The 72,089-nt window shown below is 35.5% G+C and overlaps 5 protein-coding genes across 7 annotated transcripts in view; 1 reads left to right on the top strand and 4 right to left on the bottom strand.

Moving 5' to 3' along the window:
* The window catches only part of LOC110102128, a 1,119-nt gene extending 285 nt beyond the window's left edge, over positions 1–834 (bottom strand). Inside the window, exon 1 of the mRNA XM_020830314.1 lies at positions 1–834. This exon is cut by the window's left edge and continues 285 nt beyond it. Coding sequence (XP_020685973.1) covers positions 1–834 — 834 coding nt within the window.
* LOC110102030 (coatomer subunit alpha-1) overlaps positions 1–6,267 on the bottom strand; it is a 6,940-nt gene extending 673 nt beyond the window's left edge. The window contains exons 1-5 of the mRNA XM_020830174.2: positions 5,946–6,267; positions 5,560–5,843; positions 4,434–4,928; positions 708–4,167; positions 1–562 (exon numbers count right to left, since the gene is read on the bottom strand). The exon at positions 1–562 is cut by the window's left edge and continues 673 nt beyond it. Coding sequence (XP_020685833.1) covers positions 1,202–4,167; positions 4,434–4,928; positions 5,560–5,767 — 3,669 coding nt within the window. The 5' untranslated portion in view covers positions 5,768–5,843; positions 5,946–6,267 and the 3' untranslated portion in view covers positions 1–562; positions 708–1,201. The remainder of the gene's footprint in view (positions 563–707; positions 4,168–4,433; positions 4,929–5,559; positions 5,844–5,945) is intronic.
* A 10,149-nt stretch (positions 6,268–16,416) lies between these two features.
* LOC110102039 (phosphatidylserine decarboxylase proenzyme 1, mitochondrial) lies at positions 16,417–52,990 on the bottom strand. Of its 3 annotated transcripts, XM_028694191.1 has the most exons (13): positions 52,748–52,888; positions 52,508–52,644; positions 52,335–52,423; positions 43,778–43,831; positions 43,597–43,662; positions 29,269–29,329; positions 27,170–27,279; positions 26,820–27,070; positions 22,667–22,773; positions 19,571–19,638; positions 17,572–17,649; positions 16,941–17,063; positions 16,417–16,839 (listed from the first exon to the last, which is right to left on the bottom strand). In XM_028694191.1, the coding sequence occupies exons 2-13, from the start codon at positions 52,548–52,550 to the stop codon at positions 16,678–16,680; spliced, it is 1,212 nt and encodes a 403-aa protein (XP_028550024.1). In that variant the 5' UTR covers positions 52,551–52,644; positions 52,748–52,888; the 3' UTR covers positions 16,417–16,677. The 3 variants fall into 3 exon arrangements, with proteins under 3 accessions (XP_028550024.1, XP_020685854.1, XP_028550025.1); XM_020830195.2 differs by lacking the exon at positions 52,508–52,644 and having other exon boundaries at positions 52,748–52,990; XM_028694192.1 differs by lacking the exons at positions 52,335–52,423; positions 52,508–52,644 and having other exon boundaries at positions 52,748–52,914.
* A 4,641-nt stretch (positions 52,991–57,631) lies between these two features.
* On the top strand, positions 57,632–58,807 carry LOC110102139 (uncharacterized mitochondrial protein AtMg00810-like). Its single transcript, XM_020830325.1, has one exon. The coding sequence runs from the start codon at positions 57,632–57,634 to the stop codon at positions 58,805–58,807; it is 1,176 nt and encodes a 391-aa protein (XP_020685984.1).
* An 8,212-nt stretch (positions 58,808–67,019) lies between these two features.
* LOC110102145 (carotenoid cleavage dioxygenase 7, chloroplastic) lies at positions 67,020–71,547 on the bottom strand. The gene is made up of 7 exons (XM_020830332.1): positions 70,755–71,547; positions 68,956–69,084; positions 68,744–68,875; positions 68,362–68,634; positions 68,183–68,268; positions 67,259–67,582; positions 67,020–67,184 (listed from the first exon to the last, which is right to left on the bottom strand). Exons 1-7 carry the CDS (start codon positions 71,545–71,547, stop codon positions 67,020–67,022), a joined length of 1,902 nt encoding a protein of 633 aa, XP_020685991.1.
* Between the last annotated feature and the right edge of the window lie 542 nt (positions 71,548–72,089).

The raw sequence follows: 72,089 nt of genomic DNA, 5'->3' as shown, positions 1-72,089 counted from the left end.
CTTAAAAGAATAGTCACATTCAAAAAACAGATGAGAGTGTGATTCATTACTCATCAAGCAGAAGATACAAAGTGGATTAACAGTAATACCACGCCTAATCAAGATGTCAGCCGTTTTAAGCCCGTTCTTAACAGCCAGCCAACCAAATGCAGAATATCTGATAGCCGAATGTTTATGCCAAACAAAATGATACCAATCCATCACCGAGTAATGTATATAAAATTCTTTCCTAAAAATTTTGTTGGTAACCTTCTCAGAATATGACCAGAAGCAACCAGTGGCAGCATTACTAATTGGAACAGAATTAATGATAGTCGTGAGAGCATAGGGCCAGCCATAAGGTAAATTCCAGCTACCATTCAAAAGAATGGTAGACACGGAATTTTTGTTGAGATTATCCAGCCAGCACCCACCCAAATTAGAAACAGCCAACTCAGAGATAGAATTACCATGGCACCAGGGGTCCCAAAAAAGGGAATGGTGACTGTTAGGCAGGATCCTAAAATTCAGACAGTGCTTAATTTGAGCAGCAATAACAGAAATTTTGTTCCAGAACATAGAACTGCCTTTGTTATGAGGGAACCAGAGAGAGGTGTAAAGGTTACGCCAGCAACAAAATAACAAATTGCTATCATTAATGAATCTCCAGATAATAGAACAAGAGAAAGTGAAGTTTAAAGCATCAAAAGAGGGAAGACCAATCCCACCATTAATTTTTGGAATGCAAGTGTCTTTCCAGGCAATAAGACGAAGCTTTTTAGCTGCAATGTCACGAGAATAAAGGAACCGAGAGCAAAGCCTATCCAAATATTTGACAAAAGTTGATTGAACCATTCACATAAAACTTCAAAATAAATAAATAAAAAAATCTACATTGTTACAAAATTTCTACAACGGAATCTATAGTATAAAACCAGCTTTTCCTATTTTTATTCTTTACCTGAAAGAAAATCAGTTATGGAGAAGAAAGAAAATGAGAATCAGCATATAAAGACATAAACGATGATAGATTGCTGAACAAATTAATTCCATTTATCTCAACTGTGCTGGGAAAATTTTTAGGTGGGGACACCGGACAGAGAGAAATTATCATCATTCGGATATGTCTACAGTCAAAGTGCAGCTGCTACAATACCTATGCTTTGACTGCACTTTTACTATAGACAGAAAGAAATCTGGATAATTCTCTTTGTTAGGTGTCCTAACCTAACAATTTTCCCTGAGCTGGAGAGCAGAGAAGACCTGATGCATCTGCGCCGACCACCGCAATCTCACAAATAGTGCACTGCTGTCCTTGAATGGAAGGGATAAATCTAGCCCCACAGTAAGGACATGAGACATCCTTTTGTCCACGGTATATTGGAACAAAGGTGGCTCCACATACCACAAAAGGATTTCTGTAATCATAATTGAGCTGATGAGCATCCTTTTTATCACCACAGGCCTGCAGAACTTGTCTTGCCTTTCTTGATTGATTCTCAGTTGGGCTATTCTCTAAAAGCATCCTTGCGAAATTGGCTGCTGTAGCATAATTTCCTCCCTTGAAACAAGTGATCATGGCACTTGTGAGAACCAACCTTGAGTGAACCTTCTGAAGCTTACAATTTGTAAAGAATGCTGAAAGCTCTTGTTGCCGAATCACATCACCTTTGATTTCCTTTCTTTTGACTTCAATCTTCAAGCCCAAAACATACTCTTTAGCGATCTCAATTAGCTCCTTGACTTCATCAACCTCTCTTCTAGAATCCACAACAACAAGAGGGATGATGTGTAAGATATTGAGAAATAGTCTTAAAGCCTCTGGGAACCTCCCTTCCGTTGTTGTTCGGTAAGCAGCCTTGAGTTTTTCATCCATTTGTGAGAACTTGAATGTTAAAGATGGCGGATCCCTAACATTAGGACTGGCAGACTCATTCCAGGCATTAATGGCCGTTAATATAACTGGAGCCTTAGTAAAAGCATGAATATATGTATGACTACCCATGTATAATTCCAGAAATATCTGCTTCAATGGAGCAAAATTATTTATACCTAGCTGCCGGTTAAGTAGGCGCATTGCGGTTTCGAAGTTTCCAGCTGCAGCATGCTCCCCAGCAAGAGATGATTTTTTAATCCAAATTTGACTCACAGGCAAGCCTTGAGTAGGAGCAACAAAAACGGATGCTCGGGCATTACCTGCAGCCACTGGAATGTCTGCATCAGGAGGTAAGTCCAGATCCTCAAGATCCCATCCTCCTCCATTTTCTTCATTTCCTTCAACAACATCAACTTTTGCATCTATACCACCATTTTTTATTACAGGGTCCGCATCAACAATATCCAAATCTTCTTCACCCCATTCAGCACCAGAAGCTTCTTCTTCTTCTTCTTCTTCTTCTTCTTCATGCCCTGGCCTTCCAGCAACATCTAATCTGCCCGCAAAAATGCCCCTCATGACCCTCAACAATGGCCAGTCGCCGCCACTGATGAGTGGGGTTGGTGGCAGCAAAAGAGAATGGACTTTACCTTCTGGTATGACAGGAACGTTATCCCCCAATTCAGCGGCAAGTCTTTCTGCAGTTTCAATGAGCCCGTGAGTCAAAGCTGTGATATATGCAAGAGGCAACTGGCCAGCATTTTCCAATATTGCCACGCGTGTCGGGATATCGCCCAGATACATAGCATTGTGGAACTGACCCATAACATCATTCTTCATTTCAGCGATCCTCAACATTTTTGATAGCTTCAACCTATTACCAGTGATGAGATACAAAAAAGATAATCTTTCAAAGTTTTTAGTCCACTGATAAGCATATTCTACAATACTGGTATTCCCTTGTCGAAGGGCTTCAATGCCTAATCTGTACCAATGGTCCTTTTCATCTATCTCCTTTGCAGAAGCAACAGCTATCTGGATGTTACCACTCTCAAGACCTAAGTTGAATCTGGTTCTCTCATCTTTAACAAAGTGAAGAGCTACCTCAGGAAATCCTTTTTGTTGCAGGTATGCAATAATAGCCTGCCCACACAATTGTGAACTCCTGATCATAGTCAAAACATTGTCATATTTTTTCCTAAGAAGCGAAAGCTTAAAAACATACTCTGTAGCATCAACTGCTATCACCTGATTCTTCCCGTCACGATCCAAACAATTGATATTGTTGCCAGAAACCTTAGTTATGTATACTGGTACATCCAGAGTCCTTATAACTCCATTGTCCCCATTAGGGAGGCAATACTTAATGTGGTTCAAGGTTGCATAGATGAAGACGCCATTCTCATCCCAGGCACCACTTTTCACACGGATTGTCTCATGCAGTGTACAACGGTGAACAAGTTTCTTGCAGGTAATAACTATGGTATGCTTGCTGATCAATGCAACAGTTTCCATGTCGCTTGACCAAACAATATATTTGACTGAAGGTACCTGAATTTCCCCTAGAATGAGACGCTGTTGAAGATCAAAGATGACTAACTTATCTTCAGCCCTGCACAACAGATTACCAGTTCCAGCATAAAAGATTGCATCTGTAGCAATAGGAAGGGAACTCTTTTTTATAATCTCATTCTTAAGATTCTTGACTAATGCCTGATTGCTGCTCTTGTCTAACACGGCGAACCTGTTGCGGGCAACAAAAACAGCAGACCCTCCTCCTCTCTTCGCATCCGGAACAACATCTGCCTTTCCACCATTGTCTCTTGGAACTACATAGAGCTCATAAGAACCTCCATCTGCATCAGAACATACCAAGATAGCATTCTCTGTTGAGCTGAAAGAGAGTGTTCTTGGACTCTGATTCAAGCTTATAGCACCAGCTTTCCTTATTGGGAACACTTGATTATCCTTCTGAGATGAAAACTCATAAAACCTTAAAAACCGATCTTTGACATAATATAGGGAGTTCCCACTGACAGAAAAAGCAGGACGCTCTCTCTCTAGTTTGAATACTATCATTCCACTGTCATGGCCAGCAGCAAGTAGATTCATTTCTGGATGCACAGACAGAATCCAAAAACGATCATGCTCTCGGCGAAATGTCTGAATAGCAGTACGCTTAGTCGCATCCCAGACACGAATGCTTTTGTCCTCAGAATTGGACACGATAATATCCTGTTTTGCATGGAACATCACACAAGAAATATTGTTCATATGCCCTCTCAACGTGTCCACTTCCCATGCCTTTGTATCTATGCAACAACAAAAGCAAAGAATGGGTAATGTTAAATGCGTTCTGGAAGCAACTAGAGATGGTTACAGATTCTCGCGTTTTTTTTTTTTTAATTAAGACCTTGTAAAGCAACACCACTCAATCAAATGGGTGGTGGTGATTCTCAGATAATATTCCTTGTAAGAAACTTCAAGAAATAATAGACAGGAAAGATTTTTTAGCGACAAATTTAAAATGAAACAGCCACCAAGATTCGTAAGGAAAAATAGGTTTCCTCAGACTTACCGTTCATTCTCCATAATTTTACTTGCCGATCATCTGCACCAGAGACAATGAGAGGCGAATTAGGATGAAATGATGCCCAATTGACTCCCCGCTCATGACCCTCTAAGATATATTTGACAACTGCATCAACACCGCCAAATAGATCTGTGTTCATCTGGCTCAGACGCAAAGTATCATCAGCTGGGGTTACTGTTTTCTTCCTCAGGGCACCGATATCCCAAACACGGACAGTCTGATCCAGGGAAGCAGATACAACAAGATCCTCCTTTGGATGGAATGACGCGCACATCACAAAGTGATTGTGGCCAGTCAAAACTGAAATGCAGACACGAGACTGCCAGTTCCAAATCCTAATAGTTTGATCATCACTTGCGCTAACAACCCAAGGGTATTCATCATGGAATTGTACTGTACGAATGTAGTCAAGGTGCCCAAGAAGAGTAAACAAGCAAAGGCGTGTTTTGTAATTCCAGACCTTAATTTTGTAATCATCACCTGCAATACAACATTATTGCTCCAGTTAAGTTCCTAGTTATTACGAAATTTACTGCTGTAATTCCCATGATAGTCACCCAAATATGTTTCTGTCAATCATTCCAGCCCAAGATCATTCCGGGGAAAGAGAAGGTCTAGCCACTAGTCAGGCATTCATATGCCAGACAAAATTAATCCAATTTCATAAAAAGCAATAAATATTTCATCAAACATTACGACTAAATCTAAATGTTTGGTATCGTATTTCAGGCAGGATTTAAGCATGAATTAGCTTAAATATTTGAAAAAAAAAATTTGGGGACGTTATCTTATTATTTTAATAAATCCCATTTCATCACCAGGATTTACTATATCTGGATTTATAGGATTTATGAATGATGAATCCTATTTGTAGCTGAACAACCCTTATAAGAAATAAAAATAAAAATAAGACCAAACAAATGAAATTCAAGGTTCAATCAGGTACATGAACAGATCTTATCGTCAAGTCTTATCATCAATTAGTGGATCTTATCAAATAAATGAAATGCAAGGATCAATCAGATAAATGAATTGATCATAAAAGAAGAGAAACGCCGGCAAGATTAAATCCAAACCAATATCACGAGAAAACATAAGGGATTATCCAGACCTCCGGAAACAAATAACGGCTGCAATTTATGAAAATGGAGTCCGCGCACGGGTCCATCGTGCTCTTCAAAACGGTCGATAAGAGTTCCCACGCGATAGTCCCATAGCTGTATCACTCCACTATGAAGACTAGAAATTATCCAAGGCCTCTTCCTGTGAAAGCTAATCCCCTTTACCCGATTACTCTTGGTCTCGAACTTGGTCAGCATCTCTGCCACCCTACCTCCTTATTACCCAGACAGATATTTGAAAACTCTACCCGCCGGTGGCCCGCGAAACCCTAAACTGAATGGAAGAAATAAAACGGCGAAGATCATATGGTACTGTTAGGGCTAGAATTCTGATCTAAAGCAGCGGATGGAGTGTGGAGAAGGGAACAGCTCTTACGTAGGGATATCAGATCTGTGCAGATAGATCGGAATTGACGCGGCAGTCTCCGCCGTTGACGAGATCAGCGTCGTCACGAGAGATTTGGTCATCCGCCTGAATGAGATCTGGTTTCATTGCAACACCTTACAACTTGGCTTGGTTATAAACGCAACCTCCCACGCCCTCCACTTCCGTCACATTAGCCGGGCGTCAAGCGGCGAATTTGGACTGCCGTAAGTCAGCAAATTCCTCCTCCTTTACCTCCAAACTATTTATTAAAAATTCATCTCTGTCGTGCTCCAGTATGCTCGCGGCGGCAGAAATATAACGAAAATATATCACAAACAGCTAAGAAAACAGATATGCAAATATTATGAGGAAATCAGAAATTTTATCTAAAAATTTTTTAAAAGGGAAAAAATTATAAGGTCTAATGTGATTAAAATAATAAACTAATATTCATTATTGATTATAAATAATGCCCTTTATCCAGAAAAGGCATTAGCAAATGTACAATGTATATGACATAGTTTGAAGTCGGAAGAACTCAATGGTATTTTTAATAGACTTTTGACATGTTTGATTTGTCAAAAGGAACGTAGTATGGTGATGATAGTCATAGGGTCATACTCTTGAAGTGGGGGTTAGATGGCAATAGCTGAGTGACTATGCCAAAGGGATTGTAGTCGAGTGACAAAGGTCACAGAGATCGTAGTCGAGAGACAAAAGTCAGAGAGACCGTAGTCAGGGATTACAAATGTTAGAGAGACCTTAGTCCAGGCGATTATGGGTAGAGGGATCATAGTCATGCGACTAAGTTTGGAGGGACCGTAGTAGGGCGACGGAGGTCGATGAGATCGAAGTCGTATGATGGAGGTTGGTGGGATGGTAATCGGGCGATGATGATCAGAGGGATAGTAGTTAGATAATGATTGTTTGACGACCGTAGTTGGAAAATGATAGTCATAGTGACCGTAATCTAATACCCAATAAAGTAGTGTACAATTGCACCTGTTTTAGCTCGATTTGTTAGTTATGTATGTTACTTCTGCATTATTTTTACATGTGTCAATGAGTGTTTTTTATACATGTGAATATCTAAAACTATTGTGAAATAGGTCCTAGCGGTCCATGTCTATGAACCAAAAATATGGATTTTTTTTCCTTAGGAGCATCGCGGCACCGAGGTAGGTGGTGTTGTGGCATTGAGCTCTCCATATTTTTGGGGAAATGGGAAGCGACGCGGCATTGGGATTGTGCACCACGGAAGTAGGTCTAAATTTTATAAAAGTATCAAAATTCGCTCATTTTTCATTTAAAAAAAAAATCCACCCCTCTTTTAAGGCAGACGGCTAAAAAGAGAAAGGAGTGTTACAGTCAGAAAGTTCGGATTTGGGACCTTGATCCATTTTTTTGTTGTTTTAGGATCAAGGTAGATTACATTTAGTCTATTTCAAATTTTCAAAAATACTGAGACTTTGAGATTTTTTTGCTTTAAATTATAAATTTATAACATAGAAATTGGGACAGCTTTACACATGCTAAATTTTCATCGTGTAACATTTTGTATATTACAGATATGATCATTCTTGTCATTTAGGTAAATAATTAGAAAAGTGTGCTATGATTAGCAAATTTGAAAATATTTTTTATCTCATAAATTAAGCTTGTAGCACAATTTAAGCTTTCCAATAATATTCTTAAAAAAACCTTATAATCTGGTGACGAATGTCAGAGGAATCATAGTCTAAAGATAGAGGTCGGAGGGACCATAGTCCAATGACGAAGGTTAGAGGAATCATAGTTGGGTGACGGTGGCTGAAGTTGTTGTAGTCAAGTGATGAACACCAGAGGTGTAACACCCGATGACCTAAAGGAGGAATTTGAACCTACTTTCCTATACTTCTAAGATTTCTTTTTCCCATATGAATGCACATGTAGCTAGTAATCAAGAATATATAAAATAAATATTCCGAGTGCATAAACCATAATTTCTCTTTCATTCCCAAAATAATTAATTACAATAGTCCATATTACAATGATTTCAACAAAATTAAATTAAATCTGAACTGCATAATTCTAAATGAAATTCTAAATATCTACTAAAGTCCGGCCTCCTTGTTTTCTATCAAACTAGGTCCACTAAACAAAGCCTTTACCTTTTTTTGGAATGTAATAAACAACATAATGAGTATAAACTCAGTAGGCCAACACCAATTTCTCCATAACATAATTTAACTCATAGCAAAATAAAACTAAAATAAAATTATAAAAGTATTGTTTAGCTTTTAACTTCTAAGTATACTAATGCACATATGATTGCAAAATGCACTAGTAGTTATGTCCCTTATAACTCTCAATCTTCCACCTCCACCCTACTCAATAGAGCTACATAGGAGAATCAGAACATAACCATACTTCTAATAAAAATCAATTCTAAGTAAGAACATAATAATCTAGTACAAAATATTTTCATCTTGGACTCAAGCAGATAATTTCAGAATGTCATTATTTCAAATTCAGAAACTCCTTGATATCATGAAAATCATGATAATGCAATGCAACGTGCAATTAAAGATTTTTAAAATAAATAGCATCATATACCAACTTGCATAGAAAACTCCCACATTTCAGTTACCAAACAGGTAAAATTTTGCATTCTTATAATCAAATTGTCTATAATAGAGAGTAAAACACTACAAAAATGTTTACAATTTGAAAAAATTTTAAAACATAAGAAAGCATGTCTATCATTATATACTTTAAAATTTCAATCATAAATAGGGTCTGGGTTGCCTACCTCAAGAACGACAATTTTTCTAACTGGCTGGATGGATGAAAATTGGATTTCAAACTCCAAATCCACTCTTTTGCATTCTCTTTCCTTCATTCTCCTCTTCTTTCTTCCTTGGCAAGCTGAAGGGAATTAAGCTTAGCTTAGTGACTTCATATATTTATTATTTTTAAAAGTAAAAATTTGGCCTAAAGCTGCGGTGATATAACTTCTGATGCCATAGCGCCCACAGTAAAACTCTCCCAAACTTCCTACTCCAACCCCAACACCATTAAAACACCACCAGGCCGCCACACTTTCCTAAAATTTTGTTTTTCCTCATTTTCTCAAGACTACATCATTGGAGCGCCACCTCTCGGCACATCAATGCTCGTAGAGAAAATTCGAACTTCTTTTTTTTTTCTCTTTCTCAGATCATATTTTTGAATTCTTCTATTCTCCATTAATCTGAAGCATACTCACAACTACTAAATATGTTAAAATTAAAATTTGGAGTAGATAATTACTTGGATCTCATACGATGGATATTACAGAAAGGTTTGAAGTCGATCGATAGAGGCTAGAGGGAGAATAGTCAGGCAATAGAGGCCAAAGGGGCCATAGTCAGGTAATAGAGGTCGATGGGACCATAGTTGGATAATAGAGGTTGGTGTGGCTATAGTTAGACAATAGTGATAGTTGGAAATGTAGTCAAATTATCGAGGTTGGTGAGGCCATAATCAGGCAACGGTGGTAGGTGGATCGTAGTCGGGCAACAAATGTAAAAGAATCGTAGTCGACAGACGATGTTGGTCTTAATATTGTAATAAGATAATGGTAGTTTGAGGACTGTAGCCGACGAGCGACAGTATTCTGAGGACTGTAGTTGAACAACATTAGTCTTAGGTTCATAGTTGGGCGAAATAGGTCGAATTGACCGTAGTCAGATAATGATGGTCTGAAGGCAGCGGCGAAGTGACAAAAGCTCTAATAATGGTGGTCAGGAGGAAGTCAGATAGTGGGGACTGGGTGGAGACCCGACTACGGTGGCCAAATGGAGGTTCAAAGGCGATGATTGGGAAGAGATCAGATGATGAAGGTCCGATGGTGACACCTAGGCTGAGATTCGATGGCAGCGTCCATGTGGACATCCGACAAACAATCAGACAATGAAATTCTGGCAGCGGTGATCGAGCGATAAGAGTTTTTCATCAGTGGTACTCTGGTGGGGCTCAACGAGTTTTTTAGCCTCAAAGCTCTCATGAATATTTAACCCAATGTCCATTCCCCTTCTTCCATGTAAAGAGTGAGGGCTTGTTTGTAGATTTTAGAGTGGAAAGCCTTATAACTATGAAACTTTTGATATGTTTCTGAGATGCTTATTTTGCACGATTTGAGTATTTTCTGTAAAGTTTTTACCCTGTATTTTGAGTTCTGTGCAATTTTTATCGAATAGATAATTATCAGGATGTTGAAAAATATTTTGTCAGTACAATGAAAGTCTTATATTGTTGTTTTACATGTTCTGTAGTAATTTGGTAAAGTTCTGAATATGTGATTTCTGTGTAAATTCTGTATACTGTCGTTGTGCCGCCGATTTCTCGTACGACCTCTGATTTTCTGAATTGATGATTTAAATGATTGAATATGCATACGAATGTAAATATATGATTGAATTATTGTTATTGTTACTGAAAAACAAGTAAAGACTGGTTGAACCGTTGGTTGGAGACATGATACCTATACATGATGGTGGGCCGACGGGCTTTCCTTTAAATAAAGGGTTTGGTGTTATCCTCTACTGATCACGTGATTACTGAAGGGAGTCATAAGGAGATGAATACTGTGCCGACGGGCAAAGAGTGATGACTCTTTTTACTGAGCCAACGGATACAAGATACAAAATACAAGATATAAGACTGAAAAATGCCTTAATAGCCAGTGATTATACCTATTCAGTAAGATTATTGTATTGAATTGCATGTGTACAGTACTGTTCTTATGATCTCATTATGATTTATTGATGGATTTATTGCTATTGTATGAATTTACTGTTAATGCATGATTTCACTGTTATAGCATTACTGTTCATATCACTACTGATACTGAAACTGATACTATTGATTCACTGTACTGACGTTATGCAAGTGATATACTGAGTAAGTGACATGTGATTCACTGCACACGTGACATAGATTATTGGATTGCATGTGATGCACTGAGTACGTGATATGGGGTAACTGAATTGCAAATGTACATTTTGATACGATTTTATGGCATTGATTGATTCTAACTGTTTTAAATGTTATTATGATTTATTGCCTGATTTGACTGATTTCTATAGAGATTGACGTACGCACAGATTTATTGAGTTTTACAGACCTTTGAACTGTTTATTGATTCTTCTACTGTGGATTTAGGAGTTAACTATTTCTTATTGTTACTGTACTGATTACTATTCATGCATTGATTTTCGTTATCTGCATTGATACTATTTCTGTACTGATTTTCGTATCTGCATTGAATTAATGATCATGTGGAACTAACTGCTATGATTTGACTGATTGACATGCATATTGCTGCCGTACTGTGCTTTAATTTCAGTTATAGGTATTTGGTGACCTGCTGGGCTTTTTGAAGCTCATTATATGTGGTTAATATTTTCATGTCAGGGCAAGTGAGCAGGAGATTGAGGTTGATCAGTAATCCTCAGGTTTTGTTCTTTTTGGTTATAGTGATTCTTTTATACTCAGGACAGGATATATTTCATTTCATGTGATCCTTGTGCAGATCCTGAGTATTGTATATGATCTTTTGAGATATGAATAGAATTGTACATTGATGTTTTAAATTATAGAATTCTGTTGGACTGTTTGTTACTGATTGAAGACTATAGATAACTCTGGTAAGATTTCTAAATGGATAGATTGAATAATTCTTTCCAAGTTAGATCTTGGGGCGTGACAGTGTCTATGAACCAAAAATATGGATTTTTTTTCCTTAGGAGCGTCACGGCACCGAGGTAGGTGGTGTTGTGGCATTGAGCTCTCCATATTTTTGGGGAAATGGGAAGCGATGCAGCACTGGGATTGTGCACTGCGGAAGTAGGTCTAAATTTTATAGAAGTATCAAAATTCGCTCATTTTTCATCCCCTCTTTTAAGGCAGACGGTTGGAAAGAGAAAGGAGTTTTACAGTCAGAAAGTTTGGATTTGGGACCTTGATCCATTTTTTGTTGTTTTAGGATCAAGGTAGATTACATTTAGTCTATTTCAAATTTTCAAAAATATTGAGACTTTGAGATTTTTTTTGCTTTAAATTATAAATTCATAACATAGAAATTGTGACAGCTTTACACATGCTAAATTTTCATCGTGTAACATTTTGTATATTACAAATGTGATCATTCTCGACATTTAGGTAAATAATTTGAAAAGTGTGCTATGATTAGCAAATTTAAAAATATTTTTTATCTCATAAATTAAGCTTGTAGCACAATTTAAGCTTTCAAATAATATTATAAACAACCCCTGATAATCTGGTGATGAAAGTCAGAGGAATCATAGTCTAACGATAGAGGTTGGAGGGACCATAGTCCAATGACGAAGGTCAGAGGAATCATAGTTGGGAGATGGTGGCTGAAGTTGATGTAGTCGAGTGATGAACACCAGAGGTGTAACACCCCATGACCTAAAGGAGGAATTTGAACCTACTTTCCTATACTTCTAAGATTTCTTTTTCCCAGATGAATGCACACGTAGCTAATAATCAAGAATATATAAAATAATTATTCCGAGTGCATAAACCATAATTTCTCTTTCATTCCCAAAATAATTAATTACAATAGTCCATATTACAATGAGTTCAACAAAATTAAATTAAATCTGAACTACATAATTCTAAATGAAATTCTAAATATCTACTAAAGTCTGGCCTCCCTGTTTTCTTTCAAACTAGGTCCACTAAACAAACCCTTTACCTTTTCTTGGAATGTAATAAATAACATAATGAGTATAAACTCAGTAGGTCAACACCAATTTCTCCATAACATAATTTAACTCCTAGCAAAATAAAACTAAAATAAATTTATAAAAGTTTTGTTTAGCTTTTAACTTCTAAGTTGTGCATTCAAGAGAGCTACAGAGGAGAATCAGAACATAACCAAACTTCTAATAAAAATCAATTCTAAGTAAGAACAGAATAATCTAGTACAAAATATTTTCACCTTGGGCTCAAGTAGAAAATTTAAGAATGTCATTATTTCAAATTCAGAAACTCCTTGATATCATGAAAAGCATGATAATGCAATGCAACGTGCAATTAAAGATTTTTAAAATAAATAGCATCATATACCAACTTGCATAAAAAACTCCCACATTTTAGTTGTCAAACAGGTAAAATTTTGCATTCTTATAATCAAATTGTCTATAATAGAGAGTAAAATACTACAAAAACGTTTATGCTTTGAAAATTTTTTAAAACATAAGAAAGCATATCTTTCGTTATATACTTTAAAATTTCAATCATAAATAGGGTATGGGTTGCCTACCTCAAGAACGACAATTTTTCTAACTGGCTGGATGGACGAAAATTAGATTTCAAACTCCAAATCCACTCTTTTGCATTCTCTTTCCTTCATTCTCCTCTTCTTTCTTCCTTGGCAAGCTGAAGGGAATTAAGCTTAGGTTAGTGACCTCATATATTTATTATTTTTAAAAGTAAAAATTTGGCCTAAAGCTAAGGTGATATAACTTCTGATGCCACAGCGCCCCCAATAAAACTTTCAAACTCTCCCAAACTTCCTACTCCATTCCCAACACCATTAAAACACCACCAGGCTGCCACACTTTCCTAAAATTTTGTTTTTCCTCATTTTATCAAGACTACATCATTGGAGCGCCACCTCTCGGCACATCAATGCTCGTAGAGAAAATTCGAACTTCTTCTTTTTTTTTTCTCTTTCTCAGTTCATATTTTTGAATTCTTCTATTCTCCATTAATCTGAAGCATACTCACAACTACTAAATCTGTTAAAATTAAAATCAGGAGTAGATAATTACTTGGATCTCATACGATGGATATTACAGGAAGGTTTGAAGTCAATCGATAGAGGCTAGAGGGAGCATAGTCAGGCAATAAAGGCCAAAGGGGCCATAGTCAGGTAACGGAGGTCGATGGGACCATAGTTGGATGATAGAGGTTGGTGTGGCTATAGTTAGACAATAGTGATAGTTGGAAATGTAGTCAAATTATCGAGGTTGGAGAGGCCATAATCAGGCAACAGTGGTAGGTGGATCGTAGTCGGGCAACAAAGGTAAAAGAATCGTAGTCGACAGACGATGTTGGTCTTAAAATTGTAATAAGATAATGGAAGTTTGAGGACCGTAGCCGACGAGCGACAGTAGTCTGAGGGATGTAGTTGAACAACATTAGTCTTAGGTTCATAGTTGGGCGAAAGAGGTCGAAGGGACCGTAGTCTGATAATGATGGTCTGAGGGCAGCGGCTAAGTGACAAAAGCTCTAATAATGGTGGTCGGGAGGAAGTCAGATAGTGGGGACTGGGTAGAGACCCGACTACGGTGGCCAAATGGAGGTTCAAAGTCGATGATTGGGAAGAGATCAGATGATGAAGATCCGATGGTGACACCTAGGCTGAGATTCGATGATAGCGTCCATGTGGACATCCGACAAATAATTAGACGATGAAATTCTGGCAGCGGTGATCGAGCGATAAGGGTTTTTTATCAATGGTACTCCGGTGGGGCTCAACGAGTTTTTTAGCCTCAAAGCTCTCATGAATATTTAACCCAATGTCCATTCCCCTTCTTCCATGTAAAGAGTGAGGGCTTGTTTGTAGATTTTAGAGTGGAAAGCCTTATAACTATGAAAAATCTAGAGCAAATTAGGAGCACAAAATCATAAGACTTATACATATTCTCTCGATCATAATTATTTCTTTAGCATATATGTGCCTAAATATTGTTAGAATCAAGCAATCTTAGGATCGATGGATTTGTCTCAATGAACTGCTTAATTCTATTATAAGCATGTCATATTTGGAGAAATTTGATCATCAATTATTGCTATAAAGTTTTCAATTATGCTCCAAACACTTGAATTGGGCTCATTTCAGTTTGGATTGGATAATTCTTTGTTTAGTTGGTTACATCTCATCAAAACATTAATTTTTACTACAAATTTGTTAAAATCAATGTTCGTATGGTTTGAAATTTAATCTTTAAAGTTCTCAATTAAATTTTACCTCAAGATTTGTATTTGATTAAGACAATTTGTACTCAAATCTTAATTTGAAGAACATTTTGATCGACATTTTATTCAAAAATCAAGGTTCGAAATACTGATTATGAACACATCTTCTTTTTCACAGAGATCGATCTTGAGATTTCTTCCCCATCAACTCCCCTTCGAACATGCTGCAGGTCTCACTATGCATTACCTTTGGTGCACCATGGCATATGCCACCATTCCCATGAGCTCTCTTACATGCCACTAATTCCATAATGCCTTCGCCATAATCCTTCCCCGTTGTTCGAACAAGATGTTCGACTTTGAGCCATGTTCAAATCAAGATTCAAACAAGGCTCAATTTAGAATTGATTTGAAGTAATTTCTAGTTACTAGTACACTTGTACATGCATTAAATGCATGTAAACAACAATAACATTGATCCTTTATCCCACCATGTGGGGTCGGCTATATGAATTATTTTTCTTCATTGTGTCATGTTAAAAATAAAATTCTCATTTAAATCTAATAAAGAAAGATCATTTCTAATATTTTCGAATCAAGTCTTTTTAGATCTACCTCAACCTATCTTAAGATAAGTCAAATATAATACCTTTATTTTCCTACCGGTCATCAGAATGCCATCTTTGGCAACCAACCATCTATGGCAACCAAACCATCTAAGGCGACTCTCTCGAATCTTATCTTCCACTGGAGCTACTCCAACCTTTTCATCTATATTCTTATTTTGTATCCTATCTCTAAGGGTAAAGCCACTCTTCTACTTAGTATTATGCTTCTATTTTAATGGCCAACATTCAACACTCTAAAGCATTGCATATCTCACCACAATCTTATAGAACTTTCCCTTAAGTTTGAGGGGGTCTTTTCTATCAAACAACAAGCCCGATGCATTCCTCTACATCAACCATCTAACTTAAATTATTTTGATAATATCCCTATCAATTTCATCATCACTTTAAACAAAAGATCCAAGATATCTAAAATGTATACTTTTATTAATGACTTGATCGTCCAAAATCAAAATCCCCTCACTATATCTATTACTACTAAATTACACTACATATATTCATTTTTAGATCTACTCAAACAAAAACCATTAGACTCTAAAGTTGACCTCCATAATTCAATTTTACCTTGAACACCCTCTTTAATCTTATCAATAAGAAGAATATCATCTTCAAAAGTCATGCACTAAGGTACATCCTCTTGCAAATGCCTAGGGAGAACATCCATGACAAAAGCATAAAGATATAAACTTAAGGCCGATCCTTGATGTAATCCAATCGAAATAGGAAAATACTTGGTTAAACCACCTTATTTTAATGAATAATTTAAAATTTACCTTTACTATGTCGCTCAGAATAAAGGGAGAATTGATTCACAAATTTGATTTAAAAAAAAAAAAAGATAATCAATTTTAAACAATTACACATTATAGCCAATGATATAACTAACAATCCTTTTTTCACGTATGATTAATCTTCCAAAGTTTCATTTCAAAAGAAGTTATACAACAGCATGGATGCAAGAAAATACACTATATTTTAGATATATTGTTTAGAGAAATCCGTGGAGAAAATAGAAATAATGTGCACATAATTACATGTGTCTCATAAGACTCAAGTGACTCTGATTTCATAAAATAAAAATTACCACAATCAAAGACTGAAATAAATCCGAGGCTGATTTCCTGTGGCAGGCAAAGCGCTTAAGATCCACTCCAGCTACCAATGGCTTCTCCAGCTTTGACCCTATCACCATTTCGAATACAGAACTTGAAATCTGAAGGAGTAGCATATTGTCCTGAGGATCCTGATATGGGTGCTTGAAACACAAGAACTACAGTTGAACCCATGTTAAATGCAGCAACCTGAGAGGCAAATTAATGGAAAATTAAAACACCAATGGTTCACATAAAGCGAGGCAATTGCAAGCTGACATGAAATAATAATAATAAGATAAATTATTAACCTCTTCACCCTTCTTAATCGTCAATCCAGTTCCCACAGGTTCATATATCTTCTCATCCGGGGGTTCTGTATGCAGTAATTGTCGCTTGGGCCTGTTAGTCTTCAGTTCTGGCTCTATGTAAAGCTGTGAATTAGGAATCTTGCGAATCAATATAGGAAGAACCACAAATCAGATTGGAAATAAAAAACGAACGTAAAAATAGTGATAAAGCTCATGCAGGATCATCTTCCAATCGTACAAGTAGGCATTAGAAATAAACTAGAAATGACCAGAAGCGGATAGAAAACGTAGGAATGAACGCCTTGGGAGGGAGGGAGAAACCCTAGAAGTGAAGCTTCAGATCAATTGTTCTAAGCTACGCATTTTACCTCAACTCCAAGTATCCATTCATAAAACAACGAGCATGGAAACATATAAGCAGGTAAATTAATTTGGAAAGATATATATAGTTTTCTGGTTTAGTTTCTTCAGACATGCATTTATGACGTTCAAAGAAGGAATGGATGATGGAGCTACCAGGAAAACCAGCAATCAGCTAAGCATTCACTGAGCGGATATTCAGATAAAATTTCAATTAATGGATCGCATTTACTGTATAAAGTCATGCTAAAGGAAAAGGAGAAGAAGAGACTTTGATAGAACCAATATTGGTGGCACCAATTGCTACCATTGCCATAAATCCTTCCCTCCACCGACCCTCAAGAATCACCTGAAAAAAAAAAAAACTATTCATAAGCAATTCCACATATTTCAAATAAAAGTTTAATTTGCAACCAACAAATTACTTTGAAAAAAAAAACTTGATTCACAAAAGCTAATAAAGTTAAAACAGCAAGAAGATGGGCTGTGCATCTATAACTGGCTGACTAAGAAATTTTTCTACTTTATTATGACAACTTATCTGACACATCAATGAGAAACCTTCTTCCACAATTTCTTAACGCGCTAGAAAATGCAAGCAAAAAAAATAATAAGAAACAATAAGAAAATGCGTGCAACGTTAAACCTTTCCAAATAAAATCACATTTAAAATGGAATTTTCTTATTTCGCAAATTACGTGAAACAAGCAGAAACAGCAGGCCTTATATATCCGCATCAACTTTGGACAAAAGGATCAAGAAAACATTGAAATGAAAATTTACGTGGGAGCAGAAGAATTATTTGGAAGATAATTATAGAAGGAAGCGAATAAGAATCCTTAAATTGACCCAATTTTCAAGAAGCGAGAATCAATTTTTACTGGATGTGAAACAAATCAAATAGAAACAATTCCAAGAATATCAGAAGCAAATTTCAAATAATTATTAATGTTTGCGCCACCCCTAATACACGAAGATCAAATTCCTCAAAACATATAAAATGAATCAGTTGACAATGAGAAACTGGCAAAACGATGGGTGAAAGTGCAACAAATTTTTAAAATCAAACCACCCAACAAATTGACAACAGTCACAAGATAACCAAAGACGAGTGGATCCCACATTCCCACTAACTAATATAGACACCTCTGACCGGGAAAAGTTAAGAAAAATTCCTTTGACATAAAAATGTTGTTTTCAAAAGTAAATTACTTTATATATCTTACTTTTTGTAAATTAAAGTCCTTATGTTGTAAATTAAAATAATATAATTTAAGTATCAAATCAAAAATCTACTATAAATAAGAATATTCTACCTTGAGCTAAAGAAAGCGATGTCTCTGCGTATTGTAAAAGTATGCTTCTATCCAAATATGCTTCCTCGTTTTTTTAATGTGTTTAACCAATGTCATCTTACAAGTTTGTTTAATTCTATTTTATAAATAAAGATTTGCAGTTAATTTGGATTTGTTATCACACATGAATGCGGTATCAAATAATGATATTAACTTTATTTAAAAACTATACAATTTTATATTATATAGCTTTCCAAAGTTTATAGGATCTATTTTATATTTGTTCTAGCTTTAAATTTTTGGCAATTACTTTTTTAAGATATATATTTGCTATTTTAATCTTATTAAAAAATTATGATGGATGATGTAAAGATTGTAAAGTTATTCCGAGTGAAAGTTTATGTACCCAACATCGATTAGTAGTTTTGGACTTTAAGATAAAGGGGCATAAAATAAAAAATAAAGTAAAACGTTTTTCGAGGAAAAGGCTTGATGTTGTTGTTGTTGTTGGATGATGTAAGATGTGTAAGGATAAATGATTTTATCCTCGTAAATGAATACTCTCTTATTCATTCAAAAATTATGATGGCAGGTGAAAGATGTGTGAGAATCCCCCCTCCGTCCCCTTGTTCATTGTACGTGAATGGAGAAATTATTCTATGCGGAGATCGGACAGCAAGAATCGTCCAGATTTGATGTGCTTTAGCTGTCCTATTGCTCCGCTTTTGCAAATACTCAGCAAAAGGGCAGCAAAAGCGCAATTATGAATGCATATTTGCTGCCCTTTCGCTAAGTATTTACAAAAACGCAGCAAAATGGTAGCTAAAGGGTAGCAAATCCGGACGGTTCTCGCCGTCAGGTTTCCACACAGAATAATTTTTCCCGTGAATGACTCTGCATCAAGAAAAACTAACAGAACTTCCAATAGCTAATCTTAATAAGAATCATACAGGTTGAAAAGAAGGGTTAGGTTACCCTCTCATTTTCAATGTGAAGGTTTCTAATTGTTCGTGTTGCCCGTTGATTCAAAGGGAACAGACGACCTGTAAATGCATCAGAACGTCAACAATGGCAATCAATTGTGAAATTAAACTGCAATATACACATAAATTGTCTTTATAAACAAAGATGAATATTTTGCTTGGTCATTGCCATTATCAAATTTTCAAAGCAGAGCATAAAAAGAATGTAAAAACTTGAAACATGTAAACTAATACACATAAATAAAAATTGGATCATACAATACCAAAACGTTAAACTCGAGACTAATCATAAGCCTCGCTCAAGCAACAGTGTTTCAAGTTGGTTAGCTACGATACCAGGAAGATGACATATTTTGAAAAATTTTAATTCGGTTTTGTACCAGGAAGATCATTAATGGTGGTGATTTTCTACTAGGACAACAAATGAAAATTATAAATACCAACAAAAAGGTCATGATATAATCCCTAACATCATTAAATAGTAGCATGAGTATTGATCGACTGGCATAGAGAACATATGTGTGTAAAAGATACATTTAAATACTAAAAATATGTATGAGAATTGATCGGATGGATAAAGAAAAGAGGCGTGTGTAAAGGATACATTAAAAGATCAAAAATGTGGATCATAACACCTAGTGGTAGTAAACTAACAAGTTAAGATGTTTTCTAAAATAAAAAGTTTAAAAATAGATAAAACTTTCTAGATTTACATAACAAATACTAAACATATGATAAGTAATTGAAGTGGATGTGAAATTAATAATTATTATTTATTAAATATTGGTTTAAAGAAAGTGGCATGTTTACATGTCTTGAACAAAGTTATAGTTGAGAACAACTAGAGTCAAAGTTATATGACTTCAAAAAAATCCTCAGAAAAACTACAAGACAAAATATCATAAATAAATAATGGAAGATTTTATAAACTGCGAATACAATTATACTATATTGATCAAAATATTGAGTAAAATAGAACTCATTGAAAATAAGTCAAAAGTGTGGTAAAAGTAAGAATGTTAAGAAGGACGTGTGATAAAATTATGATGGATAAGATGAAAAATGAGTATATTTGAAATAGTACGAGTGGCTCTTATTGAAAATGAACTACATATTTTAAACTTGGTTCCAAAAAGTTGGCACCAAATTGATGACGATAACGATGGTAGTAAAAAATAGGCCAAGAAGGTCCAAAGCATGTACAAAACAAAGCTTAAGAAGCACAAAAAACGCACCAGTTGGAATTATTATCAAAGAATTAAAAATTAGAAAGCAAATCAAATATAGCAAAACCATAAATTGTGAAAACAAAATTGTGCATAATAAATTTGACTCCTCACATAAAACTAATTTTGATTTTAACTGATAAAGCCTAACCCAAATAACTACAATAGGCTATTGATGTGATGGTTAAATATTTTATTTAATCTTGTTAAATATACCACGTGGCTTTAGGAGTGGTATACAATCTTCCCGACGAATCAGAGATAGAATCTCATGCTAGCAGGAGTCATTGTTGGCCCTAGAAAGGGAAAAATAAAATTCAATCTTTCACGGGAAAACTTTGATAAATGTTAAGTTTTCCTTGAAGAGTATAAAATAGTTGAGTAGTTCATGTATAGTCTTCATATTCCTGCTCTTAGGCCCTCCAAGGTTCATGTGATAAAGAGCCCTTCCAGGTTTTTGAATAAGACAAATTATATATGTTCACATGCCCTCCTCACGGTCGTCTTTAAAAGCCAGTCTTGGAGATTTTTAATGAGGTTCCCATGCAACGCTAGGAGCCCTCTAAAGGTCACTCATTGGTGCACCCTCCAGGAAGCTACGTAAAGTGGAGCATATGATGATATTGATGTTGCCAAAGAAATAAATTAATTCTTTTGATGTCCTTTTAGGTTGACAAGCGATGATGAGACTTGGACAATCCTTAACATTTTTATCTTTCTGCTAGGAGAGAACTAGATGACTTGGAGCCAATGGCGACTAGAGATGATCGGGCAATCCTTCTCCTAAAAGGAGCGAGAATTTGACAACCTAAAGTTGAGAGTGACGAGAGAAGATTCGGACAACCCCTCTTTTGAAAGGAAAAAAAATGAAATCTAATAATGCAAAGAATAACAATGACCAAATATTTGTTTCCTGGCCCCTTGAGTATAAAGATTAAAAACAATTTCAAAATGATTAAATAGTATAAAAAATGGAAACGGCCGAAATTTCAGCACAGCACACCCTCTTTAGAAACTATTTGGAAGGTTCATTTTTCCAATGTAGAGCCAAAATCTGCCAGCGAAGAAATTGTTCATCTTTTTTGCTCATAGATCTGATGCATGAATATTTACAATTGTCAACAAAACATAAATGCAAGAAGTCCACGCCCATATGAGGTCTGGCAAGGAGTTGAAATGCCATGCAAGGAAACCTATCCCTGCATTTATAGAGAAAATCTATTTGTCCAGAACCTCCAGATCATAATAAAGGCTCCCTAAACCCCTGCCTAGCCCACAAGCTAAAAATTCATAAATAAAGAAGAAATGCAAAGGAAACCAATTCTCTAATGGATATGAGAAAGTTGCGATTTTAAAAGAATGCATTTATCAACATCATCATCATCACCACAGAATATTTACCATTGAAATAAGAACACAATTAGAGACCAAAACACACGATCAAATAAATATCATATGGCCATCTATACTTGTAACATCCACACACCTAACTTAATATTAAAGCTTAACACACCTAACTTAATATTATAGCTTAACTGCAAGATGAATATATATTTTTCATATTATTTAAAACAAGTACCACATCAAAACTACAATACATGGTGCACCCTTGGCTTTACAGGTTTCATAATGCCAAAACTAAATTCAAAGGAGCATACTCGGCATTCATTTATTTCCATTCTTTGTATTTCCTTTATTTTTTTTCTTTTTGTAGCTACCATTCCCATATGGAGCTGGAACTACGATAAAAGCTAGTAGCCTATTTGCTGAATCTGGACGGCTCAAAATAGTAGTACAAAAATCATCATCACATCCAAATGAGAAAGATATTATCACAGAAAAAAGGTAGAAAGAGAGAATACCAGAGAAATGACGACGAAGAAGCACTTGCCAATCAACAGGAGAGTGCACTCGATGATAGTCACCAGGATGTAAATATAAAACACAGTAAAAAACACCTTTCCTGGGGCTGCAAATAACTTTATGGTAAGCAATGTAATAGTATTAAGCAGAAATAATTTGGTACAACAACAACATCAAGCCTTTATCCCAATATGTGGGGTCAGCTATATGAATCCCTTTTTGCCATTGTGTCCTGTTAAGAGTCAAAATTACATTTAAATCTAAAAAATGTCATTTCTAATACTTTCTACCCAAGTATTATAAGTCTACCTCTACCTTTTTTATTATAGGCCAAATCTAATACGTCTATTCTCCTAACTAGGTCATCCGAAGACTGACATTTTTTTTATGTGACCAAATCATCTAAGGCAACTCTCCCTAATCTTATCTTCCACTAGAGCTACCCCAACTTTTTCACAAATATACTCGTTTCTCATTATTTCCATAACAATGAAGCTACACATCCATCTGAATATCCTCATCTCCGCAACACTTAATTTTTTGCTTCACTTTTAATGGCCAACATTTTGTGTCATAAAGCATTACAAGTCTCACCACTACTCATAGAATTTTCACTTAAGTTTGTGGGATACTTTTCTATCACACAACAGGCTCGATGCATTCCTCCACTTCAACCATCCAACTTAAATTATATTAACAATATCCACATCTATTTCACCAACTCTTTGAACAATGGACCCGAGATATCTAAAATGTGTACTCTTATTAATGACTTGATCAACCAAAGTCACAATCCCCCCACTAAATCTATTATTACTAAAATTACCTTCAATATATTCAGTTTTAGATCTACTCAAACGAAAACCTTTAGACTCTAAGGTTGACCTCAATAATTCAAGTTTACCTTCAACTCCCTCTCTAGTCTTATCAACAAGAAGAATATCATTAGCAACAAGCATACAACAGGGTACATCATCTTGCAAATATCTAGTAAGAATATCCATGACTAAAGCAAAAAAGATATGGGCTTAAAGCTGATCCTTGATGTAAACCAACTAAAATAAGAAAATACTTAGTCGAACCACCTTGTGTTTGAACAAAAGTAATGGCTCATGCATACATATCTTTAATGACTTGAATATAAGCATTATTAACCCCTTTTCTTTTCTAGAACTCTCCAGAGCACTTCTTTGGGAACTTTATCATATGCTTTCTCTAAATCAATAAATATCATTTGTAGATCCTCCTTATTATCTCTATATTTCTCATCAAATCTCTTAATAAATGTATAGATTCCATAGTAGACCTACCCGACATGAATCCTGTCAAAATCTCAGTCATCCCTTGGCATTTGATCCCACGGTCAGGATGAGAATCCGTGGGAGGCTCACTTGGATCACGCCAATATCCTTCTATATTTGGGTAGCTGAATTAGGAAGGATTATATTGAGGCAATTATGTATCAATTAGACGTTATTTATTTCTTTATTAAGATATCTTGTATAGATCTATAAATAGGAAAAATTTTGTATAATAAGTAGAAGGTATTTTTACCTTTCTCAAATTCTATGAATTCTAACATGGTATCAGAACCAATCCACCGGCCCTCATCGCCGAACAATCCAACCTTATGACGCTACAAGACGTCGCCGCAGAAGAAAGGCTGCCGACCCAATTCCGCAACCGAAGCCCTCGATCTTGCAAGGAGCCGCCACAGACGGAAGCCTCGGTTCCGCCAGTTACTTCCGCATACGGAGGCTCCGATTTCGCCAGGCACGATCGAAGTAGCAAAAGGGAAGTCGACGAAAGCTCGAGCTGCTCCCGATCCGACCGAAAGGGAAGTCGATGAAGGAGCGAAGCCGACGAAGTAGCGAAGTCGACGAAGGGAAGTCGTCGAAGGAGCAAAGCCGCAAGCTCGAGCTGCTCCCGCTTAAGTCCCTGCGTGCGCACCTTAAGCTACCCGGTCCGACTCTTTTAAAAAGTCGGCGGCCCTATTTGTTTATTTAATCGGGAAGGTACTTTTTCCAAAAAAAAAAACCGACCTTCATTGTCGGATAGAAAAAAAAAATCTTTTTTAGTGAAAAAAAGATAGAATCTTTATCGGCGACCTTTATTGTCGACAAGGGAAATTTTCTCCAAGAAGACTTCATTGCTGAATTTCAAAGGAATACAAAGTTCCCACCACCGCCTTCATTGCTGGAATTCTGAGAAATACGGGTTCCCACTACCGGCCTTCATTGCTGGAATTATGAGAAATAAAGGTTCCCACTACCGACCTTTATTGCTGGAATTATGAGAAATACAGGTTCCCACAACCGACCTTAATTGTCGGAATTTTGACGATAGTTTTCCATCATCGGCCTTCATTGCCGGCTTTCTCTGGTGGTTGATATCCTATCCATAACCAATGCAGCTCTACCTCTGAGCGAGTAATTGCAAGCTGGTCTCCAGCTTGAGGGGGAGTCTCAAAATCTCAGTCATCCCTTGGCATTTGATCCCACGGTCAGGATGAGAATCCGTGAGAGGCTCACTTGGATCACGCCAATATCCTTCTATATTTGGGTAGCTGAATTAGGAAGGATTATATTGAGGCAATTATGTATCAATTAGACGTTATTTATTTCTTTATCAAGACATCTTGTATAGATCTATAAATAGGAATAATTTTGTATAATAAGTAGAAGATATTTTTACCTTTCTCAAATTCTATGAATTCTAACAAACCCAAATTGGTTTTGAAAAAAACATTAGCATCATGTCGTAACCTATGCTCAATAATTCACTCCCATAATTTTAAAGTATGACACATTAACTTAATTCCTTTAATTCGCACACTCTTGTGCATCACATTTATTCTTTAAATTAGGAATCAACACACTCCTTATTCACACATCTGGCATCTTTTTTGTCTTCAAAATAGTACCAATAAGTTTCATAAGTCGAGAAATTTCTTCATCTTCTAAATATTTCCACAACTCTATTAAAATATCATCAAGTCCAACAACTTTTCCACACTTCATTTTCGATAAAGCCTCTCTAACTTCAGTTTTACTAATACGTCGATAAAAACAGAAATCACTATTTTTATTTAGGATGCTAAGGTCATAAAAGTCAATTGTATTCTCACAATCTTCATTGAAAAGCTTATCAAAATATCTCATCCACCTTTGTTAAATATTCTCTTCTAATAAAAACTGTTTTTATCTTCATCCTTAATGCTATTTATTTGAACTAAATCATTCTCTTATCTATTTTTTTAACCAACTTATACTTATATCTTTCATCTTTCTTAATATATAATATATTATATAAATAATTAAAAGCCAAATTCTTTGCTTTGCATCTTACTTTCTTGAACTCCTTACAGGTTTTTTTATATCTTTCCCAATTGTTTTTAACTTCTATACATAAATCAATTTTTATAATAAAGCTTTTTAATTTTTGATCTTTTCTTGCATTTTTTTATTCAAAAAAAAACATAGACTGGCTATATAATCCTGCATCCAAGTTCAAAGATGAAACTACTTAATATAAAAAACTGGATACATTCTTGATAGAAATATTTGAGTGAAAGTCTGATGTCTAATCAAGGTGGCGATAAGTCCTATTTTATGGTCATTATGCGATCAAGTCACAGAGCTTTTAACCAATAAGGTATGTCAATAAATGAATCATGAATTCTGCCATAACCAATGTTGCCACATTTTTTTAAATTTAAATTCTGTGCTGGTGATTGTTGTGAACCACGAATTCAAAATGGTACTTTCTCTTTGTTATCATTCATCCAATAAAGTAGCAACAAGAGATATTATGTTTAGTTGTGCGCCCATTAATTTTAAATGTTCAAAGTGTCCACCAACACTTTCTACCAAAATGTGATATTAAATTACATTTGCAAGAGCACACTAAATCAACTCTTAGAGCTATTATAATAAAATAAAAGTTCTAAACATGAAACATTGCATCCCAGAGCATATTACATTCCCCAATCTCCCAGTCGAGGAAAAAAGTGTATAATTCAATTGTGTAAAAAATAATTTTCTTTATTAATGTTAATTAGCAAGAGATCTTCTAATTGAAAAGGTAGGTAAGTTGGCAAGTCAAGGAGAAGAAAAATGATCTTATCCAAGATAAAAATATGAAATAAAGCACCTTGCTGAAATTGGATTTCGAATTTTTGGTGACGCCAACGATATCCGCAACCATGATGTTTTGTGCCGTTCTTCAGTGAAACTGTGTTCTGAATGTTCTTCTGGTGCGTCCGTATCAACTATTTCATGAAGAGAAGTGGTTGCACCAAGAAGAGAATAAGCTGAATAAGAAAAGCCTTTGACTTGCTCAATCAATGCCCCTGGTCCTCTAAGCTCTCCAAATCTCAAGACTGTGCCATCCACAGGACTAACCTATTTTCACAATATAATACTTCTAGTAAGAAAAAGTCACAGAAATATTATACTCAGCATAAAATACAAAATATTGAAATGCAGCTAGTTACCAGTTACCAGACAGTTAGAATCTAGATCAATTGGGCGTGAACCACTTTTAAGACTGCGAATGAAAAAGTCCTGCAGAGTAGCGTATTCTTCAAGTGGTAAGGCAGCTTCCTCCAAATCTACAACCAAGCAGGTGACGAAAACTCAGTTAACAAGAAGCAATATGAAAATTTAATAAAGAATAAGCAATAAAAAGCTATTGGATTATTCAGAAGAAATACACAACATAACATGAGAATTTACCTCTCACTCATAAAGCATAAGAAGAACAAATCAGAAAAATTCTTCATATAAAAAGCTTTGTTTGTTAGAAACTAAACTGGATTAAATTATTAATCTATCCTTATCATCTAAAGTATTTGCTTTCCTATTAATTAAGATTTAAAAGGTCAACTAAAGAACTGAAGGTACTTTGTCATATCAAGACAAGGTACAAGTCTCAAGGCCTACGCCTCAAACCAAAAAACAATCTCATAGAATTAAAGATAATTCCTAAATATGCCCTAACCTATCAACAAACAGTTGAAAAAAATAAAGAACATAAGCCCCAAAAGAAAATAAAAAAATCAATTAAAAATAAATAAAAAAGAATTTTAAAAAAGAAAACAAAAAATAAGCATTTTAAAGAAAACTAAAAATCAAATCAAGAATATTGAAAATAAAATATGTTAAAGAAAATTAAAAAAAAAAAAGGTTAAAAAGAAAATAAAACAACATAAAATAAAACAATTAAGAGTAGAGCGTTTAAATTAGCAATACCATTACTAGCATTAGCCTGAGCATTCAGAAATGAAGAAACAACTAAACCTAATTGACTGTAGGAGACAAGAGAATGTTAAGATGAGCATAAGGTAATAGAGTAGCTATAATAGAGAGCGCAAGATTAGATAGGCTGCAAGGATAATTTCTGTTGATGGAAATGTTATGGAAACAAAACTTTGAATCATTTTGTTGCACGACAAAGAATGAAAAATGCGGCAATAATAAGGGTAAAAAGAACAACTACGGAAGAATATGAAGGAAAAGGGATACATCTAAAAATAGCATAGCCAGAAGATGTGAAAAGAAAATATTTAAGGGCTATTTGGTTTGATGTTTGTAAAATATATTTATTTTCAAAATGCAGACTGCAGAGTAATTTAAAAGTATTGAGTTATTTGGGGGGATCTGTTTTTTTTTTTTTTTTATGATACACATTAAAGGAAATAAAAACAAAATTAAGCAACTAAGGTGGCAACCACGTATGGCGGATAGCTGTTGGCGACAATGGGCGGCACCGGCGTTCGAGAGGGCAATATCTCAATAATGGAAATCAATGGTGGAAAGTGAAGAATGGTTAGCAAGGAGTGACAGGCTACGGCCAACGGCTAGTGGTTGAGGAGGCAACAGAAGGAGATCGGGGTAAAAGAAGATGAGGTTACTGAGTTTTACTTGCATTTAGAATTTACCAATTTCAGCAAAATCCAAATTTCATAAAAATGTGCATTCTAGGGGTTTCCAAACAAATCTCCATGCAGATCATTTCATTTTAGTTTACTCCAAAAAAATGCAAGGAAAAATAAATTTTATGCTGCTAATACCTGCAACCAATCCGCCCCTTAAATTAAAATTAACCCAGCATGTAACACTTATAGGATGAAGCAGAATTCATAGAGCCAAAACCAAATAAGGCTGATAACAATCACGCTGTTGCAGCTGATGACAAAAAAGATGTTAAGTTCAGCAATTTTAATTGTCAGCCGTTTTAAAAATTAACATTCTTTGTAGTTACAACGCTGATTTTGCAGATCTACGTAAATTTCAATTATTAAATATTCATTAATATTTAAAGATGAACTAGAATGTTTTCTTAAACAAAATTAATAAACCAAAAGCTAGACAACGAGAACATAGCAAAATATGTCCATTGTTGTATTTCATAAGATATTAATGTTGAAATGCGATATTTAACCATAGAAAAACATGTTCTACTTGATCAATAGGAAAGTTTAATAAAAATTTCCGCAAAAATATAAGTCCATACAAAATTGTATCATAGCAAGTTTATGAGGAACTTTCAAATTAAAATTAAACAAAATCTATGCAATTAGGATATGGAAGAAAAAAACCTGCATGAAATGCCCTCGCCCAAGCCTTATAGATGGAAGGTCGTAGCCATATAGGAATGTCCTGAAATTAACCCCATCATAAGAAAATCCAAAAAAGGATACTTCAACTCAGCAGAGGATAAAAGCAAACACTCTGGCCACAGTATATATGCTAGAACTAAATTAATTATTAAACCAGAAAACAAATAAATAGCTTAGCCAGTGAGCAATAAATATAAAACAAGTAATAGAATATATAATATGCACCATAAACATAAAATAACCAATTAAATTTTGAAGGTGAAGGCACTAGAAACCTGTGAAAACGGCACATACCAATTCTTGTAAGGATGCCAATTTGATTAACAGAAAACCATTATTAAGCACGCAAAATCACTTTTTTATCCCAATTTTCTTATTAAAAGTACACCAAATTTTGTTGAGCTTAATATAGCCATTATTGATCAATGAGTCGCACACATTACTTGCATTATTTATGATATTCAAATATAGACATTTAAAATTTTCAAATACAAATTCAGATGAAACATGCGCATCATTTTTGTTGCCACTTCGATAATCATTATGGATAAATTTTTATTTCGTCACCATCATCATTGCTAACTTTCTCACAACTATTCATTTCAACTGAAGATATATTATTATTTCCTGGGAAGACAAAACGTGCGAGTTGTTGCAATAACTGAATGTTTCCCAATTAACTGGAAATAGGATGAATAAGAAATCATGCTTTACGCAAACGGGGACCATGAACTGAGCTATCAAAGAAAAATTGAGGCCAGTTTTCGGCAGATCAATAAAAAGGTTTAGTTACAGAAACCAATGGACTAGGCAGGTATCATTTACGTAGACTAACTGACTACGATGTTCTAAGGGACTTAATTATCACAGCCAGCAAAATTTCTCAGCTCCAATGTTTTATAGAAACAACTCTCAACAAGACAGAAGCTCTACATTGAACGGTATCTGCCACGGATTGATAGGACAAACAAGTTATATGGTGATCTCACCGCCACAAAAGAATCATTTATACTTCTCCAATGGAGCCACAACAGGATCAGATATGTATTGGATAACTGGAAAAAACTTCTGGATGCACAAAGATAGTACATGAAATAAACCAAATGAACTGTCCAATTATTAAAAAAATAAAATAAAAAATGGATTTTCTGAGATATATGTGGATGGAATAAATTAACTAGGACAAAACTAAGATAAGTAAAGCCTGTTGTTCTTTGAGTGCAGCGACGCATGTACTGTTCAATGTATTTGATGAGACGTATTTGCTTCCCTTATGTTTATTCATTTTTGTTTTTCAAAATATTGTCGACTATTCACATCGATCATACTTGCTTGGACTCCCTTCTCTTCTAAACAAGTGAAATTTATATAGCTAATCATTTGCTTCAACAATCACAGGGATATCGCAAGAAAGCTAAAAGATTATAAATCTTATGATCATATCTAACTGAATATATCTTTGACACGTCTACTACTTATTGCAAGGAAAAAAATTCTCATCGCATTATTGATTTTTTGAACCATGTCATAAACAAATTCTTTTGTGTTTATTGACTGAAATCAGGTGTGCATAAATAGGCATACATGAAGAATTCAAAACAAAGTCAGTATGAAAATATTATCAATTAGGAGGATAGGAAAACATAAGAAAAACATATCTCCCTAATTCTACTACTATCCAGATTAGCATTTTCCAATCTAATAATTTTCCTATGACAATAATCACCACAAGCAAGGGCGCAAATATCAATAATTTCTAGCTCGTTACCAAAATAAAGTAAATAGAGTTCAAAGCTTTGGCAGAGAGATTAGTCAATTGTTGTTAACAATGATGATCTTATATAATATTCATAAAGTTAACAACTTCCATGTGTTTAATTTTATTATGAATTATTGAATTATATGATTGCTTGAAATATAGATAGCTGTCCAATTATCACCGTTAAGAATCATGGTCTGTTTCATAGGAAAACCAGATTTTTCTACTAGACTGTTGATCCTCATTTAGCAATTAAAATGTGTCATAGTTTTGCAACCAGTTTCATCACTGGACCAAGCTACAACCATCTACTTCTAACTTTTCCAAGAAACATGATTTCTAACTACAAAAAACAATATCTACAAGTAGATTAATGATCCCTAATAGATCGAAATAGCCTGCATTGAAAAATGATTTAATACTCAAACGATTATATTTATGATAGACTAGACCTTTTCATGGAGATTTCATGATATCTTAAAATCGATAGGGTAACTTCTCAGTGTATATTATTTGGATTTTACAGATGCTAAATGACCACACCAGCATTAACGGATATATCCTATTGAGTGATAGTGATAGATAAGTTTGCCAACAAGACGCAATAATGAGAAGGGACGTCATAGCATTCATCATACTCGAATGATTGTAGAGTTTCCATTGGAAACTCACCAAGTTTGCACCAAAGTTCAATTTCTTCCAGAAGATTTGTAGCATATTTTCTTTGAAAGAGAAATACATTCCTTGTTATATGCAAACTCGATGCCAACAGAGCTTTTTTTTTTTTACAAATACTTTGCTTCAACCTATATGTAGCTTTATAAAGCTTGCATATTTTGTTCTCAGGTAAGTAACATACCTAGGAGGTTGCTCCATATAAACTATTCAATAAGATCTCTTGAGGAATCATTACTAACACCCATTTGTATGATAATTCACCCTTGTTTAATGTTAATAGAGAGAAGGCAATTCAAAGTTAAGTCAGGAAATTGGTGAAAAAGTCTCAAAGTAGTCATTACAATGGATCTAACAACATCCTTTCATCATCAGATCAATAGAACCATGAAGATAGAACTAAATAGTGATGACCCATCAAGAAGAAATAGGTTTAAAAAGAAGTGGAACCAATTCCCACATAAGACCCAGAAGAGCACCCAATTCATTATCCATAAGTTCTCTCTAATTACGGTTCAGCAGGACCTGCTAGCAAGTCATGGGAACAAAAATAATAGAAAACAGGGAAAACTGAAAAAAAGAAGAAGAAGAGAGATGATCAAATGAAATCAAGAACTGTAATGGATGATTAGTGACTTAGTCCATTGGCATTTACCTTTGAAAAGAGCAATGGGAAATTGGAGATTTGAAAGCTCTGTTATAGTTATAAACTCAGCTATAATAGATGAGTAAGAAGAGTCGCTACAAAAGGAGCAGTGAAGGCCTTATGAATACAAACCTACAAGGAGGGAGGACTAAGTATCAGGGCTAAAGATAGTTTGTAGGAGATGAGCAAAAGTGAAGTAAATAAGATGACTCATAAAAATTAATTTCAACAGAGAAATATCTATTTCCAATTGAAGGATTGTCACACATAATCTTTTTTATTACAAGAACAATGGAGAAAGATGTGCTAAATGACATGAAGGGATAATTTGTCACAATCTGGGTGAAGGGAATGTGATAGGGACATCAGATCATAGAAGGTTTATCAAAGGTGTGGCCGCCTATCTACGGCCACGATTGAGTCATGGTATTTTTTATTTATATTATGTATTTTAATTTTTTATTTATGTTAAGTATTTTTATTTATGATGTTGTTGTATTTGTTTCCCGTTGTACCCTTTTATTAAGAGATGTCGTATGTAAGCCCTGAGGGCATTGTCGTCTTTTCTATTTTGAGTCTTATGTACGAGGCTATTTATAGCCCCTATGTTTTTCTTTGAGAATTAAGGAATTACTGAATGATAAATTTTCTTTGCTTGAGTTCTTTGTGAGACTTGAGAGTGCTTGGGAGAGGAATCCCTAGGAAAGAAAAATTGGATCACCCACCAACCTTGAAGATAGTCGGGTTCGTGGTTCTTCTTTTTCTTTATCTAATTTTCCCTCTTCTTCGTCACCTAGCCGCCGGCCTACGGTCCTCCCCAAAACCCTAAGCCGTCGGCCACCTAATCCCCCCCCCCCCCCCCCTAATCCCCCCCCCCCACTCCCATCGGTTTCACCCCAACACCACCCAACCGCCAGCAACCATACCACCCCCCCCCCTAGTTTCCCTCCTCTTTGAATTATTGCCTATTTAGATTGATTTAATTTGGGGCATATTTTGAATTCAAATTCCTCCAATTTGAAATTTAAAATCTTTCCTAAATTACTAAATCTATCTTAGGAAAGTTTCCTAAATTAAATCCTATTTGAATCTCAAATCAATTAGGATTTAATTACAACTTTCCTAATTTCTAAGTCTTAAAATAGCAATTCAAATCTCCCCCATAAATCCCTCCTAGCCCAATCAAGCCGCCGGACCGCTTCATTAAATCCAATTGGATTTATTTCCAAATTCCCTCACCCTTCCTTATTTAACTTCACTTGATTTTGGAAAGTATTTGAATTTGAAATAAATCCAATCCAGATTTCAAATCTTTCCTGTTTCCTCTTAATTCTATTTTGGAAGGGTCTTAATTTAAATCAATCAATCAACTTATGATGGATTGATTAATTAAATCTCTAATTCCAAATACATTGCATATAGACACTTGCCCCCTTCTTTTACTTGGCCGAAACCCCCAATGCCCCACCTCTTGATTTCTTTCCCAAATTAAAGCCTCTCCTATTGGAATTAAAATTCAAATTAATTCCTAAATCCCTCACAATTAAAAATCTGAAATTTATTTCAGATTTTTAACTTGTTCTTCCCTGCTTAACCAACTACTCCTATCCCAACCCTCATCCCTTGCCCGGCCACACCTTGTCATCCCACTTCAAGTTGAAAAGAAACTTCTTTCTCTTCAACAGAGTTCAAGATTACTATCACCCCTTGGAGGAGATCATCATCTAGCATTCATGAATGGCCGATCCCGACTGATTACGGACTTGCCTACGACGAACACGGCTTCGTGCACATTCTTCATTCAACCTTCTTCGACGTCAACCCGAGGATTGACCATACGGTAGAAGACTACATAGAACGCATATTGGACACCTTAATTGAAGCAATTGAAGAGCAATTGGAGATCATCGAGTGGAGGATTGCAACCGATCCTTGACGAAGATTTTCTAATTACTAATTTTTTTTGTATTTTCTAAGCCTAATCTTTTCTTTGTGTTATTGATTGTAATCTCGAAGGTCGCATCTACCTACTTCTGTCAAGCTTAGTAAACGTAGGGATTTGAGCGCATTCATTTGTTTCCTAATCTTATTGTTAGACTATGAATTTTTCGTTGAAAACTACTACATTTGCATGATGTTATTTTCCTACATTATTTTGATGGTTCAAATCTCTTGATGTGCAACTTAGCCTAAACGACAGTGACCGCTCTTACGTTTTGATTCTTCGTTTTATCTGCTAATAGGCCTATTTGTTATTTCTATAATCAATAAGTTGTGCAAGCTCTTCATAAATTCATTGTAAGCATTGTAGTCCTACATCAGAATGGATAAAACTACATGGCCGGTCACAAAAAGAGATTTACAAAGATAAAGATAAAGAACGAAGTAGCATCATTCAAAACAATGAATGACACATGATTGATTGATTGGCATACAATAAAAATAGAATCTGCAATAATTAGTGAGAAATAAACATGTAAAACATTAAGGTGAGAGCAGCATCAAGAAGATGGTGTAATTATGCTTAGCAGCCCCATTTTGTTAATATGTATACGGGCATGGAGATTGTTATTCAATGTCAATTTCAAAAAACAAAAGAAAAGAAAAGAAGATTGCATAAATTCAACAATATTATCAATGTAAAGGGTTATGAATAAAATAGGAAAGTCACTGCAAGCCTCGATTTTTTACCAAGCTCTTTAGATTTTCATATGATTGGAGGCTGTCAAACACCTTTCTGTCACAGTTGGGATCTACATTTTTTCTTTAGCAAACGTGGAAAAAAAATGACTCCAATCTAAAGAAGATACTGTTGGATTCTTCTAATCACTTAATTATGCACTACAAACCTCCAATGCAATGTTTATACTATCAAGAAATTTAAGATGTAATAAATAAAGGTCATTCATTTGCTCTTGATCTTCAATTCTATAATCCGTCTTACTTTTTAAGATAAAATAAATCTAGTTGTTGAAGAGAGATTAGATTCCTAATGCCACGAATCCCACATTACATATGACTTGACAATATCAGCTAACGCAAATTAAATATTTGATACAACTTTGATATTTGAAAATGAGGGTTTCTCTTACTTTGCAACTAAATTTCTATATAATTTTCCTTATTTACAATTCTTAATATATGATGGATATTCCTCCTCACATAATTTCTTACCAATGGACATGAAAAGCCTATCTTATCTGCATCAAATGATATTTCCTAGTCATATATATCGTGAGATTAAGAATCTAATCTCTCTTCAACAACTGGACCTATGTTGCATTAAAAATAAGATTGATTATAGAATTAGAGATCTAGAGCAAATAAATGACCTTCAGGCATTAGATATCAAATTTCTTGAGCATATCAAATTTCTTGAGAGTATAAAAAATGTCAAGAAAGTTTGTTGTACAAAATTAAGTGATAAGAAAAATCTAAATATTTTTTCTTTAAACTATTAGTGACTTTTTTTGTCTAAGGTCATAAAAGAAACAATGTAGATCTCAACTTAGATGAGAATGTGCTTGATAGACTCCAACCATGCGAAAATCTAGAGAGCTTGAAAAGGATCAAATGAAACATTATGTGGTTTGCCAAACTCACAAGCATCACACTCAATTTTGAATTGAGAATGGGGAATGAGCGAATATTTGAATGTGGCAAAAGGAAGATATACAACAACGCCACAAATACAAAGGTAAATGGATGACAAGGTAGTCGAATGATGTAGTCATGAATTTACATTTTTTATGTATTATAATTTTTATTGAACACTATCTTTTGTTTTATAATTTTAATTCCCTACGATGGAAAACAACCCATGATCATGCTGGGTTCGGTGCTCTCAGGTTGGTTCACACCATTATCTTTCCACTTATATTGATCTTGCTCCTTAGTGGCTAGTTTGGTGATTATTTGTGGGCAGTTTCTTTTCCTTATTAGGCTTGGCCCATTTCTTCCCTTATATTAATGGTTGCTTGAGTTTTTTCCCTGCTAGTTGTTCAGTTTCTCTGATGTCCACTTGATTTCTCTGTTGGTTGTCCGGTTTCCCTATTGTCCACTTGGTTTCCATGTTGGCTACTTTTTTTCCCTGCCGGCTTGGCTGCTCAGTTTCTCCCTTGCTTATTCCTGTGCAGGATGCTCTGTCTTCTCTTCTTGTGGGCTGATTTGGGTGGTTCTTATTGGTTGTTTTGGGGGCATATTTATGTGATCAAATAAATGATCTTTCCCCCTCCTTCGCCTATATAAAGTGGTTGAATTTCATTGTGGTGAAGCAGTATTTGTAAAGAAAAAAAAAAGTAAACCTAAGGAGTTTTTTAAGCTTGTGAGCTAGTCTTCCTCTATCCCTTATTTCTTCCTCTCGATCTTCTTTCTACTTCTCTCCGCAGTTCCCCTTCCACGTGTATCTTTCTTCTCTAGTTAAAAGAGAATTTTTGTAAGTGAAAACAATATAAACCCAATTCTTCTTAGCTTGTGAGATATCTTCTCCCTAACCCAATTCTTCCTCTCGGTATTCTTTCTACTTCTTTTCTCCACGGTTTCTCTTCCACATGTATCTTTCTTCTCTAAATATTGTGAGTTGTAAGGTGTGTTGTGCCATGTTCTATTGTTATTTACTAAAGCATGGACTTGTGTTGGATCATAATTTCTGTGGTGGTTAGCGGGTTTGTTCTTTCCTTTGAGCACCTTTCCTTATTTTGTGATTTGCATGTGAGGTAACCACTCATGGTTGTTCTGAGGGTCATATAATTTATGAGTTTTGATTTTTTTTTTTTGTTACTTTTTTTGTGACTTCCTAACCATTTTCCCACTTGAGTTCCATGCCAAGTTTCTGTCATTTGGTGTTTGTTTATATATTATTGAAAGGAAGTATTTATTTGCATACCTAGTGTTCTCCTACTTGGTTTAAGAATTTAGGTTGTATCAATTTGGTAATAAAGAATTAGGTTGTCGGGCGAGTCTTCCTTTCTCTTTAAAAATTTAAAAAATGGATAGTCAAAAAATCAACAAGCGGATTGACAACGTATGATTATACAAAAAATGGAAGTAATGGCTAATACCTAGACAATAGATGCGGTGCAACAATGATTCTTGGTTAAATGGAGTGGATGTCTCCTGACTGATTGTACTTGGATTGAAGCTAAGGAGATGTAGCTTCATCATCCTGATATCTATCATCCTATCAGAAGATGAGATTCTTCCACCATTGGAGAATTGATGTAGTCATGAATTTACATTTTATGTATTTTAATTTTTATTGAACGCAATGTTCTATTTATAGCCCTATGCTGGAAAACAACCCATGAGCATTATGGGTTCAGTGCGCTTAGGTTAGTTCACATCATTGCCTTTTCACTTGTGTTGATCTTGCTCCTTGTGACTGATTGGGTGATTATTTGTGGTTGTTTCTTTTTCTTATTGGGCTTGGCCCATTTCTTTCCTTATATTAATGGTTGCTTGAGTTTTTTCCCTGTTGTCCACTCAATTTTCCTGGTGGCTGCTTGGTTCCCTACTGCCCACTCGGTTTCCCTGTTGGCTGTTTGATTTCCCTATTATCCACTTGATTTCCCTACTGGTTGTTCGGTTTCCCTGTCGTCCAATCAATTTCTCCATTGGCTGCTTGGTTTCCCTGCCGGCTTGGCTGCTCGGTTTCCCCTTTGTTGATTCATGTGTAAGATACTTTGACTTCTCTTCTTCTGGGCTGATTTGGGTGGTTCTTATTGGCTTGTTTTGAAGCATTGTTTAAAATTACGCAAAATGAGGCTCGCCTTGAGGCCCGCCTTCGCACATTTCCACTGAAAAACGCCTCGAGTTTCTTTTATGAGGCTTGTGCCTCAACTTGGTTGAGGCCCGCCTTGAGGCGCCTTGCCTCACTAGCGTGAGACTTACGCCTCACCCTATATATATTTTTCTTAAAACTTACATAAATCCTAAAGTAAAGCTCCGAACAAATCACACTTTCTGGCTTATGCACACCCAAGTCATAGCAACTTTCTCTTAAATGCCTCAACCTCCAACCCGTCGCCTTCGTCATAGCCGTCCTCAAGGATCTCTTGAAGACGCACACCACCATCACCTCTAAAAATTTTGGAGTGGTAATCTCATCTCTATGTTTATGAAAAATATTTATGAATGAGGAAGATGACTGAAATAAATAAAGATGAAGCATATTAGGAGGCATTGGACTTCACGGGATGAGACAGGGAAGATATCAATTTTTTATAATGACGACTCAAATAAAGACCCCCTCAGTGATGACAATATAGATGATTTTCTAGTTGTTGTCATTTGTCAACTTTTCTTCCATTTTAAGAAATTAAATGTAGATGAATAGGGAACTGAGAAAGAAAGAATTTGAAATTGAACTTAATGTTATATGATACTTTTATGCAATTTCAATATTTAATAATTTTTTGTTCATGAAATATTTGTATTTCAACTATATTTAATGCAATTTATCACTAGCCAATTTACGTCTTGTTCAATTTTTTATTTCATATATCATTGTTTTACTTCATAGTTCAATAGAAAAATAACATGTCATTTTTTAACATATTATTTGGGTATTATACAAAAATTTACTTTTAACATTTATTTGCACTCAACGTAATTTTTTATTTTGAGGCTCATGCCTCAAAATGCCTCAATACCTAATTAAGCAATTTTAAACAATTTTTTGAAGGCACATTTATGTGAGCAAATAAATGCTCTTTCCCCCTCTTTCTCCTATAAATAGTGTCAGAATTTCATTGTGGTGAAGCAGTTCTTGAAAAGAAAATTTATAAACTTGAAGGATTTTTTTAGCTTGCGAGCTAGTCTTCCCCTATCCCCTATTTCTTCCTCTCGGTCTTCTTTCTACTTCTCTCCACAGTTTCCCTTCTACCTGTATCTTTCTTTTGTAGTTAAAAGCAATTTTTTGTGAGTGAAAATAATATAAACCTGAGGGTTTCTTCCTAGCTAGCGAGTTACCTTCTCCCTAACCCAATTCTTCCTCTTGGTCTTCTTTCTACTTCTTCTCTCCACGGTTTCTCTTCCACATGTAGTTAAAAGCAATTATTGGTGAGTGAAAATAATATAAACCTGAGGGTTTCTTCTTAGCTAGCGAGCTGTCTTCTCCCTAACTCAATTCTTCCTCTTGATCTTCTTTCTACTTCTTCTCTCCACGGTTTTCCTTCCACATGTACATTTCTTTTTAAAATATTGTAAGTTGTAAGGTGTGTTGTGCAATGTTCTGTTGGTATTTGTTGGAGAAGCATAGACTTGTGTTGGATCATAACTTCTATGGTGGTTCGTTGGTTAATCCTTTCCTTTGAGCATCTTTTCCTATTTTGTGATTTGCATGTGAGGTAACCACTCGTGGTTGTTCAGAAAGTAGTATATTTTATGAGTTTTTTTTTTCTCACAATTTACTAATCATTTTCCCACTTGTGTTTCATGCTAATTTTCCATCATTTGGTGTTTGTTTATATGCTATTGAAAAGAAGTGTTTTATTTGCACACTTAGTTTAAGAACTAAGGTTGCATCATTAAATCAGCAATTTAAAGATAAAATATACCCTCAACTTCAATAGCTTCACAAATCCTCTTATTTGAGTTAAGATTTTAAAAAATATAGTAAGTTAAAGAAAATGTCATTGAGCAATTGTGTGTCTTAGTGAGACAATGTAAAGATAAAAGGTTGGCACTTGGGAGGAATTGCAAGATAAATGGTAAAGGAAAATGCACGCTGGATTGAGTCATTCGCCAAAGATCGGAGAAGAAGAACCATTAACATCAATAGCAATTTTAAGAGGATTGATTATAATTGATGCAAATAATTGTCAATTACCTACCATATGTGAGGAAGCATTGAAATATAAGACCCAAGGAAGAGAACATATGAAAGACTAAGTCAGATGATTGCATTTATTGAAGCAGTCGGTCATATCTTCTTAAAAGAGTGTAACAGATCCATAAGATATGGCCCAAAAAGTAGGCAAAATGGGGTTGGATGTAGATGTATAATAAACTATGAAGGGAAGTGAACATGCATTAGATGATAAGCTTGTACTCAACTCAATTCATACTAGATCAAAGTCATTTAAATCAATGAGCAAACAAGTATTAATTCTTTTTAAAAGCATGAAGTCTAAATAAACAATGCTTGAGCATAGTCCAACTAGTTTATTTAAGTTCGCTGAAATTAAATACTTAATAAATTTTAAATCTTTTTAAAAACTGGAATGCTAAAGGAACCAAGCTTAAATATAGTTCAACTTGTTTATGCATGTCTACGAACAAGCCTATTTAATAATGTTCAATATTAAAAGCTTAACATTAAAATTGATAATGACTCGTATATTATTTATTTAAATTTTGGTCAAATAAAATTTATTTAATTACTTATTTATAAATAATATACTACAAATTTATTTATTAGTCTAGGATACTTCCAAATTTTCATTTTTATGTCATCAATTCACCTCATTCAACACTGGCAAGTTCCACCATTTCAAGTCTTCCTAATAGGACGAGGTTGCTTGAATAAGGTAGGGTACACCAAGATCGCAACTCAAGTGAATATATGCCTGCAACATACAAACCCATCTTTTATTCTTCCCCTTTTTAGCTCTCCTGCAATTGACATATCGACAAGTAGTTTATGAGCACACCATTTTAGCCTCAAAGGATAAGAGGCATGAAGAAGGTTGAGGCCAGTATGAGCTTTGAATCCAATAATTGAAGGGATGTAAACCTGTTCCCATAATTATTTCTTATATATGTAAATATTATGTCTATACTAAATACTTTTAAATATCCTAAAGTTTTTAAAATAATTAATATATTACTAGTAAATCTGCATATTGATTTGCGATACAATCAGTTCTTATTTCTCTATTTCAATTAACAAGTTTGTTGGTATTTATTTATAATATTGTATGATTGAAAGGTGTTTGTTTGTGACTTATCAAATATCTTGTTTAATTTATGCTAGTTTAATTGGTGTCAAATTATAGGATACAATTTCAAATTTATTGAATTGCTTGTTTTTTGAACTTGTATTATTTGTTAATATAATAAGCCAAAAACTCAAACATTATTTTAGCTTTTTTATTAGCTAGTTTAAGTAGTCATTCAATTAATTTAGACAAGGAACAAGCCAAGGTTCATCATTGCAAAATCTAAACAAGAGAAGTTCAAACATATATGTGAAGGCTTGGTTTAAGCTCCATCCAAAACTGAACTTTAAGTATGACCAAGCCAAATCCAATCCATCGTGTGCTCAGCTCAACTAAAGTTGATTTTAGTCCTCATACGCATTTAAGAGGATGATTGGTACAATTAGAATAAGAGCAGGCCAAATAAGTGAGAGAGCCACAACCCCAGCCACAAACAGCAAGACAATTACATCCACAACTCCGAAACTATCCCAAGAACTAGCGACTAAGACTAATTTGTTAAAAATGGGAGGCGAACGTAAGAGCATTTTGTAATGGAAAGAACCCGGAGTGAGCAATCGTCATTTTAGAAATTCTTCATACTATTACAGTTAGATAATTGGATCAATAGTGAAGAGATGGTGTTGAAGTAAATCATTCCATTCTTTTAATCAGGGTGTTATAGTATTCTTAGAATTGTATATCACTTTATTGATATTGGGATCAATTGTAGAGAGTTTTGACTCATTAAGATAAAAGAGAAGATATGACAATAGTTGAAAAGAGAGAATCCTAGAGGTAACTAGAATCTTAGAGTTGCAAGAGCGTGAGGTTTTACGCCATTATAGTTTAATCTAACAATGGTGAGTGCTTGAAATTAACACTGCAAGCATGCAAGTGAGAGCATCACGGGGTAAAGCTTACAAAAGTAGCACTTGGTCTAGCACAAATGAGTACAATGAGTCCAAGATGAGTATTTGATTGCCGCAAGTATCAAGCGAGTATGTGTCGCAAGTTAGTGAGCACTATGTGGGAGAGCGTTTCCAAAGTATAAGTAGGCAACACACGAGTGGGTTGTTGACTATGGGAGTGGATAAGCAGAGCAGTTCATAAGCAAGCATGTCAGGTGCATGGGATACATGAGGGATCTAGGGGATATTAAAGAGAGAGAAGGAAAGACAATGAGGATACCTAAATTTGAGATCATGTTGAAAGAGAAACTCTTTGATTTTTAATGATCGAGATCAAGTTCCTAAAAATAGGCATACACTATGAATACAAAAAGAAGAATATAAAGTGGGAATATCCTCCATTAAGAGAAAATAAAAATGTAATAAAAAACCTATCTTCTTTCCAGTTATAACACTTGTCAATCTAATAATTTTCCTATAATAATTGGAGAATAGTGGAGGGAAAATTTATGGAGTTATATGGATAATGATGGTTTGGCATTAAAGGATGATGAAGTTGGCCATAGAAAGAGATCTAGGACTAGCCAGGAACAATAATAACTTTAAGTCCTCACCAAAGAAACTTCAAGGAATCATAATTAATTTTGAAGCTCTCACATAAGAAATTCAAGAGACAATATAACGCCACAAATACAAATTCAAATTACTTGAAGTCGAGCAACAATTTTATTTATCTGTAATGATTTATTTTAAAATTACAAAGCACTTGGTTATATAGAGAATAACATGAAAACAAACTAAACTAATCCAAGAGTGGTTAGCCTATGCATTAAAGGAAGGTCATAAGCCATTCCTTGATTACAATATTTAACATAATTACAAAGTAGGCCTAGCCATTATAGGATAGAAAGGAGAGGCTATAAAAAATAAGCATATGATGAAATTTCATAAGAGAGGGTTCGGTAATAGTTTTAAGAAAAGTGAGTGATGCCAAAATTTGAGATCATGTTGAACTCTCATGATACATAATTGGCCATGCATTAATGAAACTTGATTTAATCTTGCTTTAATTAATCTTGACAATCAATACTTGTCTTGTGATGAAGGAAGCCAATCATGCAACTAAGGGATGAAAGCTCAACCCTTCATTGTCTCAATTGCTTGTTGTTGCTTGAAATTTGATTATGCACTGCATCAATATAACATATGATAGACTAAAACATAGCATGCATAGTAATCAAGTAAAATTTACCTTGGGAACTCTATGAAAGCCTACAAAGGGGATGTAGTTACAAATAAGATGATTAAATTACTAATCAACTAGCATATGAATAATACATATGTAGAAAGTGTAGTCTATACAGTACATTTTATAACAAATAAGGGAAAAACACATACCAAACTTGTGAGATAACCCCAAAAGCGTGAGATAGAACGCAATGGCAACAACCTCAAAAAAGCAGCCTGTTATGAGATGTTAGCAAAAATGTTTGAAAAGAAAAGAAAATTTGTGTTAAACGTACACCAATAAAAAAAAGCTCGAATATTATATGAATATAGAAATCCTAGCTACCAATACCTTTACATCAGGTGAAAACTCAAGTTCAATCCCTTTCTCCTTCACATCATCAACCTAAGATGCACTTAAAGTGAACATACAAGAAAACATAACATAAGAAAATATAGAAGAGATTCAATCGTATATGAACTTAAATACCAATTATAAGATAAAGTTTTTTTTAAAAAAAAAGACAATAATAATATTGGCACACTAAATCAACCTGAGGATCTGGAGTTCCCACAACTTGTTCATTAATCCAAACTACTAGTCCAACCAAATGGGTTCTAGAATTTGCTATCAACGGGAGAAAAGAAAAATCATGCTACTCCACCACAATGTAAGAGAGAGAAAGAAGATAAAGCGGATTCTTACCCTTCTTGTTTTGAGTGGGGAGAAGGGAGAGGGGAGAGGGGAGAGGGGAGTGAGGAGTGGGGAGCAGAAAAACAACATACAAGGAACATTGTTGGTCAAAGTTGGTTTGTAAGAAGGGAGGGATAGATAGCATTGTTAGTCATATGATCCTGAGGCCTTAGTTCAAGATCAGCTCGAAGCCAATTGATGTCATGAACATGATTTTATCACTTAATATCACTTATGCATAAAATTTATGTGATTGTCTATAAAAGGGTTGAATATGAATTTTGAACATGGAGGTTGAAGAGAGAAAAATCCAATGCATTGATTCATAATAAAAGTCAAACAAGATCAATTAATTATTAGACTATGAAAAAACCAACATAATTTCTACAAGATGGGACCCACATTCACCAAGACTTCCATAATCTTCTCTTTCTATTCCATTGCCACCTCATTGATCTGTGGGATCCTTAATATTGGCCCATAAATCCATAGACAATTACAATTATTTTATAATTAATTCTATTCCCTTATTTCTTTTTTTTTCTCATTAAATGCTTTCGTAAGATTTGTAAAATATGAAAAATTGAAATGAAATACACCCAACTAAATCTCAACAATTCTTGTCATAGTATGACTGCATGAGAGCCCTAAGCTTTTACTCTTCCAAGTATTTCCATGATTGTAGCATTCACTATTACATTACCACAATATTGGGGTTCCTTGTTGAACTCCCTTCCTTTTTATGATTTTTCTATAACTACAACCTTCATCACTACATTACAACAAACATTTCCCATTGCAGCAATACTCATGGCTAAATTGCTACAAACTATTCACATTGTTGCATCATCACTGCATTGTTGCATTTTTTTTTTCCTTTTCTTTGTTTTTTTCTTTTGAATAGAACCATAGTTTCCCTCTCCATGAACAACAAAAAATAAAAAGATTCACTTGGTCTCGGGTTCTCTTGGGGTTATGGAATGCAATTTAAATTCAATAGGAGAGCAGCAAAACATACATTCAACATATTGGATTAATGAATATAATTACCTAGAAATGGCCACGATTTGTTAGCAAGTTCTAAAAGGAAACAAGAAAATTATGACATTTACCTAACACAGAAATACAAAAAATTTATAATGAGCACCTAAAAAATATCTACGACAGATGCTTGTTGATGTAGGACTACAATGCTTGCAATGGTTTTATTAAGAGTTTGCACAACTTATTGAACAGAGAGATAACAATCAGAACTATTAGCAAATAAAACGATGAATCAAAACATAAGAGCAGTCACTTTCGTTTAGGCTAAGTTGCATGTAAAGAGATTTGAATCAACAAAATATCATAGGAAAAACAGTACCATGCAAAGTAGTAGATTTCAATGAAAATCCCTAGTCTAACAATCAGATTAGAAGCAAGTGAATGCACTCAAACCCTACATCTACTAAGCTTAGCAGAATCGGGAAAACGCAACCTTCATGACTACAATCAAATCACATGAATGGATTAGACTTAAGAAGTACAGGAAAAGGAAAATTAGAAAACCTTTTGTCACGGATTGGTTGCAATCCTCCACTCGACGATCTCTAGTTGCTCTTCAATAGCTTCAACCAAGGTGTCCAAGATGCGTTCTATGTAGTCCTCAACCGTATGGTCGATCCTCAGGTTGACGTCAAAGAAGGTTGAATGGAGAATGTGCACGAAGCCTTGTTCGTCGTAAGCAAGTCCGTAGTCAGTATCGGGATCGGCTATTCATGAATGCTAGATGATGATTTCTTCCAAGGTTGCTAGTAATCATGAACTTCGTTGAAGAGAAAGAAGTTTCTCTTGAAGTGGAGATGATGGAAAGTGGTCGACCAAGGGAGGAGGGAGAATAGGGAGTTTGTTTTAGACTTGAGAGAGGGAAGAGCTTAAAAATCTGAAATTAATTTCAGATTTTGGCTAGGAAGGGATTTGAAATTTGAAACAATTCCAAAAGAGGATGAGAGAGGGGAGGGGCGGCGGCAAGGGTGAGGAGGGATTTAATTTAATTCCAAAAAGGGGAGATTCCCTTTTGGAAATAAATTAAATAGGGGGGCTTAGGGGATTTCGGCTAAGGAGGTGGGGATGAGATTTAGAATTGTTTCCAAGAGGGGCTAGAGGGGTTTTAGGAAATAAATCCTAAATCTCCCCTATAGGGGCCGGCGGCATTAAGGGCTAAGGGGAGCAATTAATGGGAGAGATTGAGGCTTCTTAATTTGAGTTTATGAATTAGGAAAGGGATTAATCAAATCCAATTTGAATTTGAATTTCAAATAAATTTAAATTAAGAACTTTCCTAAAATGGATGTGATAAATTAGGAAAAAATTTTGAAATTCAAATTTAGTTGATTTGAATTTCAAATTGATCCCAAATTAAATCCAACCAAATTAGGAAACCCAAGGATGAGGTGAGAAGTCATGGGGCCGGCGGCTATGGGGCTAGGGCTGGCGGTTTGGGTGGAAACTGTGGGTGGGGGTGTGGGGGAAGGGGTCAGGTGAGCAAGGAGTGGAGAGGGTTGTGTTTAACCAATGTAGAAGAACTTATGTGGTGGTAGTGGAGAGAAGGGAAAAGGCTTGGGATGGGAGAAACCGTGGGTAGGATGTGGCGGCGGTGGTCGAAGGAGAAAAGAAGAGATACGAAAATAGAACCACGAACCCGACTCGTTTAGGTTGGTGGGTGATGCACAATTCTCCCTCTCCTAGGGATCTCTCTCAGAATTCTCAAGCTCTCACAAGAACTCATGCAAGTGGAAGAAATATTTTTAATCAATCATTCATTCATTCATTCATTAACTTGCAAAGAAGAATAATGGGGCTATAAATAGCCTCTTACAATGACTCAAACATAAAGGACGACGATGCCCCTAGGGCTTACATACGACATCCCTTAATAAAAGGGTACAACGGGAACTAAATAAAGCAAATATAATACAACAACATAATTAAAAAAATACATGAAACAAATCAAAAATAAAATGACTCGATCGTGGCCGCAGATCGGCGGCCACGTCTGATGAGGACATCAGAGATCTACAGCTACGATCGTGCCTACTTATTTTAATCTATTTTATGTATTTGATTTGTTATTGTTATTTTTCCATTTCTACCCTCACCTGAAGGTTTTGTCTTATGTATGCCCTATGAGCAATAGTGTCTTTGTTATTTCCCTTCATGTATTTGGCTATTTAAAGCCTCCCTCTTCTCCTTAGAGGGTAATGAATGAATGCTAATGAAAATTCATGCAATCATGAGTTTGTGTGAGAGCTTGAGAGCTTTGGAGAGAATTCCCTAGGGGAGGGAAAACAGATCACCCACCAACCTTGGAGATGGCCAGGTTCGTGGTTTGTTTTATCGTTCTTTTCGATCAATCTCTTCTTCCTCCTCTCCATACCCGTCCGCCCCTCTCTACTTCTCTAACGCCGGCCACCCTCACCCTAGCCATAAATTTTTTTCACTTTCCCACCACCCGCCGACCTTTTCCCTCTCCCACAGCCGTCGAAATCCTCCAACCACCGCCCCACCCTCCGGCTCCCAACCACCCATCATCACCCTCATAAACCTACCCTAGCCACCGGCCACCGTGATCTTCAATTTGAATTTCAAATTTGAAATTCAAATTGTCTAATTAATAGCCTTCCTAAAATAACTCAATGACATTTAGGAAAGAACCTTTATTTGGATTCAATTAACTTTGAAATTCAAATACTTTCCTATTATTCAAATCCTATTATGAAAGTTTTCCAATTTCAATTAAATCTGAATTAAAATTCAGATTTGATTAGAGGCATTAATTAATACATTGGGACCCACTATTTATTCAAGCCAATCCCCCTTTCCTTTTCCCTTGGTTGGCCCGTTCCCTTCCCCCTCCTCCTTCCTCTTTAATTCTTCCCATTAGTGATCCCCAATCAACTCCTTAATTTGAATCCAATTAAATTCTTATTGGATTTGGATTTAGCATAGTCATTCCTTATTGAGAGTTGTGGAAAAGAATTACATAGCTTTCCTGCAGCCTTAGCCGTTCCTTTCCCAAGCCTCTTCCTCCGCATCCCTTCTCTTTGGGAGATTCCTGGTGGATGTCCAAGACCCCTCCTACTCAGCAGACTACTATCCCGCCGCCCAGATTGCTGTTTGGATGGCTGTTGAAAGTCTTTGAGTGCAAAAACAGGATTCCCACCATTACGTGCTGCTGTCTACAAGTTCCCAGTTGCTTCCCAGCTTTTTCCAAGTGCCAAACTGCTGTCCAGGATCTTCTCAAGACCACCCATCTACTGTCCAGAGATTCCCGCAGCAGTTCACTGCTGTCCAACCCCTCTGGGAGCGACCGTTGCTGCCCGGAACTGTCCGAAATCGCAGGCCCAGGTTGGCTATTTGCTGTCCAAAGGTTCGAGCGTGGATTTGTTACTGTCTGAGCCGTCAAAACGCCACCAACTGCTGTCCAAGTTTGCGAGAAGGTTGAATCTTAGCAAAGGGTGAACTCTTTCCTTCTCTCTTACCTCCTTCGTTGATCCTCGATTGTGGTTTTATTTGATTCATGCAAAATCTTGTCAAGCTCCGCTAAAAGCTTAGTATTTAGTAGGAATTGTTTGAGAGATCTTTCATAGCACCACTCTTATTGTTAGATCAGGGATTTCTTGTTGAAACCCATCTCGTGTGCAACATCAAGAGTAATTCATTATTATGGGGTTTTTACTTTTCGCGAGTAACTTGGTCTAAGTTTGTGTTTACCACTCTTTGGTTATATTTCATTGTTTGAATCATCATAAAGCTTTGATTAATTAGCTCTTACTCAATAAGCGTGTAAAATTCTTATCAAAATCAAATTTTCATATATGTCCTGCAACAACGTCTCTGATAAACCTTCCCCATCAATTGTCCTCCATTATTATCACATATTACCTCCTCTTTTAATGTCTTTAAAGTCTTAGAGATGCCCATTTCCAATTATTGGACTATTTATTCATAACCTACAATCATATGATCAATTGGTCTTTCAAACTTATTTCATATTACCCTTGTCCTAGCAATAAGAAAATAATCATAGATGATGGATCCTTGAACATCATGGGCAATAAATGAAATATTCTTATAAACAAATTTCTCATGCTCTAACCGTGTACCTAAATTATTTACTAACATATTATCCACTCATAAGCTAACTAAACAATCCAAATCCAACGGCATTTATCCTTCATATTACATCTTTCATCAATTGCAGGTATGAGCATGATGATTAGGCTTGCTAAAGATAAGAATGGTAAAAAAAAACAACTACATACAACCGTCAGCATTATCTCTTCTCTCAAAAGCCATTAAATACAATAAACAAAATTAACTTCAACATATTCGTCTTGATCACTCAGCCTTTATTGTTCTAAAAATTATGTTTCTCTCATTATTCAAAGAATTTCATTGTAATGATTGAGAACCAGAAAAATACAAACATTTCAATTTTTCAATGAGTGACACAATAACTCTTATTCATTTTTCTATTGCTGATTGCACTCATGTGTCATGAATCTTTTCACTAAAAATCAAAATCGATACAAGCATCCTCTTTTTCACCTTTTCAATATAATAAAAAATCAATCTGTTGTTGAAATTAAGAGTCAAAACTAATAATGCCAATAACTACTTCAATCATTCTCTCTCCCCATACTTCTAAAAAAAGAATAATATATGTGTTATCTTATATGTATACACCCCAACATTAAGTATTAGTTGAACGAAAGAACGACCTACTTCCTACCATAAGGGAAAATTCTCTTCAATTATACCTTATATAAAATATAAGCATATAGTTCTAAATTTCATCTATGAATTTGACTAGAATCAAAATGCAACCAATTTTATTCAAGTTGTGCCATTTTGGTAGTTTGTGAATTGGACAATTATTATTTTTTACTAATAAACATTAAAATGAAACATCAAGTTCTAATGCTATATATGATGCAACAAATCTTAAGTCCTATGATTTCATAATGCCAATGTACAACAAAATGCACAGAATCAAACAAACACATAAACTTTACAATTCAAAAACTTTCAACTAAGACAAATATTTGTTCCTTAAAATGAAAATTGAAAATACGAAGGAATATGTAACAAAATAATAATTTAATAGTTTAAAACAATTAAAACTAACTTATAAGAGCAACCCAATAAGTAGACATTGAAATCCCAAAAAAAATAAGGTAAGAGATCAAAAATAGTAAAATTCAAACCTCACACATCTACAAGTAGATAAGTTCCCTCGAGAATTATCAATCCTTAATTGCATTAGAAGAAAGTTGGAGATAAATAAATTCAACTATAAATTTATGAAAACAGAAATAAAATATCTTTAATAAGCATCAAACTAAAATACATATAATAAAAAACCTCCTAGAATTTAAAATATTAAAAACAAAAAAAAGAGTAGGTTACCTTATCCCAAACCAATTGCCAAAAGGAAACCAATTGCCAAAAGAAAACCAATTGCCGAAAGAAATCACATAGCAATAGCAAAATGATGTGGCTTATTCCATTTAAAAGGTCATAATGAATCACATAACAATTGTAGTTCACAACAAAAAAGAGCAAATATGATCATTAATAGATCGCAAGGAGCACCAAAATTTCATGAGAGAGAAAATGATGATTCAAAAGAATCCCCAAACAAAAAAGACCCAAGGAGGTTTACATCACAAAGCCACCTCATCCACCAAAAAGACCCCCAATTTCTTCGAGAAAAAGGTTGTTCCTAAGCTAGGAGAACTAATGAAACATAAAATAGTTCAAATATCATGATATTATCATATTCTGCTACTTAAGCTAAGTACAAATTCATTTCATGCCATATTTTATGTTTTTTTTTATTAATCACTGTGGTTCAATTACTCTATATATTTTCTATTACTTTTTAATAGAAATGATGTAAGTCATATTATTCAATTGTATCCCTTTTTTTTAAATGTGGAATGAGCTAGGGTTTCTTCAATGAAACTAATGAAATGAAAAAATGAGCTTCAAAACCGCATTAGTCGAGTCCATCTTCCATGGGAACTTCTTTCCACTATATGTGAATACAATGAAGATTAGTAACTAAAGTGTAGATGGATGCTCTTAATGTATATCGTTTGCTTCACCCATCAATATCTATCAAGTTGGGTTATCCTATCCATTTTCTTCAATCGTCAACTTTTTCTTCACAACACTTTTCCTTTGTTTTCCTTTGTCAGCATCAAAGGAGTCTGAATGAGGATTGTTGAGGGAGAGACCCCATAGGTAAATGGATGATCAAATTGCAGGCGGAAGATGTTAGACCAGTCCAACCGGTCCATGCGTGACCGGCTTAGGGACGAAACAAAGGCGGAGATTCTACCTCCTGTACAAGCCATAGATGTCGCGAGGTCCAAGGGAGCAATATTGGAAGGTTTTTTTTAGGGAATTAGGAGGGAAATTTGAATGTAGGTGTTGTTTAGATATTTCCTTTTGGATTGTATGCATTAAATAGTTGGCTTTCCTAGGGTTAGGGCATCTTGAATTTGGCTTAAATTTGAGATCTCTTAGATTTAGGTTTTCTTTTGGGCTCTAGCTGCTTCTAGAGATTTGGGAGAGATAGATCCTCCTCTCGAATAGAGATTCAATTGTACCTTAGTATTTTCCATTTCCATTTCATAAAATAATACAATTTATCTACTGTTTTTCGGGTTTTGTGTGGATTTTTGTGGATAATTCACGCTATTTTCCGAAGATTGATAGAAAATACTTGAGATCTACAAGTGTTTCCTATCAGAAGACTTGGTAGAGTAGGACTAGAAGAGTGTTGCTCGTGGAGCAAACAACTACTCAACCACCCAATAAAAAAAATAACTTTAACACATATGTCTTGACCACCTAGCCTTTATTGTTCTCAAAATTATGTTTCTCTCATTATTCAATTAATTTCATTGTGATGTTTGAGGACCAAAAAAATACAAACGTGTCAATTTTTCAATGAGTGACACAAGAACTCTTATTCATTTTTCTATTGATGATTGCACCCATGTGCCATGAATCATTTCACTAAAAATCAAAATTGATACAAGCATCATCTTTTTCACCTTTTTCATTATGATAACAAATCAATTTCTTCAAGAGAATCTTCATAGGCTAGGAGAACTAATGAAACATAAAATAGTTCAATATCATGATATTAAACTTAGCATGCCTTCTTGTCTTCATAGAGGCGGCGAGCATGAAGAAAACCAAGCATAAGAAGAGTTGCTACCGTAGCACCAGGTACCAGGAAAAAGCTCCCTGCACACACAACAGAAATCATCATCCCAGGCCGCCCAATATAATGGCAATGCAATGGCTTATTACGAGCACTAACAGCGTAACCTGATACAATGATTCGTCCCCTGTGAAAAGAACCAGCAGGCATTTCCGACTAAACAAATACCAGAACCACGCCCTAATCCCAAATTCAAGTAATCCACCTTACACCCTAAGTCAAAAAACTTTCGACCTCTAAGATCCTAAGCAGAAAAAGAATGCCGAATAAAGAACGTGAAAAGAGAAGAGGATAATTTCAGGGTATCAAACATAAAAAAAATCATGTAATACGTCAGAGGAAGTGACCTTCGCCGTTTCCATTTCCTCCGCCGCTAACGGAGGACCGAGCCGAATGGAGTTTCCTGGCTAAATTGTCAACGCGAAGATGGTAAGACCGACTCCTGTGACCTCGGAAGAAAGAGTGGGAAAAAAGATACCATCTTGGCGAAACCCTATATGGCTTCATCCCAGTTCGAGATTACTTTTAAAACTCCGCCGCTCTTAAGGAGCAGAAGCATATTTATGCTGCTCGCAGGATGCCGAGCCGGTTTGGGGATTTACCTCGGTCGAGCACGCCGTTTTATTCAAGAAGAAGGGGCTATGGTAGGGTAAATTATTGCATCAGGACACCTGACACAGAGATGCGTTCGGTCTTTCTCTGTCTACAGTAATCTGCGCTTTACTGTAGCAATAAAGCGCAGGTTACTGTAGACAGAGAGAGACCGAACGCATCTCTGCGTTCGGTCACCTGACGCAATAATTTGCCCTATGGTAGGGGTGCAAAATTGAAGAGTTAGTTTGAGAGCTCGACTATCAAATATAGAGCTCAAGCTCGATTGGCAAATACCGAGTTCAAGGTTGAACTTGAGTCGACCTTGACTCGACAGGGGAAAACTAGCTGGTCGAGCTGCCCATCAAGCAGCAATTAGAGCAGCTCATATGCCTTGTCGTTAGCGTACGAGTCTTTGTCATAGTATGTGATTTCATTTTCCAATGTCCATTGTCAAGGTTTGTTTGCATTGTCACCAGCGTCCACGTTGTCGTTGACAGTGGCAATTTTATTTTCCTGTGTCAGTTGTTAGCGCCCGGCTAAGCCCGCGATTTCATTCTCCCGCCGGCAATGCATTCCACGAGCTACTCGGCGAGCTCGCTAGTCGAATGGAGGGTTTTTTGTGCTCAAGATCAATAAGCTGTTGAGCTCGAAATCGTGTTCAAGCTCGATTCATCGAGCCTGTTACGGAGTCGAACACGAGCCAACTCACGAGTCGGCTTGACTCAGTTGTACCCCTAGGCTATGGTGATCTATAGCTAAATAGTTGTTAATCATGTTTAAAAGCTATTTTACATATTTTACAATTAAATTACGCACATTAAATTTATATTTAGGAATTTAATATTAGCAAAATAATAATAAATAATGGACAACGATCCCATTCGAGTCCAACATCGGAACATTACATACTCAAAAAAAAGTGAGGGGGTAGTAAATGATTTGTTATTTAAAGTTTGTGGGAGCTGATATGATATGATGAAGATTTTGATTTGTATGCATATAGGGAAATTGATATATAATAAAAAAATAGTGCATCAACCACAAATTTTGAGACATATCTCAAATAGAAATTTTCAAAATAAAATTAGGGACTATTTGAATTACGATTTAATCAATGAACTTATAGTCAAATTGTACGTTTAAATGAGACAAACCTAGCAACACCGAAATCGATCCAATTTAAGCCCAAATGAGCCAAAGCAATGACTCGATACATACGTGAAAGCTTCATAATATTAATTGGATGATCAAATGATATCTAAATATGACATGTTTATAGTCTAATCGAGCAACTCAACGAAGTGAATCCAATGAGCCCAACATTGTTTAATTATGTCTTCATTAAAACACTTAAATGCTTTGAAAAATGCTCCATTAGTAAGGGAATCAATATGGTTTGTTTGATGGAGCACTCCGAATTTGTCATGGATCTTCTCCATATTTGAGGAGCAAGTTATTAGAATAAGCTGTATATATTTCTTTGAGCCGACTGTATTTGTACAGCTGTCAGCATTCTATTTGTTAGCTTTTGTTAGTAGCTGTTATCTTGCCTATTAATAGGCGTCTGTATCTGAGTTTTACTATTCATTGAATAAGATTACTTTTACGTTCTTTATCTCTGTTCTCTGGCAAGAATTCATTTCTTGTCTCTGTTCTTCTTTTCTACATTTCTAAATGGTATCAGGAAAGGATTTTCGATCCTGAACTCATGGCCTCCTCTTCTTCTCAGACGGCAGATCATTCCGCTCCTCCGCATTCCGACGAAACTCAAATCTCCACCACTCTGAAATTCGTCGTCTCCAATGTTCGCAATTTCGTCACTACCCCGCTCCAACCTGAAAACTATGCGATCTGGAAATCCCAGATCCAGAAAATTCTTCGTGCCAATGGCTTCTTGCATTTCTTGGATCCTGATTTTTCGTCTCCTCCTCAGTTTTTGACGAACAGTGATGGCACGAAATCCATCAATCCCCTTCACACCCAATGGCTTCTTCACGATCAGAATCTATCGGTGTCCATCTGCTCCACTATCTCATCTGCAGTTTTACCTTACGTTATATCATTAGACTCCACCGCTGAGTTGTGGTCTGCCTTGGAAAATCGTTTCCAGGCAACCAATCGGTTCAAAATCATCCAACTCCGAAATGCTCTGCATCAAGTTTCTCTCAAGAACCAATCCATGACACAATATCTCTCTGAAGTCAAAATTATAGTCGATCAAATAGCTGCAGCGGGCGCTTCTGTAGATGCCGAAGACGCATCCACCATATTCTCAACGGTCTTCCGCAGTCTTACCAGTCGTTCAAAACTGCGATCCGCACTATGCAAACTCCGTTGAGTCTTGATCAGATGTATCCCCTTCTCTTAAGTGAGGAGATAAATCTACCTTCCGATGCAGCTAGAGCTCTTCTTGTGCCTGATCCGACGACGGCATTGTTTACTAATCGAGGACGTGATAAGCATTCCCGAGGTCGACCTCCCTCCACTCCGGCAAATCCACCAAGAACTTCTTCCAAGGCATCTCTGGTGTGTCAAATATGCTACAAGAAAGGGCACACTGCTCAATCTTGCTGGCATAGACTTAACACTCAGTATGTTCCTTCTTCAAGAACAGGTAATACTGCACTTATCGCAAACTCAGAGGCTGCTCCTACTAGCTGGTACTTGGACTCGGGCGCCTCGTCGCACTTAACAAACTCTCTTGATAATCTTGCTATCTCGCAACCATATCAAGGCCAAGAAAACATTACCATTAGTGACGGAAGTGCAGTAAACATAGCCAATTCTGGGGCCGGTATTCTTCCGACCCCAACTCGTAAGCTACTTCTTACCAAGATTTTTCATTCTCTTCTCTTAAATTTAATTTGCTTTCTATTTCTGAGCTAACAAAAGATAACAATATTTCTATCATCTTTGATCCTTCTGGTTTCACACTTAAGGATTTGAAGAGTCACAAAGTTATTCTTCAAGGACCCTGTGAAGGAGGTCTCTACTCGCTTCCTGCATCCTCTACTCCCGGCCCTCAACATGCTCTTTCAGCGGCTACCAATAATCTGAATTACTAGCATCATAGGCTTGGCCACCCTCATACTCGTGTTTTAGATTTCATTTCTAAATGTAATCCGCAATTAGCAATAAACAAAATTTTTTTGCAATGTTCTTTTTGTAATGCTGCTAAATGCCACAAACAACCGTTTGAACTCTCTCAACATCTTCAAACCATGCCTCTCGCCATGATACACGCAGACGTCTGGGGTCCCGCACCCGTTCCTTCGTCTCAAGGATACAGATTCTATGTGATATTCGTCGACGACTTCTCTCGGTATACCTGGATCTTTCCTTTACAATACAAATCCGATGTTTTCAATACTTTTGTTAATTTTAAAACTTACATTGAAAAACACACAAATCATAATATTAAAATACTGAGGACGGACGGAGGCTCTGAATTTGTTAACAACACTTTCACCAACTACCTCCGTACCAATGGTATCGTTCATCAATTATCCTGCCCGTATACCCCTGAACAGAACGGCTTGGCAGAGCGTAAACACCGTCACATAATTGAAACTACCCGGACTCTTCTTCTTACGGCCTCTGTTCCTTATAACTACTGGCCCGATGCTGTGATCACGTCTGTTTATTTAATTAACATATTACCTTCTTTGTCTATCAAGAATCGGGCACCCATAGAAATCCTCCACAACCTCAAACCCGACTACAGTCATCTAAAAATTTTTGGTTGTGAGTGTTTTCCGCTCATTCAAAATCATTCTAATCACAAACTCCAACTGAAATCAAAATCTTGTGTTTTCTTAGGTTACTCTGATTATTACAAAGGATATAAGTATCTTGACCTCTCAACTAACAAAATTACTATGTCACGACACGTTATCTTTAATGAGAATGAGTTTCCTTTCTCCAAACAATCCCTTAGCTCTTCCTCTGTTTCTATCAATCCTTGTCCGTCATTATTAACTCCTGCTTCTCTAAGCTCTCAAAGCAATCCAAACTCTAAACCCAAATACAACCATATGCTTCCTTCTATTCATATTCACAATTCTATTCCTGTTCCCGTTCAAAATACTACTCCAGCTACCATATTATCAAATATTCCCTCTCCTTCTCTTACGACGGCTTTTATCCCTGACACTACTCCTCTGTCTACTCATCCTATGGTTACCCGAAGCAAAACTGGAAGCATTAAGGCTCCTCAGCGGCTGAATCTCATACACACTCACACGTCCAGCACTCTTCCCTCTACTCCCTCATCCTATACAGAAGCCATCAAGTCTCCTGAGTGGCGCCAAGCCATGGCAAGCGAATTTCTTGCTCTTCAAAAGCAAGGCACGTGGACACTAGTCAAAGCACCGCAAGACGCCTCCATTCTTGGATCACGATGGACGTATCGTACCAAGCTCCATACTGATGGATCCGTGGCTAAACACAAGGCAAGATTAGTTGCGCAAGGCAACAATCAAGAATTCGGCATAGACTATACAGAAACATTTAGCCCGGTTGCTAAACTTCCTACGATTCGTGTTCTTTTAGTCGTTGCTCTTTATAATGATTGGCCAGTACAACAACTAGATGTCGCAAATGTCTTCTTGCACGGAACCTTAATAGAAATCGTCTAAATGACACAACCTAAGGGCTTCGAAGATACTCTTCATCCGGATTATGTCTGCCACCTTCATAAGGCTATCTATGGCCTTAAACATGCTCCAAGACAATGGTATAACACATTTACATCTTTTCTTGTCTCACTTGGTTTTTGTCATAGTCAGGCGGATCCTTCTCTAATGATCTATCAGCAAGATTCAGCCAAAATCTTTTTGCTCATATACGTAGACGATATTCTCATCACTGGAAGCAACAAAGATATCATACAAAGCATTCTCAACAAACTCAGCAACGAATTTTCTATGAAGCATCTCGGGCTTGCAACCAAATTTTTGGGAATTCACATTCAGAAACTGAGTAACGCTTATTTTCTTTCTCAATCTAAATATGCCTTCTCTATACTCACGTTGGCTGATCTTACCAGATGCAATCCGCTTGCCAATCCTTCATGTACAAAAAATCCCTCTACTTTTAACGTCGAACCATTTCTCGCCGATCCAGCTCTATATCGTCGTATCACCGGTTCGCTACAGTACCTTACGCTTACAAGGCCGAACATTGCATTCAGCGTCAATATGCTATCGCAACACATGCATGATCCACAACCCTCCAACATTTACATGCTCAAACGACTTCTTCAATACATCAAAGGTACGTTAAATTTCGGGTTACCTATTACCAAAACTAACTTGAATTTAAAATCTTTTTCAGATGCGGATTGGGCCGGCGATCCAATAACACGAAGATCTACATCAGGATATTGTTCCTTCTTAGGCGACACATTAATCTCTTGGACAGTTAAAAAGCAACGAACGATATCTCGATCTTCCACAGAGTCAGAATATAGGGCGCTCGCGGCTTTGACGGTGGATATCATATGGCTGCGAAGATTGCTTAATGATTTCGGGATCTCTCAAAACTACCCGACGGACCTATACTGCGACAACATGTCGGCGATAGCACTCGCCAATAATCCTATATTCCACTCTCGTACAAAGCATATAGAAATTGATCAAAAAATTCTAAGAGATCAAATTCAGCAAAACAATATCAGGCTACATCCGATAAGCACCCTCGATCAAACTGCGGACATACTTACCAAATCTCTATCAACACCGCGGTTTCATCAACTCAGAACCAAATTGACGGTCTGTCAAGACCCATCAATTTTCGGGGGCGTATTAGAATAAGCTGTATATATTTCTTTGAGCCGACTGTATTTGTACAGCTGTCAGCATTCTATTTGTTAGCTTTTGTTAGTAGCTGTTATCTTGCCTATTAATAGGCGTTTGTATCTGAGTTTTACTATTCATTAAATAAGATTACTTTTACATTCTTTATCTCTGTTCTCTGGCAAGAATTCCTTTCTTGTCTATGTTCTTCTTTTCTACATTTCTACACAAGTCACTCTCAAAAATTTATAAATAAACCTCATCTCCTTGTATGAAGGGGATCATTGGGACTGGGAGGCTTGGACATGGGGCTAGAGATTCAAAAGAGCTTTGAAGCTTGAAGAGTCTCTGAGCTCCGCCCGAGAACCACTATCACAAACCCTCACCATCATTGTATCTAACTACAACCCTCATACCACCATCGCTAACTATGATCCTTCTGACCACTATCACATATTGACAACAGTTCTTCTGAGAACCTCCGCCCAACATGATCCTATTAACTTCCTTCATCGGACTATGGTTCTTGGACCACCATCACCCAACTAAGATCTCCGACCACCATCATGTTGTCAACTACGATCCTTGGACCTCTGTCGTCCAACTACAATCTTTCCAACCCTCACCCCCTCGTCACCCACCAACTATGACTATGATCTTTTCAACCTTCGTCCCTCACCAAATATGGTTCATTCAACTACTGTCGCTCAACTATATCACCATCAACCACCGTCACCTAACTATGGTCCCATCAACCACTGATGCCCAAATACGATCCCATCGACCTATGTCACCTTACTACAGTCCTCAGATCACCATTGCCCTATTACGATCCTTCCAACCCCATCCCACCAACTACGGTCCTTTTAATTACTGTCGCTCGACTACGGTGTAACACCACCAAGACCTAAAGTGGAATAATTTGATCTCTTTTTCCTTTAGTCATTATTATTTTAAATTAACAGCTAATATTTATTTATAACTAGGTCATTAATAACTAGAGCTGATTGATTGCATTTTAAAAAAAGTATAAACATCGAGAAGCATAATTACATTACTACACTCAATATTTATATATTGTTTTAAAGTTCAAAATAACATATACAATAGCCAGTATCGACTACAAAAGAATACACATAAATCAGATAACTTAAAACAGAATCAGAATGATCATAACTATGTAGCTTCATGATGTAGTCTCCTTATCTTTACCTAAATTTATATAAAAATCACATAAGCTCAGCAAGTAACCAAAACTTATCATTTCCTTTAATGCAAGACAGAAGATTCAATATACTTGCTCTAGTTCTAATTTTTTTTTAAAAAAAAAAGTATTTAGCACCCTGGTGTTCTGATCCAGCGTTGCTATGCTGCCTGTTGAATCTAGAAATATTGTAGAACAAAGCTTGCATTAATGCTACATCAATTCCAGGCGCCGTTGTGCTCTCAAGCAGATCGCCATAGCGCCTTTGCACTCCAGTTATGACAAAATTTTTAAAAAGTATTTTAAAATTATTTTCCTAATTATCATGTTGTTACAATCTCTCCAACTTTAAAAAATTTTGTCATCAACATTTCAATGTTAATTTGAGAGAGAATATGCTCAAAACAAAATTTCTAAGGGGATATTTGGTTGGCTTAAAAAGGAAAATGCAATGTAAAGGAATGCGACATAAAAGGAATACTTTGGACATTATTGGATGAGTGTAAAGTAAATTTAGGTGAATAATTTTTTTATTTGATTGAAGTAAAATGAATATAATGTAAAATTTAAAGATGGTGGCGACTAATGGGTGGCAGCGGTGGGGGTCGACAGTGGTGTTGGCTGAAGGGTGGTAGTTGTTACGGTAGGCAGCGAGTGGAGGCAGTCGAAGGATGGCAGAGATGATGGTGGTTGGAGGGTGGCGGTAGTGGCTGGCTACCGACGCCGGATGTGGTGGTAGTGGCTGGTAGTGGTGGTTAATGGTGGGTGGTCGCGAGAGGTGTGTGGAAGGCGACGACAGAAGTGGTGGCAGCCAGCGACAACTGATGGCCGGCTAAGGTCACTAGTGTTTTAAATTTGCTAAACACATCCCTAATTATTGTCCTTAGATGTTACCAGTGTTTAAATATATTTAACAATCATAACATCAAACCCTTGCACATATGCAATTAATTATTCCTCATCAAACATGTGTTTTAATTCTAAGAAAATTGGAACTAATGAATTTCCAAATATTAAAGCTAAATCATAACCTAATTATTTGAGAATTCAACTAATGAATAACCATGTATTCAATTGACTTGCAAAATACCATGATAGAAAAGCAATATATCATAGTATTTGCTAACCAAATTTGAACATTAATGAACAATATGCATAATGTACATCGATATAAGCTACTCTTGGAAAAACTTCACCTTAGAGGAGTAGGCTAAGGTGATCCTTGCTCCTAGGAGAAATAATGAACTAGATACCACCAAACTAAAGACATAATTTCCAGATCTTCTATTGATTAAACAATCACTGATAAAATTTGTCTTTAAGTCAAATCAGAAGGCCTCTACTGCCTGAAGACTTTTGAAATCTTATATTTCACCAAAACAATTCAAGTCACAAACAACCATGAATTTCATCAAGTAATAAAAAACCAATCTTGCTTCTACCATCCCCTTCTTGGTTGTAAAATGTTATGGATCCACAATGCTTAAACAGTGCATTTGTTTCTGCTGTTATTTTCCTTACAACATTGACTCATTTGTAAGACCTATCATTCTTATTTGAAGTCGTTTACAACTATGCTTAGTGAGATAAACGTAGGTTGCTAGCTTTTGAACTTCGATCTACTTGTATTGTTGTCTTAATTTTTTTTTTGTTTAATCACGCTTCTAGTTTGAAAGATGTTATAATCATTGAATATTTGTATCATTAGAGGTGAATATTATTTACTAATATATACTTATATAAATCAAGTTTGGAGAAAACATGAAAACAAATAAAGTACAATTATTCTTCATATATAAATCAAGTTTGATTGGTTGTATTTTTTCCGGATTAAGCTCAACTTAACAATTCCTATGAAGGCTTAAATGTTTAAAATGGTTTTAAAAATAAATTTATTATGAATTTCAAAAAAATATGCATGAAAATTTGAGTCATAGGTTTAAAAAAACTCAATTATTAATAAAATTGAATTCAAATTGAGCTAGAAAAATTACTGAAGGTTACATGCATACTCTAATTGAACCCAAAAAGGTTTGGGCCCAATTAGCTGAGTAATTAGGGAGTAATTAAGCAACTTAATTAAATAATAAAAGCTATATTACTCCCTATAAACTCATAATTTTTGTTCAATTTTTATTTTTAAATGAAAGGGGATTTAATTCTGAAGAAAATATGCAAATTTTGGTTAAGTATTTTATTATCTAGAAAATTTTAAAGTTTATGCTAAAAATGATTTACAATTGAATAACTGATTATTAACAATGATTGCACGATGGTGCATTAATTGCGCATGATTGTGTTGCCAACAATCATTTGTATTTAACATGTGGCAGTGGCGCATACATGCTTTCTAATTAACCATGTAGGTGTGCGTTGCCCGCTGTTCGATCCCACGCAATTTGGGATGTTTGGCTGTGATGCAGTCGGATGAAGATCAGAATGACTAGCTACTTAACATGATTCAGATAAAATAATAAGTTACGAGATCTAGGCTTTTGATCGAGAGATCAACGACTTAGATTTTGTACATTTTATATTTAACATATTTTAAACCTTAAGATGAAGAGTGCTTTGTTCTTGAAAATAGCCAAACCAAATTTCATGAAACTTTGGGCTGAGCTTAAAGGGATATAATTACCTGATGGGGAAGTGATTTCACATCAAACCCTAAAGTTATTTAGTTAGGATTTGATGGTTACTTCAATTCAATGAGTCTTAAAGGATATTTTAAGGCTCGTTATGCTCCTTTAATGCTCTAGCACCATTCTCCTGAAGAAATTTGCAATTGGGAAGGTATAGATCATGAACAAAAAGCCTTGGACAAAATATGAATCAAAGGTGTGGCAAGAGACTTGTCGTCGGCGGCTTTCAAATAATGGATTCAAACTTGGGAAAGGTAGAGGAGGCATTGGATGTTCAAATGAAAAATGAACCATCTTTTAGAGGGTATGAGTGTAGGGAAATGAGTGTGTGTATGTTTTGAACATTTTGAACAATTCAATCATTAGGGTTATATTAGACAACTATGATATTTTGGATGAGTGCTTTGATGCTTGACAAGTGCCCTAGGTGGTTAGGAGGGAAGGGAATCATCAAAGCAAGGATAATGATGTGGAAAGACACATTTGTCTTCACATGGGTATACTAATTCTCTTAGGTTAAACCAATAATTATGTTGGGTTTAATAGCTTCTTAGAATGATTTTAGGATTAATTTAAAGGGTTTAGGGCAGCTGGTTTGGAAGGAAATAGTTTGGATAGAGATGATTGACCATTTTGATTAGTTTTAGTCTTTTGTTGACTTTTTTGACCAGTTAATTGGTCAAACCTACTAAGGTGAAGGGTGGGGGAGATGTGGATGCCATTAGGATAGAATGCATTGGCTTTAAAATAATGAATTAAATGTTTGAAGGAAAGTTGACCATAGAAAATCCCTTTGATATGTTCAATGTTGACTATTTGACTTGACAACCAATCAATGCCAACTAAAATAGACCTAAGGGAGTTTTTGATATGGTATTGGAATGGGTTGCATAGGTTTGAAATAATGAGTTTGAGGTTTGATGAATGATTTGGTGTATAAATGGATAATGATAGTATGTAATGGTTTGAGCACCTTTGATCAAACTCATCAAAATTTGACTCATGATGGGCTTGAATTTATTTAGAACTTGTAATGGAGTGATATTGAGGGATTGAGAGGTTTAATTTAAGTGTATGTAATGAAATGACCTAAGTGAACTTGGTTTGATTAAACCTAAGTTTAGTTGACCTGGTCAACTAATGACTAGGCCAGAGTGATCAACCATGTTCAATTTATTAGGCATTGTGTTCAACTTTGGTGAAGTTCAAGGATGAGTTGGGGTCTAATTGAAGGTGATTGAGGTGAATTGGCTTGATGATCAATTGGGCTAGCCCAACTGAGTTAACTTGGTCAATCATTGGCCTAGGTGATTGTAGTCAATGGTTGTTGATTGTAGAAGTGATGATTGATCAATGTGACTTGATATCTAGAGATGATTGAAGCTTGATTGAGCGTATATTCATTGATTGCTTGGTGATGATTGATTGAAGTATATTGAGATGTAAATTGATGGCTACCAGTCAGGTGATTGTAAGCAAAATTATTATGAGTTAAAGAGTTGAAAATTTAGTGGCATTAGATCATGACATTCATAGTTATATGTGGATAAAGTGATCTCAGCTAAAAGTGAGGTCAATAATCTTTCCAACCATAAAGTTTATTAGTAATAATATTCAAAAGGTAAGTTAAATCAGAGAGTCCTGCTCTCTTGAAAGAAATAGGAAGGCTAATTTTTGGAAGATAAGATTGGAATGTTAAAGGCAACACACACCTCATTTGGGTGAGGAGTATTAGGGGCCAAGATAAGTGAACTCTTATAGAGAATCACATATTAGCTAGTGGTGTTTGCAAAGATGGAAGGGATTCAGATGAGGATGGAAGAATTGTTAACATTGGTTTCACAAAAAACTAAAAGATCATCATCATATAGCAAATGGTGAAGCTTAAACCCCTCCACATTAACAACAACAAATTTCTCCCCATTAGTCATGGATTCCGATAAACAAAAGAAAGCATCCATAACTATGCATAAGAGGAAAGGGCTAAGGGGGTAGCATTGTCTAAGACAAAAAGTAGAAGGAAATAACCCTTCTAATGTACCATGAATACATGCAAAAAGTGGACATTTCTAGGTACAAGCTTTGACCCAATTTATAAATATGTTAGGAAAGCCATTTTTAGTCATCTTAGCAAGCAAAAAAACTTTTAAAATAAAATCAAACGCCTTCCTAATGTCAAATTTGGTACATATAAATTTGGATTTCTTGCATTTTTGGAAATAGCCCAGAAGCTCGGAAGTTAAAATCACATTATTAGTAAAGACACTCTGTTTAATAAAACCATATTTGTTTTTCCAAATAATATCAAGCATTATGAAATCCAGCCTTGAACCCAAGATCTTGGATGTTATTTTGTATATAGTTTTACACAAAGAAATTGGTTTGAAATTAGATAGAGAATCAACATGATTAGACTTGGGTGTTAAAACAACAGTTGCAACCTTGACACCTCTAGGTAGAAATCCTTTATTGAAGAATGATTTAATTACTTTAGAAAAGGAGGGCCCAATAACATGCCAGCCAATCTTATAGAAGTACAAATTAACACCATCTGACCGAAGTAGATGAGAGAGAGCCTGAGAATATAACAACTTTAATTTCATCATCTGTTATAAATAAGCTACATAACTAAGTGAGAGAGGATAACATTCCCCTAGGGAAAGGTGCTGAGGTTAGATAAAAAGGTTGGGGAAGTTTGTAGAGGTTATGGAAGTGATGGGTGATAATATACATAGGAATGTTATTAGAATCTAAATTACTTTCTAGAGAATCAATAACAAAAGCCCTATTATAATTTTTTTCTCATACGAAATATGTAATAAAGGAACTTGAGATCATCTTTCACCATGCCTAATCCATTTTGCCTTAGATATTTGAATAATCCATGAGGACCAAAATGAAATGTAATCCTCAATTTTGCTATTAAGCAACTTGAGGTTGTAGTCGTGGTAGGCATTAAGTGAATCATATACCAAAAGCGAGAGGTAGTTTTTTTGTTGATGTTGCAAGTCATATATAAATGCACTAAGGGATATGGAAAAGGCACATGTTTTCAATTTGATGCACGATTTAAGCATATTATGGAAATCTATCAAAGGATTCCCTTAACTAGGGGCAAGAAAACAAAGAGAAGAGCTTTCCAATAATCCTCCAATTTGGACTAGTAATTCTTGTTTAGGAATCTATGTCTTATAGAGTGGAGAGAACTATCTTGCAAGATAATGGGTGAGTGATCATAACAAGTGGGGTCTCAAACAAAATATAAGGAACACGGAAGATTTTCATCAAAGCATCATTCGCTAAAGCCCTGTCAAGCTTAATATGAATTGGATTATATGATTGTTGATTAAGCAGGTGAAATAATGGCCAACAACATAAACCAAATATTTTAAATGTGCATAAAAAATAAGAGTGTTAAACTCATAGAGTTTGCTAGAATGTAAGACAAATCCATCATTTTTCTTAGATTGAAACCTACAATAGTGTTAATCATTACGTAGAACTCTAGGATTCTTTAAATTCGTGAGTTCACTCCAACTCAAGATATCCTTCATGTGAATTGTGAGTGTAATTATGAAATTTTTTAGTGACATTTTGGTTAATTGACAAAATTTCAAACACTATCAAATATTAAATATTAATGCTTTTGATTATATACCATTTTTTAGGTATTTAAATGTCTTAATAACATCACCATTGAGCAATATTGAGCTTATTAAATTTCTTTTATTGAGGCACTTGTTTTACTTATAAGTATATAAGATTCTTATACTATAAGTCATTCAAATTATGTCATAAAAATTTTAATTATAAATTTATGCTTTTTATATGTGACAATTTAAATTTAGATGAACACACTTTTGTCATCATTGGATGAATCTCATACCACAAGTTTATTGAAATAAATATTGGATGGTTTCAAAGTCAATCTTAAAAAATTATGATTCACATATTTTCATTTATAAGTGATCAATTTCCTTACTATATTTTATCCTCATAGGATTACATATCCAAATATCTTTAAGCCAAGTTCTGCGGTCGATTTACCAACTTCAGGTGGCCAAATTCACAACCTATAAATCACCTTAATTTCATTTTCTTCATTTAATTTCTTCAATCCAAAGTCACACGGCCACAAAAGCAAAGTCGCACGGCCACAAAATCAAATTTTTTTCACATTTCCTGTTCATTCTTTCAAGTCAGGCCTATTAAATTTGTACAAATTATATAATTTATTTACACATGTGTAAATAAATTTATATTTTTTATATTAATTTATCTTGTTTACATCCTGTTAGCAGTTACATGTTTACAAGACAAAATTTTCATAAAATATAATCTTCACATGATATGAAGCAAAAAAAATGATAATATATGTATGAAATTATTTTATGTTGTGATTGTGTGTGAAATCATCCCAAAATCCATGGAAACCGAGAGGGAAGTAAAGATGCTTAGGAACTTCCAGTCTCGCCACAAACGCATTAGCTCTGCCAATTCTCTTGGCATCCAGTATCACTAAATAACATCTTAGCTTCGAAACTGCGTACTGCCAAAGCAAAACCAATAAGACAATGTCAGCACAGTCGACTTATGAAAATAAGGCAGAATTAATTCACTCACCTCTACAAGAAGGATATAACCATCGTCCTCCTCCAAGGTACCAACTTTGGGAACAAAGATGGGTTCTCCGATGAACTTTCGTCTGCCGGTGCACCAAAAAGACACTGTTCCATCCGAGCAGTTGACCTTCACCACAGAGTCGTAGGGAAAATGTGGCAAGAACCTCCTTGTTCCTGAAGCCGTGCCGGCATATATGAACTTGTTTCTTTGGCCGGCAAAGGCGCCGTTGATTGCCGGGAAGTCAGCCGGCCAGCTCCATTTGCTTGAAGAGTTGGCGATGCTGCAGGAACGGGACTCTCCTCTTCCATCCAGATCAATAGAGACCTATCCAAGAATAATACTTATAAATATTACGTTGGTTATGAAAAAAAATTAAGTATTTTTAGGCTTTTATCTTATAAGAAAGCTATCTCAAATGAAACTTAAATGTTCTTTATTTTCAGGCATTTATTTTATAATTCTCATTATCTGTTCTTTGCATAATTATAGAAAAAATATTTTTATAATTTTTTTATTTATTTAAGCTCATTGTGGCAAACTCAAACACACATTACACACACAAGCTTCAAACCTAAGACTTTTTTATTGATAGCTAAAGCTACCAACCAAAAGATCAAAATGAGTTACATTGCAAGATTTGTCAAATATTATTTTTTATACGAGTTATAAAGCCCTTTTACAAGTTAGAACCCAAACTTTTTTTGGATAATGCTATTTTGAATAATTTTTTGAAAAAAATTTTGCAGGAAAAAGGCTTTATTCTGATATAAGGAAATCTATTGAGCTTTCTAGCTTTTTTTATTTTATCAGTAAGTATATTGCATCATCATATACGAACTAGACGAACATATCCAGACAAAATTTCCTCTTACAACTTTTATTGAGCTTTCTATCATTTTTTTTATTCAAGAAGGGTTAGCTTACCCTAACAAGGTGAGGCAGCTGGGACCCATTGCCTTCAAACTCATTCATGAAAGATGGATCCAGCCTCCTACTCTGCCAATTATAACCTATAACAATTTCAGTTATTAGTAAAAATCAACTCGTCAGGATTAATTTGTATAAAATGCAATGAGGGAGAGAGCTAAAAATGCCTAATTTACCAAATATTTTCTGAAAGTTGAACCACTTGTAAGAGCAAGCTGCGGCCTGGATTTGAATCCTAACTCCATCTTCATCTTCATTTTCCTCGAATGCATTGGCAATGTGAGAGATCCATAGCTGTGATGGTGCTTCAATGGGAACTCTCCAATCTCTTAGCTTGTTTACTCTGCTTTCAAATCGTGGTAGAAGGTAAATAGGGGTTTTGGATTGGCTGGGATTTACCGATAGTGCAGAAATCATAGGAGAAAGACCAGATACTGCAAGCATTGATCCTGTATTGTTTCATAAGCATGTTCATGAGTTAATTTGGTTCTGTTTTTGATCGAACTGAACTGTCAAGTAGATGGAACAATTCATTATGGCAATTCATGGAAAGTAAACCTTGGAGATCAAGCTTGATGCGATTGCCAATCAGAATGTAGTGATTCTCAGTAAAAGCCCAATCGTGGATAATGAGATGGTCAGGAATGGAGAAATCTTTCTTCTGCTTCAGCTCGTAGTTGCTGTCAAATTCTGCATTAATGGAGGTAAGCATTGTCGAAAATTAAATTTTGTAATAATCTAACGAAAGGAAGATGCAGAATATATATTACCATAGAAAGTAAAATTAGAACGAGGAAGCAGCATATCTTCAGCATTACATGAAAGAATCAGCAGCCGGTTCCGCTTCTCATCTATTTTATAGTGTGACAGTAATCTTTTTTGTGGCATCTTGAAAACACCTGCATCATTCCAATCATGAAACGTCGTTTAAATTTCTATCTACTTCTTTTCCCATTAAAAAATAATTAATAAAGATTTTAGGGGTGGCATGCATGGCTCTAATTAAATTGAGGCAGGTATTTTATTACGCCGAATGTGCATCAATGCGCAATGATAAGATAATAATAATAATAATAACTCTAAAAAAAATAGATGAATCAGACATGGCATGCGACAAAACAGAGCTTCGAGCAACTAATAGAATAGACAAAGAAAACAAAACTTTTAATAAAAAAAAATAAAGTTTGAATACAATAAATTTCTTTTTAAGCAGTTTGAACAAAGACAAAATCCATAAATCATTTCACTCATATGGTAATATTCAACAGATATGAGATACAATTAACAGAATAATAACGCGAGAATTTTTTTTTAAAAAAATCTAAATTAAATTATAAAAATAACTCAATGAATAGTTTTTAATCAACAAAAATATTCAAAATATCTCAAGAGTACTGTACCAAATTTGAATATAATTTCATGCTTTAATCTAATCATAACACTTCGCCAATTGGAGAAATTACTAGTTGTGGACACCGGACGTAGAGAACTGTCCGGTTCTCTCTGTCTACAATAAAAGCGTAAATAAAGTATAGTTACTATCTGTCATTATTTGGGTCTGCGATTCTTTTAAATATAGAGATAAGAGACGTCCTTTTATAATACATCTATTACATATATTGCTTTAAAATATTACGTTTAAAAACTTTTTTATGTTAACTAAATATTTTTGAAATGCTAATTCATATGATTAAAATCTAACTAATTAAGTACATCACAGAGTTTTTTTGAGTCCAGACGAGATCAAGCCTCTATTGGACTAGCTTGAGCGTAACTAACCAATAGAGTTTTAGCAGAAAGTTGTATGGACTTATTCATTACTGTAAGGAAAAGAAAAATATAGTTTCGATTCAAATAAATCTTACAATAACATGATCAAAATTAAAAATTTGAGAGGAGAATTGACAAAAATTTCCGTTAAGACAAAAGTAGGTGCTTTTAAAATATTCTTAATAAGTTCAAAATTAAATCTTTCAATTTTAATTCAATACTTTTTAGCAAGCCGGTCGATTTCTTGGGTTGATAATTTAATGAAACAAATTATGTTAACATATTTTGCTATAAATTAAATTAGAGTGAAAATTAAATTAGCTGATACTTAATTTATTAACGTATCGGTATTAACCTTTGAGCCATTAATGGAGTGGTTGACTTAGCTAGCTTGAATGTCGTCTTCAATTCTCAAGTTAATCCTTTCCGAGAAGACAGTGGTCGAAGGCCTTGGCTTTATTTCTCTTTTTATCGAATTAATTATAATTATAATTATAAATTATCATTGTCATTATACACCTCGTGGTATACTCTGCCCCTTCTGGATACACTTCTTGACTCTTGTTATACTCCAATTTTTTTCACAATCTCCAATTTTATTAATACATTTTGGATGAGTCATCATTTTAGAAATATATATATTAAAAAATGTAAGGATATTTAAATTTTTAAAATTAATTGTAATAAATTTTATTTTAGAGAATCATGACTTTTTTTAATGTAATTATAATAGCATAATCGCCATTATTTTTCACCGTATAAGTTTAACAATCAATTTAACGACCGATCGAGCACTTACCGTGCAGCACTGGTCTCAGTAGTGCGGCGGCCAAATCCAAACCCACCTCGCCAAATCGTCGCCATCGCCGGCGGCTAACCTCATCGCCGTCACCAATCAAATCAACAGCTCCGATCGTCTCCATCGTCCTGCCGTCAATCTCGTACGGCTTCCCACCTTCCCACAAACACAGTAACCGTCCACCCCACCTTAACACAGTAGTATTCGCCACATTCTTCATCACCTTCATATTGCCAACCTTCTTCCCACCCTTCAACATCGAGAACGGCCCTCGATGAGTGAATCGCCACTCGCCGGTCTCCTCCTCCCTCTCCTCCTTCTTCGCCTCCGTCTCAACGTACTTGGCGGAGTACCACACCGAACCACGGTCGCGAAATTCGAAGGCGCGGAGGTAGCCGTGTCCATCGAGCGGATGAATCGTCGATCCGTGGTCGTCGGAGAAGATGCCGGGGCCGGTGAGGTAGTATGTCCCGATAGGGAAATCGGCGGGGATTGCCCCGTCGGCGATGCGGAGGGGGATGGGGTATGGCGTTTCGGTGCGCTGGGAGAGGAAGAGCATTTGGTAGTCCCAGAAGGAGGTGGCGACGGAGTCGGTGGGTAAGGGAGGGGTGATCGGTTCGGTGGAAGGGGGGTGAAGGATGGGGGTGACGGCGGCGGAGATGCAGGTGCTGGTGGAGGTGAGGCGGCGGCGAGAGATGGAGATGGAGGTGGCGGCCGGAGTGAATGGAATGAGTTTGGCTGCGGAGAGTGGGGGGCATATTTGGGGGAAATGGTGAGGCTGCGCGGCTTGCATATTGCTTTGGTTTGAGCGATCCAAATCCAAGAGAGGAAGGATCGGTTGCGGCGTGAATCTGAATTGGTGTCCGGCGGATTTAAATAGGGTGAGGTGGGAAAGTCGAGCTAGATGGAAGTTTTTCGCATTAATATATTTATATTCTGATAAAAAAATAGGTTTAAAAGAGTTTGAAAATTATAAAATTCATTTTGAGATGAATATTCTATATATAAATTAATTAAATGTGTATTACATTAATTTTAACTGAATTTAATGGATGTAAAATTCATTCTAATTATAATTTAATTAATCTATTTTGATTTTTTTTTTAAATAGTGAAATGGTGAGGATGTGCGGTTTGCAATTTGATTCAATTTTTTTCTTAGCGTTGTTGGATTTGATTCTTCAAATTTGTGAGCTTGATCACTTTTATTTTAGGTCCTCTTATGTATAGAATGAGAGTTCTTTTTTAGTTTTTTTTTTAAATAACATATTAATTTTTGTTGTCAATATCTCCAAATAATTTATCAAATTAACAATTTTCAAGTGACATTAGAGTT

The sequence above is a fragment of the Dendrobium catenatum genome, unplaced genomic scaffold (genome assembly GCF_001605985.2).
Source record: "Dendrobium catenatum unplaced genomic scaffold, ASM160598v2 fragScaff_scaffold_414, whole genome shotgun sequence".
NCBI classification, from domain to species: Eukaryota; Viridiplantae; Streptophyta; class Magnoliopsida; order Asparagales; family Orchidaceae; genus Dendrobium; species Dendrobium catenatum.
Note: the sequence above shows the minus strand (reverse complement) of the source record. Positions and strands in the feature narration are given on the sequence as shown.

Bases quoted from the DNA above. Each gene is read 5' to 3' on its own strand.
- LOC110102039 (XM_020830195.2), bottom strand. From the start codon at position 52,907: ATGAAGCCATATAGGGTTTCGCCAAGATGGTATCTTTTTTCCCACTCT. The intron at 43,832-52,334 runs GCATGCTAAGTT...AGTGCATCTTAG, and splicing joins GCCTCTATGAAGACAAGAAG to GTTGATGATGTGAAGGAGAA. The intron at 27,280-29,268 runs GTTTTTTTCTTC...GCTTGGTTGTAG, and splicing joins GGCGAGGGCATTTCATGCAG to ATTTGGAGGAAGCTGCCTTA.
- LOC110102139 (XM_020830325.1), top strand. From the start codon at position 57,632: ATGACACAACCTAAGGGCTTCGAAGATACTCTTCATCCGGATTATGTC.
- LOC110102145 (XM_020830332.1), bottom strand. From the start codon at position 71,547: ATGCAAGCCGCGCAGCCTCACCATTTCCCCCAAATATGCCCCCCACTC. The intron at 68,269-68,361 runs GTAAATTAGGCA...AAATTGTTATAG, and splicing joins CAACTTTCAGAAAATATTTG to GTTATAATTGGCAGAGTAGG. The intron at 67,583-68,182 runs GTAAGCTAACCC...ATTCTTGGATAG, and splicing joins AGCTGCCTCACCTTGTTAGG to GTCTCTATTGATCTGGATGG.